We start from the raw sequence: 68,349 nt of genomic DNA on the forward strand, positions 1-68,349 counted from the left end.
TTATGGAAGGTGAGAATTTAAGAAAAACTCCTTGGCAACAGAGTTAACACAAATCCTTCTCACTTGCCTTAAGTTTCTCTTCTTCATTCTTAGTAGTGCAAGAAGGCAACGACATGGTGCAACATGCTGAAGTATGCCCTGAATCCCTTAACTGAGCTGAAGAGGTTTGCATAAACAGTTATTCCAGCATGGGAATTACTCATTCCAGTGAGACAGATGGAAACAGAGATTAAGGCTCTCCACTGAAGGCACAAACCCTCCAAAGACACCCAGGAGGAGATAATCTCATCCCTACTGAAGGCATGATGGTCTCCAGCCCGATCAGCCATGGTGGAGCCGTTCAGGATGCAGGACATCCTGCCAGGTTGCCATATGGACAGCTGGCATTACCAACCCTTCCAAAGGCACTGGGGGGACTCTACACCTCTCAGGCACCCCACTTCTCCAACCCTTAGAGGACAGAGACAAGTTTAGAAAATGTTTTAAAGAAAAAGGTTGGAGCAAAGACCACTCAAATCCTGGCAAGACTGTTTAAATTGATTGAAGTGATAAAAATGGAATGCCCACATTTTGACTGTAACATACAGAAATTGTGCTGGGCACCAGGAACTTTCCACAGAGTGCTAATTTATAGATGCTTTTCTAAGGAGGACAAGTGAGTATATTACTTTTGCTTTAATGTGCAGCTGCAACAGCAAACCACACACACTGTAGATTTTATAACCTTGCTAATTTTCCCTAAGTCTTGAGAGATATTGGTGGTAAATATAATGGTATTTTGTTCCAACCTAAGAAGAAAAAGAAAACTCAAAACAAAAGAATTTGTTTTCAGAGTACAGTTAACAGCTAAACTGAAGAGATATCAACTCTGATCCCTACAGAGCAGCCAGTGATGCCGGGGAGACTGGTTTGTACTCTCAATTCAACTAAAGAAATTGGGGAGTTATGTTTATTCCTGTTGATGTTGATGAGAAAAACGGATATGCCAAGTATGCAGGAAAAAAATGGCAACCTAAAGGAAATGCTGTACAAATCAGTAACCTAATGGGCTGCGTGCAGAAGAGGTAGAGCTATGGGAAGAGACATCGTGGGAGCATTGCACTGGGTGAGGTACGTGTAAGAAGAGGAATCATCTTCCAGCTCTGCAACATATTTTCCGACTTTCACATTCCCATTTCTAAAATAGACAGCTATAAAATTAGATCATTAGAGTGTGCAAGAGGCTCAGATACTGAAGAAAGGAGGAGCATGTAAGAGCTGAGACTGAAAGCCTCATCCTCTGTTAGCATCACCAACCAGCCATTTTATTTTATGCCAGCTCTTAAAGCTTTGGTTGTTGCTTTTGTCTCATAGGAGAGGAAAACAATGATTTTCATGGCAGAAATGCTCAGAATAGCTCAGTAATGGGGTACCAGCCTACATTTCAAAAATTTAAGGGGAAAGCTTTTGATCCAAGTCAAAAAGAAGAGAGCTTTCACTGCAGGTTTGCCTGACTGCCTATGCTGAAGGGCAGCAAAGTAACTTTCTCTACAACTAAAACATTTCCTGGGGACATAAGATCTTCTGTCCAAATTCTAACCACAGTCCAAATTTGTAAATTAAACATTTTAGTCATGCCTTAATACGAGGGGGGCAGACTGCACAGACAGGTTGTCTACAACAGACCCAAAATGGAACTGGAGAACTTTCTCCCCATTCTATGGACTTTTGTCCTTGCTTGTATATCTATGGGAAAAATTCACTGTCGAACCCTCAGAGACGTCCACAATGCTTCTCACGTTCCAAAATCACTGGGACAGCTCACATAATAAAATATTTGCTGGAAAGGCACCAAGGCATATTAAGTACAGAGGCAGCCTTAACTCTCACTTTCCACAATTTCATGAGCCTGAGTCAGAACTGCAATGTTTTTTGAACTATATATGGACTTAACTTATGGCATTTCTTCACCCATCCAACACCTTTTTATTTACTCCCATATGTTATCTCATATTATCTCATTAGTTAAGTTATTTTAGTTGCACTTAGCATGCAGGTGATATTCCAGTTTGCTACCTAGTCATAAAACTCTGTATCCTTCTATTGTCATTGGGGTTTTCCAAAATAGGCACTAATTCTACCATCTCAAGTTATATTACACCAGCTGAAAGCATTATTAAGCATTTCACTACTGTAATAAAAATGAAAATGTATGAACAGAAAAATGACAGATTTTTTGTACTCCATTCTCATTATTCTAATTTTCATTTGCTTCTGATTCTATATACATCCTGATTAACAAATGCCTCAGGAGAGACTTAAAACTAAATGGTCTGGAAATGGGAATAGAAGTTCAGTAACTTCATAATGGCACCCAGAGATCAGCAAAAATAATTTTTAAACTGTTCTTCACCAAGCTATTAAACCACAAGGCTAGCTACACTCACCAGCACAAAAGCAATGACATCATCAGCTTGCCAATCTATCCTCCATTTTAAGACCACCATCAGTCAAGCAGAAGATTCAGCCTGTTGGGTTCATTCCATAAACAGATATCAGCCACAGCACCAAGCAGAGTGAGGAAAGAGTGGTAATGTCCAGGAATGAGTTTGTGTTGCAAGGAAGGAGCAGCAACAGAAATTTAACCTGCTTTGTCCTTAAACTGAGAGAATATCCTCTGGCTCACAGGGAAACCCAACCAACTCTCTCCCTTTCCATTCTGCCTTACTGGTCTGAGGCCAAGACTTTGCAGGCGACTCTGGCATAAAAGTTCAGCATACCAAAATTATATACTCATTTACAAAATTCACGGAAAAACAGTTTATCTCTTTAACCTTTACATTTGAAAATTTTATATTTTGGAGTTAGTCAGCACTGCCCACAATTCATGGTGGCTACTTCCTTTCTTAGACATCACACATGAAAGGCTTCCTGAACTATGTGCTTCCTTCTTCTGAAACGAATTGCTGCTGTAGTACATATGAAATAAGTTTCCTAACCTACAGCATTTATGTTCCATTCAAAAACGACCAGTTGATGAAGCACCATTGGGTGAGATGGCAATTAATGAATTTTCTCAATTGTTTCAGAGAGAACAAGAATTTCTGGGTATGCCTGCTGAATTTTCAATCACAATTAATTATTTAATTAAACAGGTGAAATAATAGGCAAAAGTAAACCACATCAGTTCTTTTGATTCATTACAGGCTGTACAAAAAAAAACACATTTTGCCACAGATCTGTGAAAAGTGACAGTGAGACTAAGTTGTAAAGACTGAAAGTAAAATCAAAGTAAAAATAAGAAGCAAGTAGCCTGCAGTGTGAGAGTTTAAGGTGTGGGGTTTTTCAAAATAATCTGCCAAGATAGGTCAAATGCTACTGGTCTTAAAAAAATCCCTGTGTATCCAATCTGGAAACAGCAGGATCTTCAAGCTCATATCAATCAACTTGAGGAGCTTATTTCAGCTCTAATGAACCTTTCTGAGTATGTACTATGCACTGCAGAGTGTATCAGCAAAATCATCCACAGCTCTACACAGCACCCCCACTTCCAAACACAGAAATAAAAAGGACAACAAGCAGGACTTATCTTCTCCTTTAACCAGTGATACATACCTTACAATTAGCATGCCTATGGTTCACTGAGGGGAAAAAGTAACAAAACACAATAAACATAATTCTTCTCCTAAAAGAGTGCTGCTCCAGCAGCACTATGATCTCCAGGTTCCAGTAGGACCATTGCCAGAAGCAGATCAAAATCTCATTCCTGTCACCAGGCAGAGTTTTGTGAAACCATGCATGCCAATGCCTAAGAAATATTGTGCAAAAGTCAAGCTGCATGTTTTTTGAGGAAGAGTTACTGGCACACAGTGCATTAACACATAGCAGTAACACAGAAACCTGTGCATGTGCCCTTTAAATGGAAACAAAACCAGTACAGATGTTTGCTATCAGTGCAAACCTGCACCCTTTTATGTACATCATCGTCAGCCATGCACAGTAAGTTCAACAACTATCCTTGAATGAGGAAAAACACATGGTTCACATGTATCCCCCTAAATCAAGGAGAAACAGTGCTCTGCAGGGGTTAATGCACTAAGGACTCAGCTGAATCAAAATCTGTATTTGACTTTCTTACAGACATCGTGGGATCTTGACTACCCAATTCCTCCCTAATTTCTCAAAACAGAGGCTATGCATGCCAACTATACATAGAAATGTTTAAAGAGCTTAGTGTTCCAGCTATTTGTGCGGAAAGCAAACCTTAGAAACTATTAATTCCCTAACTCTAACCACACAAATACATTAACACTGACTTTCATTAACACAGCATGGAAGTATATTCAGTGTGAGGGTGTCATAGTCTCACAAGAACCCTAAACTACTGTAATTTGTAAGTCAAGCCAAAAGAGAGGAATGTGTTGGTGATGCCTACTAAATGATAAACCTTCAATACTTTTTACTAGGACTAATATTTGGCATCACTTTCCAGTTGTTTCATAGTGCTACATTTGTCAAAATGAAACCTAGACCATACAAGTCTGGTCAGGTAAAAGTTGTTGTTGTGAATTGTAATGTCCGTCAGATAATTATCTATTGCATCTTGCAAGTTTTCGATTATGTATTTTACTCTCCACTAATTACCTGATGAATAGTAAAAAATAATATTACTTAAATATTAATATTTATTAATATTAATAAATTTGTGCTTTAGAGTCAGCTACCACAATAAGTATGATTGATCTCCTTCACAGAAACAAAAAATGCAAATCTGAATGTTTCTTCAAGACAAGATCAGCTGAAGAAGTAACTGCTCTAGGAAGAAAGTGGATAATGTTCTCTTTCATCTGCTTCTGAAACTTCAAGCCACCTCCTAGTTTGCATAGCATGAGAAAATACAACTGAAAATGGTTGCTGCAATATAAGAAATGAACACCGGGAGTCTTGGAATTGCTTAAAAGTGAAATAAAACTGTAGATATCAATTCCTCAGAGCCACAGGCTTCTGCTTAGGGCTGGTCAAAATCCCACTGTAATTAATATTAACTTAGCAATTTGCTTTAATTGCGGCCTTTCATAACCATTGTTCATGTAATATGAGCAAAACCACATTTTGGATTCTGTGGGATATACCCCATTTCTCTTACCAATTCCAGGAAAGGATAAGAGATATTACATGATGAATATGATGCAGTTAGCTGTGATTTTATTGTCCCTCCATTTCTGCTGCCCTGTGGAATGTGCAGAGAAGTTGGTTCCTGTGACAAGGAAAACAAGGCCTTTTTAAACTGCCTACATCCAAAATGAGTGGGGTCCAGAAGGTAAAAAACAATTATTAAATTCAGTGTATATTCACAGGGCTATGGCTTCTATCTAGTCGCTTGAAAATTCTGGTTCAGCAGACACCCTGTCATCACTCTGCTTTTTCAGCAATCCAAACAGAGGACATCACCACTGATGTAACTGGGTATATGTCATATAATTGCTCTGGGACAGCATACTCTATAGATTTAGCACATGACTCTGTGCTACTGGGCTATTAACAAAAAAAGACATTAATCACTGTGACAGACAGAAAACAGCACTATTCTCACTCTCTGAACTCAGACATCAAATAGACCCATTGCTAATTAAGATCATGACAGCTAGAAATTAGATTTCAAAGACTCTGTTTATTCCTCACTTCTAAAAATTATTCCTAACCTATTCCTTCTCACAAATCTGGTAGTAAAACTTGAGGTAGCTCTTCTGTGATTCTGCTGAACAGTTTCTTGTTAACAGACACATAATAATGACAAATGAGAGAGAAGAAAGTGGTTATTAAGCTATTAGAAGCTAAATGCACTATTTGAGCACTTCCAGCATTTATCTAGCTTTAACTTGCTTTTCTAAGCCAGGAATAGAAAATTATACAGAGCAGAAAATGTAAATCATCAATGATGTAATAATGACCTGTGTGATACCTTGGAAGGGTACAAGCATACCTTTGGATTTTCTTAACAAAAAACCCCATTGTCCTCTCCTGACATAGGAGCTCCTGCTTACTTTCCTCACAGCTTTCCAGCATACATTAACCCTCCCTGTTACATAACACTGCACAGGCACCCATGTCTCTGTCTGAAAGGATGCAGCAATATTTACCTGCACATGGCTGAGCAGCCAGCAGGAGGATGGGACCAAATATTAAGTTCTATTTTCTTAACTTGTAAGAAATACTCAGCTACTACACACTGCCACTGAATTCTTCCTGGTGCTTGTTGAGGGGAAAATGTTAAAAAGGTGAAAGGCAAGCACGCTGTGCTCCCAGAGTGATTTGTCATAGGAACTTGATAAACTCTTGTGCAAAGGCACCTAGCAGTGGATTAAATTACTCTGGATGATTTCTTTTTAGATTGCCAAAAGAGGAATGAATATGAGGAACCTGACACATACGTGCCTGGTAGGAGCAGACACAGAGACAGAGCTGGATGGAAGAGCTGGCTGGGAAATCTGCAAATCCAAAAAGAGCAGATGTGAGCAAAGCTGCCCTCAAAACCAGATGGTACCAAGAAACAAGTGAATCCAGAGAAACAGCTGAGGTGAACCTCTTTCCAGAGACAACCCTTGGTTTGTTTCATTGAGAAGACTATTGAGCTGAGAGGTGGCAAGCATTATTTAAAAGCAAAATCTTTATTGGGGGAAAATCTGGAATTTTTTTTTTTTTTTGCTGTTTTCTGAAGTTTGAGGTTTGTGTGTTTGTCGAGTCATGCTTTGAAACAGTCTTTTATCAAAAGTATTTATGGTTGGGGGTTTTTAGAGAAAATATTTTGATAATGTGCTTTGAATACGTTCCAATAACCGTTTCAAAACAAATTACCACTGACATTTTCAGGAGGTGAAGTGTTGGAAAAGCCCAGCTTTTCCCACAAGTCTTGTTTTGCTCTGGAAGAAACTCATGCAGGAATGAAAACATATTTCTCATCAAACTTCAAAAAGCTCATCTGGTAATATGGGGAGTTGAATTATTGGAGATGGTGATTCATTCATTACAAAAACCGCACTCGAACAGAAAGAGTATCCCACAGGGAAAAACACTGTGTGAGTGTCAGAGGTAATTTGCAGCAGTGACTTTCTCACCTTGGTTAAATGTTCACAGGAGGAAGTCTGAGGAGAAAAGTGATCCCTTCAGTCTTTTTGACCAAAGACAACACCTGTTTAGAAATAAATGACTTGTTAACATACCTAGTGCATCCTTTTCTGAGGATAGGTATCTTTTCTTCATTTTTCTCATGTTGAAATTGGCCTTTTGAAACTGCCTACATTTTGCAACTTGGTTTTACTTTCTTTCTGTGACTATGTAAAAAAGAAGTTACAATGTAGTTGAAATTATAATTCCATTGATGTTGTTTTTGTAAGTCAATGTTGAATTAACTGCAGGCTGACAAAAAAGACACAACAGAAGAAAAAGATTTTCTGCCTTCACATAACATATAATTACAACAGTAGAGTGAGAAAAAAATACTACAATCGAAGTACTCAAATAGTCATAACAACAATGCACAAATTTCTGCATGCAGACACTAAAACCTTTCACAGGTAATGTTGGACTCAAACTATGAGTATGGGGCAAAAAAGTGAAAATATCCTCCAATGGGACATTAATAACCAGGTACATGCATTTTAAAAAGACCCACCAAAAAAAAAAGTTTCTCATGACAATGAAATAGCTACATAAATGGAAAAATGAAAACTTAAAAAACAAACAGAGTGTAACTTTGATTAAGGATTTGTTTTTCAAAGGCACTCATCTATGTTATATGGCTGGTAGACTTCAGTCCCTGTAGTGCAGCATGTTCACAATCAAGGTCAGATTTTAGGGAGTACATGATGTTTTGATTGGAAAGTGGATACAAGGAGACTCCTTCAAACAATAATCAAAATAAAGACATTGACATGAGGAATTTGGTTGTGGTTTCACAGGCAGCCCAGACAGTCTAGAATCTCACTGACCAAACCAGGGCTGCTGCTCTTCCCCCCACCAAATTTTCCTGCTGCTTCCCCAGCCGCAGCCTTGGCAACCCCAGCCTTCCCCACTGCTCCTTCCCTCCAGTGCCTCTTCCTTCCACCACCATCACTCAGGCAAAAACCAACACAAGACTTCTCATTTCTTTTTTTTTTTTTTCCCTACTTTGGGGCCAGTCTAGCAAGCTCAATCAGCCAACAGAGTGACCTAGCAAGTGCCAGAGGCAGCACAAGGAGAGCACTGGGAGCACATGGGGAAGGTGCTCCTGCTCCCTAGGCTGGCACTGAGCTCCATCCACTGGAGTCAACAGTGAGGATCCCACTGACTCCACCAGGCTCTGGACTGAGCCACACTTGGTGGCACTCATGTGTGAATCCCACATTTACTGCACATGTGCCAGTGCACAGTCATGTAGACAACTGTATGTAGCAGCCAGGTTCCTCTTTGATGGTACACTGGATGCTTCCATCAGGGATCAGCGGAGCTTCTACCAAATTTTTCATAAGGAATAACCTATGGAAAGTCACAAACCTCATTTCCTCCTCTTACCTACAATGTTCTTTATCTAGAAGACTGATCCTATGAGTCTTTTGGCTCATTCCCCGGCTGCCCACACAGCCAGATAAGGACTTCAAGATGCAGTAGGAGTCTGGTCACTTTACTTTAGGCCAGAGAAGCCTCTCTGAAACAGAGACCATCCTTCATTTCATGGAGAATTTCAAGGTGCAGAAAATTAACTACAGACAAGGCAAGAACGAGCAGTGGTGGCACCAGTCAAACTGAGCTGTGCTCAGAAATTTATAAACAGGTCCTGCACTCAATGCTTTGCCATGCAAAAGTTTGATCAAGTGAAGAAAGAGACTGAATAATACAATGTTACACACTGCAGCACTTCATTAGTTTTTTTCACACTGAACTGAGGACCTCATTAGTTATGTTAATTAAGAACTAATAGCACATTTGTCACAACGGCTGTTTCTTCCCTGAATGTTTTACATAAAACTCACAAGTTTGATATTGCAGCATGCCAAAAGAAGTGAGAAATGCTTTCCCTGCTCTTGGGAAATCTTTCTCTAATTAGGTTGGCCATTTTTCTGCCTAGATGCTGAACTGGAAAGGTTTTTTGTTGTTAGAATAAAAGATACCAGAAGCACCCATTATTCTGGGTTTGAAAGTGCTTATTAGCACTTCTGTTCTAACCACTGATAAGATGTCCCATAGTTATTCATGAAGCTGAGGATACTAAAAAATATACATATGTGCCCATTGGTTTAAATAATCAAGAGGGTGGTGAAGGGGAAACTACCAAAACAGCTATGAATGTTAATTACATTAGTAATTACATAGTATAAACCTCAAAGTCAAGGCATCTTTTCCTCATTTTGCTTTGTCCAGTACTTACACCAGCAAGACAGCAACCATTAAACACAGCTTCTATTCCTGCTTGCTCTTTTAAAGATTTATCAAGGATTTTCTGTTTTTAAGAAAATGCCACCTGTGGTAGCCCTTTCGCCCAAGCCTTCACAATTCCCTGCATTCAGAGAGGACAAAGATATGATGACAAATACACAACACATGCCTAGCCCAAAGCTTCTGTGCAACCTCAGGTTCTAATCACAGTACTCAATTGTAACAACACATTTGTCCAAAGACTTCCAGAAAAGTGGTGTTATTATAGGAAGAGGACACACACTCCTGTAGGTCACACAACACTTACAAATATTAACATAAACTGCACACATACTCCCCGCCATGAGCCCCTCTTTGCACATAACTATGAAGAGTCTAGAGGGGATGAAGAGCCTCAGGTGCAGAAAGAACCTGACTAAGCCAAGAAGAGAGTCCACATACTAGCAGCCATTTGACTGCTCAATGTGTCAAGCCTCTTTTCTACAATTCCACTGGCCAGCATTATCCGAGTAAATTCAGGATGAAAGCAGCAGGCATGGGTCCCACACCTGATATGAATTTACAGCTGAATAGGTAAAAGAAACCAACAAAATAAAAAATTATGCTTGCAAACTTAAAAAAAAAAAAAAGAATTAAAGGCTCTTTGAGAATGAGAAAGGCGGCACAAACACCCTCTATGATGAGTGTGGCCAGGAAAAAGAAAGAAGCCTGGAGACAAGTCTCTGGGTTCTGCCTAGGTGTCCTAACAAATGGATGGCTTAACACAAAGTGCAAAAGCCATTCTTGATGCATGGACTGCAACCCAGAACTGTCTCCCCACATCTATCCCTGTTTTCCCAGCTGAATGCCCTGGACACTCAGTACTGAGTCACACACATTTGTAACTCCATCCACCTGCAATGGGATTTATTTTATGTGACATGACAGAGCTTCAGGAGAAGGGTGCTGCAAGTCACAGTCCCCATGCTGTGCCCCAGCACACCCTTTCCCCTGTGGCTACAGCTTAGCTCAGTTTTGAGGCACACTGGTTTCCCTCTGAAAACAAAATGCTCCTGTGAACACACAGTACAATGGGCATGCTTAAAAACACCTCCTAGACTGAGGGTCCCAGAGAAAAACAAGATGTCTGGATATCATATGGGACAAGGCATGAGAGAAGCTAGACTGTTCCCTCAGCAGTGCATGGCAGAAGAGCTTCATGGCCTGAGCTGCAGTGCAGCTCCCAGAGCCACAGAGGTGCAGAAACCTGAGCAGGCATCTTGAATCCCCAGCTCTGGCCTCAAGCAATGACATTAGGTTCTGGACCTATAAAAGCAGTGTTTTGGAACATAAATATACAGATAGGGTTTTTCTTATCAAGATATAAATTTTTCTTAGAATGGTTACTTTGTTCTTTTATTATCTGTACATGAACTATGCAGGGCATTTGTTCAGCATCTGTAAAAATCTGTTTCCCATAAGCAGCTTGGCATTCTGTTTTTATTAACTACAACATTCATTGAGAATGAAAACATTGTACTATCAAACTTTGAGAGAAAACATTGTACTATCAAAAAGAATCATTATTACCTTATCACACTGGGTGATTACAACTGAGATAATTGGAAGCTAATTTGAGAGGAACTGGAGGGGAAGTGTAAGCAGAGCTAGAAGTAAATCAGAATGTGCCTGTATTTAAATCAGGAGTGCACAGAGTTGGATTTCTAGCAGATTTCTGCAACTCAAATACAGGTATAAGAAGGAAAAACAACATAGAAAAATAAGGAGGAGAGAGGAGTGGTGAACGTAGCTTGGAGAAGAGCATGTTTGACCTGCTGGGCAGGAGAGACCACCTGCATGCATGAGCCTCCTGGATCAAGTGTGCTGCCCTCTCCCTCCAAAAAACAGTGTGAGCTCAGCCCCAGTTCAAGCAGTGCCTGAGCAACTCCACACAGAGTGTGTTGAAACAGGCCGTGCCCCTCAGTGCTTCAAGGTGGCAGCCAGGGGCAGAGGTCTTTAGGAGGAGCAGGAGAAGAGACTGCCTTTGGCTGTGATGGTGAGTTGGAGTGAAGCAATAGGACAGGCAGATCATAATCTTGCTACTGGGAAAGTTTTCTAAAAAATAATAATTTTTTAAAAATTAAAAGAAGAAGAAAAAGGGAAAATACAGCTGTGACCTTGATATTAGGGGAAGATGATAACTCCAGGGCACGGATAGGGCCATCCAAATGAGAACAATGGCTGTTGCAGGGCAGGCTAGATACCTAAGCTCTTTCCAGAGGGAATCACAGGAGGGAGTGGGAGCAACCCCTTCCCAAGCCCCCTCACCAAGTATGTGCAGAGAGCATGCTGTCTTGCTTAGATTCTGAAGCAAACCCTCACCACAACCGCTCCAGGGAGAAAGAGGGAGATATCAGCCCATGCCATATGCATCAAGCTGTGCTGTTTCCAGAATCCTTGGCAGCTCAAGCATCTCCCTTAGCTCTGATTAAGGCACACAGGTGTACCTCTTGGCATAACCCACCACAAATATCCAGCTATGGCATCTCCTGTGCCAACACTAATAATTGTCTGCCCCATCATGAGACGCAGTAGGGACTAACCCCTGGAATTCTTGCTTGCTATTGAACAGATCCCTTAGGAACTCTCACTGCTGACCTTTGCAGAGGAGTCCCTCTGCTCCTGCAGGGACACTCTGAACCTGTGGAGGAGAGGAGGGCTCTGCAGGCACAGATGGCACAGCAGAAAGCACCACAAGCTGAGCTGGGTTTCACGGGGAATGGGGGATGCAGGAGCATTTTTTCTGCCTCACTGTGCATTAGGAAATGTTTAGTAGTATATTTTTTTTTACCACAGCCCTATCAGAAAATCTTCTTAATGGATTGTTTGCTGTGCCAGAATACCATAAAACAGGTCACTGTGTGAAATAAGCCATCACTAATAAAAACAGTCTTATGAAAGGATAATGGAAATTTATGGTAGGGCTTTGGCTTGTACAGCAGGGCAGCTAAGAGAAGAATTAAACCGGTCAACCAGTGCTTGGTACTCCTGACAAGTGATTAAGGCAGTCTTGACTCCTGTTTGCTTCCTCAGATGGTATTTCAAAAGGGGTTGAGTCTGTAGGAGCACTGGTGTGTCACTTATGGGAGGGTGAACCTTGCCTGCAGTCCATCATCCCAGACTCTACCCTAGGAAAAGCATTCCCACCTTGTATTGGTATCCTGTATTCCATCATGTATTCTCCCAATTAATGAGCAAAGTTAATTGAAAGACAGAACATCCTTGATTCCATTGCAAGGAGATTCAGAAATAGACTTGGACAGGGAGGGAATCAGGCACTCATTACTTATAGACCCAAGCCCCAGTAGTCTCCTTCCTCCAGAAAATAAGCCTTCCCATGGATATCTGCTGTGAGAGATCTGTGACATGGGATTTTGCCAACTGCTTGACATTGCCTAAAAGACAAAAAGAGCGAGGGCATGAACTGATACAGGAGTACTAGACACACTCATGTCTGGCAACCACCCCATCTCCATTTTCCTGCTTCCTGTTTAATAGGCCCTTTAGGGAGGTTTATTGCTGATCTGTGCTAGAAAATTACTCATATAATTGAAACATCAGTGTAATATTGTTTCCCCAATATAACTTTTTCTTTGGGAATTTCTGGATGCAATTATCCCTTGTGACTAATAAAAACAGTGGCTTAATCACAAATACATGGTTAGAAATGTCATTTTATGATAAAACATAAAATACCTGTTGTCTCAGCATTTCACATCAAATGGACTGTCCTTCCTGGGAGCATCCAAAGGAATGTGAGGAGCAGAAATGGAGTAGGAATGACAGGAGCTAATTATCCTTTCCTCAGGAATTTTGCTGAATAAGCATTTCAGATATGACTGTCAGGACTGTCCTTGGATGCTTCTAGGAGTTTCAGAATCACCCAAAATGCAAGGCACCTTCAAACCCACCAGAAATTCAGGGCATGAGCCTCTGCCTGATGCAAGCCTGCTGGCACCTCTGTGCCACTGCCATCCCCATTCCATATGAGCAATAACTGGGCTATAGCATAACCAAGGGAGATGCTTGGCATTTGTCCCCTGGTTTCCAGTGGGGAGTAGCAGTTCTCAGGAAAACTACTCTGGAAAGGTTCGATTGGGCCATTTCCATTTTGCAATTTTTAACAAAATCCAGTTGATTTTATATATCTCTATGTACATATACCAAATATTCTGCATACACTGAAATGTACAGGCAATGAGGAAGATGAGAGTGAATACTGAGTTTTGAATCCCTATAAAATTCCCAAATTGCTAATTTTAAATACCTTGTGTTATACTAAAATCAATAAAACTCCTTTGCAGTCCCACTAGCTGAGAAATAAGTGTCACTGGCAAAACAGGATCAGGCTCGTTACTTTTCAAACATCTGCACAAGTTCACCAAAAATCAATCATAAGGTACTAAGAATTTATTTTTCAACTAAAGTTAAACAATTAGGATTCAAATAATTCTAGGAAATGGCCTAAAAATTGAAAGATCTGGTACTCAGCTGTCAGCACATCAGAGTCCTGAGCTCATAAAGTGAATAAATCCTGCTGTCCCCATCTACATGAAAGAGGATTCAGTATAAATAACATAATACTGTCCATATTCAGTGAAATGGAAGAGAATTCCCACATAATCCAATCAAAATGTTTATTTTTATTAATTTAGAGAGTTTAAATATAATTCATTAATATTAAAATATTAAAAATAAGAATTTAGGAACCCTAAACCTCTAAATAAAAATAGGTGTTTTGGATCCCCTGTGAGATCACCAGAGTCTACACATCAGAAGCAATGTTCTCTCCCTGCAACGAGCCAAGGCAGAGCTGGACCACATGGGAACCACCAGAAAACTTGGATCCCAGTTATCATGTCACCACACATGTCCGCTCAAAAATGGCTCCTGTGTTTGCAAGAGGGCAAAGCTGTGTCCTAGCTCTGAACACCACAAATACAGAAGAAGCCCAGATACACCCTGAAACTTTGCAGCAGATGCTTTCCTTTAAAGTACCATGCAGCACATTCACTTTGGGTTTTTAATTATTTACTACCAATACAGCTTAATTGTACTAAAGTTCAAATCAACATTCTACAAGTATTGAAGCAATTTTGGTCTTTCGTTAGTTTCCAGACAACATCACTGTAAGCACTGGCACCAGCTTCAGTATAAGCAGAATGCACATTTCTATATGTACTCTAAATTAAATATGTATGAAAGCCTGAGAACCACAATGACAATTATTGCACCTTGGAACGAAACTTGGAATATTTCGTCTGGCAGAGTTCAAAAGACTTTTCAGCTGGGAGCAGCTGTAGCTTGGTTAGCACAAGAATGGATTGATTGCAATTCATAACTTGGACTATGGATTAACGCAATATTCATGGAAAACTGCATGTGCAGAGCTCCATATGGCGGGTGAAGCTCTGAAAGCATTTTGCTTCAGGGAAAAATCATGTCACCAGAATGCATTTGCCTTTACTGTGTCCAAGTTAGGAAGGAAGGAAGTTATTTTCCTTGCTTAGCTGGTATGCAGATCGTAGAGTCTAAAACTCCCTTCACCCCTACCCAAGAAGGCTGAAAGAGACCTCTTTTCCTAAGGCAGGAGGCTGGGTTTGACTGCCTCCTTATTTGTACCCTGCAGATGGCAAGATGCATTATCTCTGTCTAGAACATCCTAACAAATCCTCTAAGATAACTCTCAAAATCAGACTGTCAATATAGACAACAACCAGGACCTACTCACAGTCCAGGTGGACTCTTGACAGTAAAAAGGCCATCACAAACCAAACACACTTGTCTGCTTTGTACAGTATGAATTAAAAATTTGGCTACTGAATAAGACACCAGGCAAGCTCAGACTCAGGCATATGAGATGAATGCAAAGAGAACAGACAGACTGCAACACTCATTATTTTCTATCAAAGACTGAAGAGACCATTACAACCTGCCTCAGGCTGGGTACCAGGGAAAAGCCAACCAAACTCCACAATTATTTATGTGGCATCTGCTTTCTCGTTCTGATGCTAATAAAGTCAAGACTGAACAGTGTATCTGGCAAATCTCAGTTGGGGAGCCAAAACAGAGGGACAAAAAAAGATACGATGCAAAATTGTTCTCCTAGCAGGATCTCCATTCTTCACATGGCTTTGTTTCAAAGTACTTCAGGAAACTATTTTTTTAAAAGTAGGAACTGTCCTAGATCACAGATTGGTTGCTGTTGGAAGAGACCTCTGGAGGTCACCTTGTCCAACCCCACTGCTCAAATAGGGCCACCTAGAGCTGGCTGCCCATATCCACTATATTTTGAGTATACCTCTGCGAATGGAGACTTTACAGTCCCTTTGGGCAAACTCTGCCAGCGCTTACTCATTCTCACAATAGAAGAATTTCTTTTTATGTTCACAAGGCACCTCCAGTGTGTCAGTTTGTGACCCTTGCCTCTGGTCCTGTCACTGGGCACAACTGGAAAAAGCCTGTCTCTCTGTTCTATGGACTTTCCCTTCAAGTATTGGTAGGATCCTCTCCAAAATTTCTCAGAGAGTTCCAGTCCCTTCATCATCTGCATGATCCTTTGCTGGACTCTCTTTAGTGTATCCATTACTATTTTGTACCAGGGCACCCAGAGCTGGACACAGAACTTATGGTGAGTCCTAAGCAGTGTTGAGTAGAGGAGAAGGATCACCCCCTTGACCTGCTGGCAATATCTCTCCTAATGCAGACTGGCCACATTTCGTTGTCTTGGCCACAAGCACACACTGACAACTCACCAAGCTGCCTTCCACCTGGGTAGCCCTCAATGTATCAGTTCCCAGGGACTTTCCCCAGGTGCAGGTATTTGCATTTCCCCTGGCTGAACGTTGTGAGGCTCCTAGATAAAAGATTCTTTGCAAAGATGCTGTTGTTGGGAGGAATAGCCCTTACCTACTTTGCAGGTCTGGATCGCTCTGGTTGACTTCATGCACAGAAATTGTTCTTCCAATAGGCTGAAACACTGCAGGTGCACTAACACAAGAGGCATGAATTTTACATTTGAAGTAAATAATATTCTCCTGAAAAGGAATATATCCCTGCAGGATGACCTTACAAAAAAGTCAGAGTGGAATTCCTTAAACTCAAATTGAGCCAGGATACTGAAGGACAACGCACGTTATCCCCCTTGCCCTGTAAAGATCTCGATTAGAAATGTCTCTGGGAGATAAGGCTTGAGCAGACAGACCAACTTCTGCTGCTCAGCAGAGGGATGCTGCTCTGCAGCTCCTGTAGCTCACTCCATTCTTGCTGGTGGACAAACCAGAAATCTCAGCCCTCCCAAGAGACATCGACCTGCAAAGAACTGTATAAGAGGAAAGGCAGGGAGACACCTAATGCACTTTCCAGGCATGTATTTGTGGGGAGATAAGAAAACTACAGCTTATTTGAAAACGTGGCCTAGTTCCCACATATTCATTTCTGTGAGAAGCATTTTGCTAAACATACATTTAAAGACTTATTATAGATATTACACTTCCCAATGGGCAATCCCTTTTAAAGACTTGACTTCCCTTTGCACTGGTGAGGCTTGTTTTTTCCCTAGACTGGTTTCACAGGATGCATGGTGCACTTTTATATCTTTCTCTGGTGTAATTTAATCACTTCCTACTTTTCTGTACTATCTGATGAAGTGGTAGCACGCTGGGAGCACCCACTGGCTCAGCAGGGGCTGTGATCTAACTTACAAATTTCTGGCAAAACCACAGTGTAGCTCAGGGAAACGGGTGTGCTTAAAGCACCTTGTGAAACTTGTTAGAAATCACACTAGCTATTACAAGGAGGAAGGTGCAATTACTGCGTGCTGATATCTGACTTCTGAGAATTTGGCATTGCCCATAGCAAAAAAAAATCAGTGAAAAAATCCTCCAGTTTGTACCTTCAGAGGGTTATCAATCCAGTTCTAGGTGTTCAGTGCTCAAGGCTGATACTTGCTTGAAGTTCTTTTCCACAGTCTAAAAATGGTTTGGGGGAAAATAAATCTCAAGTTCCAGGACTCCTGTTTCATGTCAGTGTTTACAAGCTGTACATTTGCAGCCTTCTCAGAACAGCAAAGCTTCAGCCTTTCACACAATGCTCCTGAAAACACACTGCTTGACAATTTGTTTCTCAGCAACATCCCTGGTTGGTAGAGGCTGTGCAGCATCACTTTATTATGCTCTTCAAGTTGAGAGTTTTCCCCGCCACATGGCCTCTAATGCATACAGCAATGATCTAGGATCTGGCAGATTGGATTTGGGGAGACAAAATGATCAGACTTGCTGCTAAATTGCGTTTCAGTTTGTGTGCCTTTTCATTCAATGCATGGCATGGTTTCAAAGCATTTTTAAAGACTAGAGTCTCTCCAGAATCCATGGATTAACAAAATGTTGTGTCTTATCTTCTCAGAACAAGTATAAAATTACAAGCACTGCCTCATGTGATTATATTTCCCAAATAAATAATCAATCTTTCTAGAAAGTCAAAGCTTTCCTCCCCACAACCACTTTTTAAACAATACATTAGAGACTGCGTGTTGTCTTCTTACAGTGATTTTCCCTGCACTCAAGTAATTCTTCCTCATGGAGTTCTTGTGGTCTTCTGCACACCACACCTTGTCATGAATTCCCTTTCCTAACCACTTGAGAGCTCTTTAGGTGGGTCAGGGCCATGTGAGGTTGTGACAGAAGACCCAGAGCTGGCAGAAAAAGAGCTAGAGGCTGCTGGGAGCTACAGAGTGAGAGCATCCATCTGATCTCCACCTGTAGCTAAGAAACTAGAGAAACCTTCCCTCATGCACTTTAACCTCTATTTCATTGTCAAAGGCACATGAAGAGCCTGCCTCTGTGGTACTTGCATCTGATAGAAAGCAAAAGGTCACTGAAAAGCATCAGTATCACCCTCACACAAGACACAGATCGATTCAGCCTGAAGCACACTCTCTCTCTCGCTCTCTCCCTCTTTCTCTACCACCCAGAAATTCAGCCAAATGAAAAGCAAAGCCTTCCCTCCAGGAAAACCAAACAAAAGCCATGTGTCTTGAACCCTCTTTATGTCCAGACAGGCATAAGGAGTTTGCCAGAGCAAACAAGTTCCAGAGTCAAAGGATTTCCGCTGAGAGCTCTCTGCAACCAGTCCTCCTCAGACCGGCCCCGCGCTTCCCAGCCAGCTCTTGCTGCTCAAACCGCGGCAAAGAGGCCTCCCATTACAATGACACATTTGACAGCTTTGCCAAGAGCACTTGGGGAGGTGCCAAAGAAAGAAGCAGTGTGTTTTCCTGAAAAAAGCAGACACTCTGGGGAGGAATACTTGAGATACTCCTTCTAGTAAACCTGAATGGTTGAGCACCCACGCAGAGAAGCACTTGGGCTGCTGTCCCAAGGGAGAGCAGAGAACAGGCTCCACCAGGTTTCTCCCTCTCCAGAATGCCCCATTCTCTGTGGCATTCAAAGAATCTGCATTGAAGAGTGGCCATCTCTTTCTATGCAAGACATCCTTGGCTGCTGAATTTCAGCCTGGTACCCTGCATTTGCCTTTGCCCCAATCAGGCATCCTTCAGAGCCCTGCTGTTCAACACTGGGCTTTCACTAGGCCCCCTCATTACCTAAATGCAAGTCATAAGCCTGGTTCCAGCTGCTCCTGTGTGGGAAGTTCCACAGCCATCAAGATCTCACAGTCCACATGAAAAAGCACTGTGAGAAAAATGGAGATGTTCTTGAGAGGACACATAGAATTTGGGCAGCATCACCAGGGAGATTTACACTCTACTGAATGACACAAAGATAGCCATTTGACTCCAAAGCAAATATCACCCTGAAACACCAACAAGGGAAGGGGACAAGATAATTATACTTTTAGGTCTCTAGACAGCGACAGAAGCCATAGCCTTGTTCAGGTTCTCCTGCTGCAGGGAAAACCCCGAGGAGGAGAGAATGCCATTGCAAGCACTCAAGCACTTCTCACAGCCCACGGTGACAGGATGCTTCCCAGAGGCATTGCCAGAGCTTTAAGGGACTTACTGAACAGAGTAGAAAACCCACACACATGTGTATGGGTGTGTGGAATGAGTGTGTGAAATGTGTGCATCATAAGGTCTCCAGTATATTTATCTGAGGCATCATTCAACTTCTAAACTTGTATCTTGCAGAAAGGTTTTAAGAGCATGACATAATCTAAGTCATGTACGAACCCTGTTTTTAAGACATTTGACTTCTGTCTGGTTTACACAACTCCCTCCGATTTTACACAAAGGCGAGCATAATGGAAGGCTCTTCCATTGTTTTTATGTGCCATATCCTTTCTTTCTGTTTCTTCTTTAAAACACGTTGGGTTTTTTATTTAATGCAGGATTGTGCATCCAGTGCCTTGCAGATGGAATGCACAATTGAACATTATACTCCACTCTTGAGAGGCACACCATAAAATTAATATTTGAACCATATTCTTGCTGATCCAGGGCAGAGAGCAAAATGACACAGAGAAAATATTCTAAAGCAATTTGTGGCCTATTTGCAGAATACTTTCCAGACATTAGCATAGTAAGAGAAATACTTAACATTAATACAAGGTGAGGTTTCATTCATAGGCACCATTATACTCTGCTGGGTTGCTTTGGGTAATTTTACAACGAAGCTGGAGTGGGGTGATGAGAAGAAAACTAGGAGTGAGAAAAGACAAGATTTCAAGCAATGGTTCCTGTCCCCTCTCTCACCTCCCAACACACACACACACAACTGTGCAGTGGAGAAACACAGAACAAGAAGCTGTTAGAGATGAAACCACATTGCAAATGGAATCACAGTGGGGTCAGTGTTTCACAGCATGGAGGCCCTGGCTTCATGAAAGGCATTTGAAATAATCAGAACAAAAGATCATGGGTAACGTTTGATGCAGTACTACTGTAAAGCCAAGGAAAAACAAAAAAGGAAAAAAAAAATGTTGTAAACTCTATTCAAGAGAGAAACAAGGCCAGGGGAAACAGAAAGGGGGTGGCCATTACTAATCAACTACTTCTGTCATTACCACAGCCATGAAACTAAGATATGAATTTGGAGTAAAGAGTGCTTCATATGGGGGTGTTTTGCCCTGGGATACTGGGGTGAACAAAGACACGTCAAGTCATTAAAATCTGTGCCGATGCCAGAAAGTCTCAGATTTCAGAGTTAGGATTCAGTTTCCAATTATGTTCAAAACTGTTTCTAGACATAGGAAAAATGAGTTTTAACATCACCAAAGGAGCACTGATGCCTGACCTTGATAGCTGCTGGCATCCAAACCCACCTGAGTTCTGTGCAAGCTGAGTTTGTGTGCATTACTGGGACTCTATTTTTCATTTTTACCAGATGGTATTGTTTTCCTTAGTTAAGATGTTGAATTCTGGTGATGGTGACTGTGGAAACACACCTTTAAAAGCATACAGCATGCAAATAGCATTGTTTTGCTGTTGTAAACATAGCTTAAAATTATGGGTGAAATGGAAATTTGATTTTTTAACTGGGCTGACATCTCTACGTTGCACAAATGGATGAGGAACAAAGAGAAAGTGCATTATTTCTTCCTCAAAAATAGCTAAGGTGCATAACCATGACCTGCAATCACCAGAGTAATTAATGCTAGAAAAGGTTGAGGCAACAGGTACACTTACAGTACCACATCTGCAGCTCAGATGTTTATTAGTCACAACTTGACATTAAAAGACCTTCTAATTGGCAAGGATCTATTCCCTCTGATCTCAGGAAGTTTATAATTGCGAGGGCCATAGACACAATATGAATAACACCTAAGTCTTCCACCCTTCCTAATGGGTTACAGAAAGCATGCACTTTGGTGCAGAGAGCAGGGTGGCAGGGAATAAAAAGCAGGTGAGCTCCCCTCTCTGGTCTACAGGAAAAAAAAAAAAACCTCAATGCCCAGAGTAGACACAAAACCTAATTTTTATATATAGCCTTGGTTAATTCTCTAATTTTCTGATTCTCTCCAGTGACCAGCAGCCAAGTGTGCCTGACACGCTCCCGGTTTCCTCGCTCCATGTGGGAGCCAGCCAGCCCCCAGTGGTGCCACAGCTGCTGGGGTGGGGGCCTGTCCTGCAGCAGCTGAGGGCACAGGTGTCCCAGGGAGGTGGCACTGGGTCACACCACGCCCACGTGCAGCCCCTGAGCACACACACACACACACGGCGCTGGCCACACACACAGCCGTGACGGGCACGGCGCAGTGGCACCAGTTTGTCACCACCACGCCATCATCTCCCTCACTTGTCCTGGCTCGGCCACCACTGCTCAGGGAGGAAGCACCGTCTCTGTTGAGATGCCAGGGATGTTCTGGCAAGAAGTATTTCCAGAAAGCTGCACATTTGAGAAGGCACTTAAAAAGCCCAGACCTCTTTGTTTAAACTCCGATTGAAGACAGACTCATAAACTCTCTATATTATTTATTAGTTATTGTCTTATTTAATCCCCTTTGGAAAGGCAACAATAGAGGAGTTACAGTTCTCCACTTTTTTTCCAAGCTAGTGATGTTATTCCTTAACTCAGAAGCTGAAAGCAGACCATACCATACACTTAACTACCAGCACAGATGGGACACTGCTATCCACCTCATTTGCCCCATTCCTGACTCATTAACAGTCACCATTAGTGATGCACTGGTCCCCAGCACATCACTAGAGAATACAGACTTTTGTCCAAATACCTGAGCACAGCAGATGCATTCCTGCCCTCATGCAGAAGTGCACTTTTCCTGATCACTCTGGAAGAATACAAGCATTTGGGAGCTGGGAAAAAGCCCCTGGAAGACTGCAAGGATCTCACCCCACGTACACACCACGCTAGTTTCAAATTCCCACCTCCAGGCCAGCCTATGAAGGAAAACCAGGAGTAGAAAGGGGCACTTGCCAAAGGGAAGAAAACAGCTGCCAACCTAAGAGTGGTCCATTTATGATTGAGGAACACTGACACTCCCAACTTCTGCAAGACTGGGCGACAAACAGGAGCAGGCTTCTGTTTTCCATATCAGGTTTCTCAGTAAAAACAAACACACCAAAAAAACCACAATACCCTTACTCTCTCCTGCTAGGTAAAATCCTATTAAACAAGAAAGATCAAGAGACTTCAGTCTCCCTTCCACACTGAAGCCAACTGCCCTCAGACAAAGGTTATTTTAGGTACCTCTGCTGAAGTTTTTGTTTTCTAGAGACATTTGTTTTCAGGGAAGACATATGTAAGAGTCAAACTGCACCCTGACATCTGATTTTACTCCTTTAATGGTGGGCTTGGGCATCTGGACTGTGTATGAGCAACAGCTAGCCTCCAGTTCAGCTTGTAAAAACTTTTTGTGGGGGTTAGTGACTTTCCCAGTATTTCTCATGTTAGAATAAATTAACTTAAGTGTGCATGGAAGGTAGAAATACATATGACTGAAATGAAAAGTTGGGCTAAAAATAGCACTACAATTGCATTGTTCATAGTGAGGGAAAGGAAATCGGGGGGGGGGGGGTGGGAAATAAATATATTTAACAGCTGTCTCAACATAATGTCAGACTTATTCAAGATTTCTAAAATGGTCTTTGACAAGCCTTGACTCATTGGCTAGGACTGGAAAGGGTATTGAGGGTGGACTATTCCTTGTGATTTATATAAAGAGACCACTGTGACTAGTTTGAAAAACCTGCTTACAAGTGCAGTAAATTAAAACAGAAGCCTACATAAGACATGTACCTTTCAGACAAAAGGCTTAAAGCATTCTTCAGTCTGAATCACCAAAGTGTGGTTTGCAAAGGGAAATCAGCTTCAAGAATTTCTTCTAGCCAAAGATGCAATCTCCAGTATTTAGAAGAATCTTCTCTTAGCACACTAGGGAAACTAAAACCCTATATCCAGCTATATCGTGCTTCCAAAGGCATGGCACTTAGTCTCTGTATCAAAAATTGCAGAAGTTATCAGTGGTTCACAGCTCTCACCAGATCATGTAGTAGTCTCATGTATCAAAAAGCTTGCATGGTGCATACAGTAACCTTCACACAAGTGCAATTTATAAAACATCCCATTTTGCATATGCAGAAGAGTGGAAAATGAAACCATGTGCATTTGATCAAAGACGGGCATGTTGGCCTTCCCCTTAGCTCTGAGAGTTAATTGCACACATTTTCACATAAAAATTGAACATCACTTAATTCATCAACAGAGCCTTGCATGTGCTGTACCACAAAAAAAACACTTCAGACATCTTCACGGGAATTGAAAACCCCACAGACAGAGGTGCTCTGCATAAGAAGTGTATTACTTTCACAGATCGAAGAGAAGTCAGATTGTGATCTTCCTCAAAACCCTGGTTTTCCCTCTTCCTTCAGGCAGATACATTCCCTTACAGAGGCCAAGAAATTACTGAGCAAAGGTTCACTCCAGCTCCCACAGCCCCCTCCAAGCCTCATGAGTAAATCAATATAGGCAACTCCTTTGGCTTCTACCAAAATATCTGCAGAGGTACAGAAACTACCTAAGATATCACTTCCACACTTGAGGGGTTATGATTGCCTATAGCAACTTCTCCCTTTCTTTTGTGTCAGTTAAAATAAAGCAGCCTGATTTTGAATTCCCATATAAACCTAGCTTCAAGTCAGCACAGCTCCACCAGAGAAGCACTGCTGGAAGATGCAAAGTGCCTTTTATCTGCTAGACTGCCTACATGTTGAGCTGAAACAATGGGTCAATTATCCCAGCACTATGTTCTTCCTGGGCTGAAAGAGGATAGTAAGTTGAGATCTCATCAATCACTCCAGCTCCTATTGCTCCTGCAGAGAGAATTGTTATGACAACAGGAGGCTGAAACTCAGGTTTATTGTAACTGAACAGATGGATTCCAAAACTCTGGGACATTCTTGCAATGGAAAAGCTGATGAATTACAGAACAAAAACATATGCCACTTATTTAACTTTCTGATTTTCTTCGATTCATTGCTAGGACAAGCAAACAAATATTAAAAGCAAAAAAAAAAAGAAAGAAATAAAAAGAGCAAATAGTAATGTTATTATTGTTTCTATATTTCATACAGTAGTGATGTCTTCTATGCCAGCACATCACCTGCCCCTTGACTTTCCTACCTCAAATCCCTAGATGGAACCCTGATTTCTGGAAGAGGTAGGGCTTACATAGTGCTAGAGAAAGTGTCTCCAGTTCCACTCTCTATTCTTTTTTTCTCTACTGGCCAATGGTGTTAACATTTGACAGAAGGGTAGCAGCCAAAAGACTACATTTCTACATGAGGATTGACAGATAAGCAGGGAACCTGAAAGAAACCTAAAGCAGTGCTCCCACAGCTAACAGCAGTTGCCAAAACATCCACATTCTCTGGGCAGAGGGAGACAGGGGAGACTGGAGATGGTGCAATCCACAGCCTGGGATTACAGCAGGGGATGTAGGACATTGGTTGGAAAGCAGGTTACACTGCTCAGGAACAGATCTCTGTACATCTCTGTACAATTGCTATAAAAATTTCCCTCTCGCCCCAGCAAAATAGAAGAGAAACACTTCTGAAGAAGCACTGTAATGGGAGAATGCATGCCTTGTGGCTGGGTAAAACAGCAGAATCCAACCTTTCCTCCGCATGTGTGTGTGTGCTTGCACACGCCTGCACACACAGCCAGAATGCACACTCACCCACAGAACCCAGAGGTGTGTGTAAGCACACAGAACTCAGTACACACTTCATGTTCACTCACACAGGGGAACAGTTAAACTCAGCAATCACTGCAAGTATATCCATGCATATGCTACAGACAAAACCTGGGATTTCCAGCAAAGCTCGAGCAATTCCATGTAATAAAAAAGGGCTCCTTGCAGCAAAGCACTTAACGAATGGCAGATTGTATCCAAAGGGTGCCATTCCCCAAGGGAGCTGGGCGATTTGGCTGGAGCATGCAGCATAAACAAATGGCCTGAAGATTTGTCAGGGTAAGGACTGCATTTAGCACAACCAGAAGGCTTCATCTCCTCTGAAGCCCTATATATTTCATTCCCAAAGCAGATAAAGCTGCAATATTTTTCCATGCTTTAAAAGTAAAATTTTTGTGAAAGGAATCTAATTTCTGAAAACTACTGTACCCTCCCAGTATTTTCTCAGTCATGCTCTCTTCCCAGTCTCATTAGCAAAAAAAAAAATGAACACCTTTCATTTTAATGTAATTTCATTATTCATTATCTTCTTACATACCAACCAGGGAAAATTTAAAAACCTAACGAGAGACAACAATAATTTTCTGTTTTAAATGGCTGGTACAGCCAAATAACGGCTCTGACACTGGCTACCTTCTAGAAATGACCTTTTCACTTTCCCCTATAACCCATGATTTGAAGTATTTGCAACTCCTCTTTGTCTTGAAATAGAATATATTATTTACACCATTTTTTCTATTCTGAGATCTTAGAATTCCTCCTGGACTACAGCTCACACATCGCTGTGTCAGACTCTGATGGAGCATCTATTTCTGATTACAGTCTGGCAAAGTAAATAACAGAAAATTGGAATTCCAAGGAGAAGTTTCATCATGTTGTTATGATGAGAAAGGCAGACTTTTAGCTTGATTGTTTTATTTTTACCAAGGGATGCTTAGTGCTATGTTTTATGTGCTCCCAGAACATGAGCCTGTGCACTCATGGTGTTCCAAAACCTCAAAATCCACAGTCAATCATACTGCTCCAGAATGGTTGCTCTAGACTCCTTACCACCAGCTTCTCCAGCAGAGGTACTGCTGGCTCCATCTGTCCCACACAGCCATATTCCTTGTGGCTTTGAAAGTGCGCTGACTCTCAGAATGCTTGAGGCTGGAAGAGACCTCTGGACATCACCTGGTCCAACCCCACTGATCAAACAGGGATAAATTAATATCTCAAAAAATGGAGACTCTACAACCTCTCTGACCAAACTGACGGTGTTTGACCACCCTCACACTGAAAAAGTGTTATATTTTGTTTGGACAGCACCTCCTGTGTTTCAGTTTGTGTCCATTGCTTCCAGTTCGGTCATTGAGTACCACTGGAAAGGGCCTGACTCCATCCCAAACCTTCTCTTCTCCAGGCTGAACAGACCCAGTTCTCTCAGCTCTTCCTCATAGGAGGGATGCTCTGATCCTTTTATCATCTTTCTGGCCCTCTCATGGGGGCTGTCTCAGGTAAATTCACACCTTGCTTTTGTTGGGGAGCTCAAAACTGGACACAGCACTTCAGGCCTCACTGGTACTAAGTACAGGGACAGGATCACCTCCCTCCACCTGCTGGGTACCTCTCTCCTAACAGCCCAGGGTACTTGTTAGCCTTCCTTGCCACAGCAGAGCACTGCTGGATCACAGTCAGCTTGGTGTGTGCCAGGACTCACAGAACCCAAGGCACCCTCCAGATGGTCAATCCCCGTTATGCACCGCTGCCCTGGGTTGTCTGTCCTCAGGTGCAAGAGTTTGCATTTTGCTTTCATGAACATCACGCGACTGTTATGGCCCATTTCTCCAGTTTCAAGGTCTCTCTGAATGACAGCACAACCATCTGGTCTCTCTCACTCCTGAGTTTTGTGTCACCTGAAATGATGATACATTTTATTTCAAACTTTATGAGGGTTCACTCTGTATCCAGGTCATTACTGAAGAGGTTAAAGACAATTGGCCCAGGAGAAGACCTAGATGAGGAAGGCACTGAAAACCTTAGGTTCCTCTGTGTCCTTTGTCACCAAGTCCTCTGCCTCATTCAGAAACAGAGACACATTTTTCCTTTTCTCCCATTTACTGCCAATGTACTTGTAATAGCCCTTCCTTTCACATCCTTTGTCAGATTCAGCTCCAAGTAGGCTTTGGATTTCCTAACCCCATTCCTGCGTGCTTGGACATCATCTCTATGTGCCTTCTGAGTTACCTGTCCCTGTTTTTACCTCATGCATGCTGCCTATTGTGTTTGAATTTAGTTAAAAGCAACTTGCTCTTCAGTGCAGCTGTCTTAGCAGGAAACCAAGCTGCCTTTGCTTGCTTTTCCTGCTCCTGGAAAAAAACCTACCACACCTCCCAGACACCTCATCTCTCTGGGTTCATAACCCATGGGATTTTTCCAAATAAGACCCTGAACAGGCACAAGTTTTCTCTCCTGAAGTCTGGGGCTATAGTCCTGTTATTTGCCTTGCTTCCTCATCTCAGGACCCACCATCTCACAGTCACCACAGCCAAAGCTGTCCCTGGCCTGTGCCTCCCCCGTGCTTCAGAACATTTCCTCTCATTGCCTGCTCCATCACCTGCCTCAGGACATCACCATGAATGAGCTCCAAAAACCTCCTATGCTGCTTGTGCACTCAGCTGTATTGCTGCTTTAGCAGATGTTGGGGTGACCAAAGCCTGCCATGAGAACTAGGGCTAGGAGACTTCTTCCAGCTCTCTGAAAGCCTCATCTCCTCCTTCCTGATCAGGGGGTCACAGTTAAAAATATTATTTACTGCATACTAGTCTGTGGCTTGTAACAATTCTGAAAGTATTTCTGTGCAATGGTTTTTCAGTGAAAATACAAGCAAAATAAAACCTGAGTCAGGAAAAAGCTTCTCTCTATATAGTGAAGTCCATCCTCTTTTTTCCAGTCATTTCACCTGTAGGCTAAAGGGCACCCAATAATTATGACTACATTTGAGCTGAAATCAAAATATAGTAACTCACAATTTGGGATATCCAGACTTATAGCTTCAGAAGCACAGCTTGATTTATGGATGCCTGGCTGGAAGATATTTTGTGCTCAAGCTCCCAGCCATCACATAAATACTGCAGCACATAAGGTACCCCTCTCCAAAGGAATGTTTGCAAATACTGAACAGCATTCCCCCATAATGAACTGCCAATTTAGAGAAGGGAATAACTTTTAACAAACAGTCCTGATTTGGTAGCCACAGATGGGGATAAAGCTGTACTTGTTAATGCCATCACAGTAAGTCAGGCCGGTTTTGATTTATGCAAATCTAACCCGAAAAATAACACATAGCTATGCATTTCTATCACCTCCAATTTCAGCATGAACAAAAGAGTAAAGTAACAGATGAGTGTCAAGGAAGTAAGTGGTATATTACCTCTTCTCACCACATGCAAAGCCAACAGCATGATATTACCAGTGAGTGACCCAAGCTCAAATATGCATTACAGGGCAAATGCTCCTAAAGCAGTTAAAAAAATAGAGCCAAAGTAGTCAGAATTTGTCCCCTCCTTATGAAATTTTTTAAAAAAATACTTAAGTATATTAAAACATACATATTTAATATCATATTTTTCAAAATATTTAACTGCAAGGAGCAAGATGCCAACTTCCCTCATAAAAAGAAGACATTGTCCTATAAAGTCACAGCTGAGGGGTTTTACTTTATCTGTGTACATTTGTACTGCCAAACCTTAGCCTTGCTTAGACTGGTGACAGGGCTGAGCATCCCTTTGTGCTGGGCTAAATAATGAGCTAAGTTTCAGAGCTCAGTGCTAGGACCTTGGAACATTAGTGGATTGACTCTAAAAATGTCAAAATCTCCTGTGCTAGAAAACAAAACTTATACAGATAGTTGCAACAGAGTTATTGAAATCTCACTGAATTAAGCAAAGCTGAAAACAGAATAATTTTTTCCCAGCCCGGTACCTCTTTCACAGAGCCACCGTTCTGCTTTCCCAGGACAAGGCAAGGTAAAGAGGGAGCATATACACACACTGCTGTAAAGCAAAGCAGTGGGAACTGACACTGCTAAATAAGTGCTATCTCATTCATCTACTTAATAGACCAGGCAGATCTGAAGAGAAACCTCAAGAAGCTGCTCAACAGTTATCATACTCTACAAGCAAACAGCCAAAGGAAAATCTGCTCAAGCATAAGGTAAGTATTCACAGACATATTGCAGACACAGGTAATAAAGCTAATAGGCCTTCTACAACTATGAATAGGTGAGAGATGCTTCTCTCTCTTCTTCACAAAATCAAGAAACAAAAAACATCCAAAATTCAAAGACATATTCCAAAAATAAGAGCAGGTATTTCAAATACGTGGCTAGCCCCTGTGGCTATAGCACAGCTGTGCATTGCATAGCTTTAGAGAATTAAAGCTGTTACCTGCACACATTCTAAATGCACAGCCAGCATTAATGACACAGGTCATCTAGGAAGGATTAAGGATTAGTTATCATTTCAACCCAATGAAAGAAGATCTATATTTCTTTTTTAGACATGTAATTCACAGGAGAATTGTGCTTGCCAACACTCTGAAAAAATAATCTTTCAGAATTCTTGCAAACCCACTGTGTTATGATTTCATCTCATGAAATACAACACCTTTACATTAAACCTCATAAAACTAAATCCTGCTGGATTTCTTCCAGGCTCAGAGAATAAACAGCTATATCAGTGATGCCTAGAACAGTGATATCTGGCCCACTGTCATATGGCATGTTCCCACTTACAGAGGGGACCAGGTCTGCAAACAGCTACTTCACTTTGTTATTACAAAATCCTCACATATAATGAATTTCTCACATAATTGTTCTAAGAAATACTTCAAGAAGAAGGAAGAAATGCTTTGAAAACCATAATACATATTTATTTATACTAGGTTTTAGGGGGAGGGCTGTTAACCTGTTCCCTCCCTTCCCCTTAATGTAACACTTTGCAGAGCTGCTCTGGCTTTCAGTGAGCAGGAGCAGGTTTAGTTATCTGGGTCTCTGGTTGATAGCAAAGGGGAGAAATTTGTTGTCAAAAGAGTTCAAATGCACAGAAGAATATATCTAATGAGTTTACTCTGTAAAACATGATTATTCTCCCTTTGCTTCAGAAGTGCTGCTCAAATTCTTTTCAGCCCTGCTGGTCCAGCGCAGAGCATGAGTAAGGAAGACATCCAAATAACCAGTACAATTACACCAGACAACACAGATCTACTGCTCAAGCCCTCCTCAGAATCTCAGGGCAAATGTCTTCCATAGAAACTGATGTATGGCCAAAGAATAAAAACATTTTTCTATGTGATTTAGAATTTTCTCCATTTCCCATGTAGAACTGTGCTTCAGTCCCTCAGTCCAGGCAGAGGTTTGCACGTCTTCATGTGAAGTCACAGACCCATATATGCAGATGTCACACATTCCTTCCATCTTGCCTATCATTTATCTGGCCAATTACATCTCAGGCAAACCACAGCCAGGTCCATGGTGCAGGAACAGGAGCCAAGAAGCACGTGAGCTGATAGCCCTCCTTACTGGGACCTGAATTCCCCTAAGGTTCCCCTTCTCATTTTTTCCATTCCAACCACAACATTCTGGATTTTAGTAGCCACAGCTGGAGGATGATACTTCTACAGTAAAAGGGAGAGGTTAACAGTGCTGTAATCTGCCCATGTCCAGTGACACTAAGCAGAGGGAGGAATCCCAAAACATGTGGTCAGGCAGGAGCCAAAGGGGAAGGGACAAAGGCTCCCTGGGAATGGTTAGAAGATTTTTTTTTGAAGTGGCAGAAGAGAAACACCCCTGTTACGATGGTTGATTAGATGACACAACAGCAGGACAAGGTCATTGACCATATCACCAGAATTAATGAGGAGGGCATGTGTGTGGAGGGCAGCAGATTGTGCCTCCAAGCTCCCTGTCAAGCAGAGGACTATGCAGGACACCTTCAGTAGCAGGACATCATACTCCAAGTCCTTTCCTGGCGTGGGGAAGACTGACACCCTAGGAATGCTCTCCATGGATTCATGGTTCTCTCCACCAGCAAGTGACTTCTGACAGAAAACCACTGTATGCATGGGGGTCAGAATTACAAACACTTGAGGGGGGAGGAGAGAATGGCAGCTCTTTATCACCTAAGAAGCTCCAACTTTGAACTGGCTAATGACCCCAGCCCACAATTGCCACTCTTATGAGTGGCACACCCAGGCAGACGGTGCAACACAGCACCAGTGTCCACAGGGGCAAATCATTGTGAGGGAAAGAAAGCAAAAAGGAACAGAACACGGGTAACAGCACACCAGGGTAATGTGAACTGGTATTGCCATTTTTAAGAGCTTACTCTGATATTTCAAACATCATTTTCGACATAATTCAACTAAACCAAATTAAGATAATGCAACATGGTTTCAGCTTTGTTCATCTTTTTCAGCATGAACTCTTTCAACCCCCAAATGTCTAACTCTATACACTAAGGAGCAAAGGATACATCTCTGCAAACCATGGTAACTTTTAATGTTTATAAAACTACTCAAAACAATATGATTTCACTAATTATTCTCAGATATAAATATTAATTCTAAACTGACCCTGACACACTTTCTGCTACAACTTTACTTACAGGGTCTAAACAAACCTTGTTTGCTGTGAAATCTAGAGAAAAAAATACTGCACAAATAAACCAGAGAAATACATTCTCATGTTTTTTTCCAAAAATGAAGTTTTCCCTGTAGAAAGTCAACCCAACTACATACCAGTTGGGAGCATGGGATGCAAGACACTTCCCTCAAAACTAGTAGTTCCAACCATAGCAGAAGATGAGGCAACAACAAACTATTTGGGTAGAAGGCAGATAAGATGGATTAGTCCCATAGCCAACAGAGTGCTGGGAATACTGAAAATATTAAAATTTACAGAAACAAATTCATAATTTAAAGTATGAAAACCCATCAAAATAATAAATAAATGGCTAGATAGCTCTAAAACTTAGCTTATATTATAAGTATGCATTTGCATGTACTGAGAAAGGAAAAATACATGTGGAGAAGAGCAGGTTTATAATGTATTTCAAACAGGAGTTCCTTTACAAGACTCTTCAGCTTTACTTGTCTGCACCAAGCTCAGGAAGGCAAAACTGTGCAATTCTAGCCTGAAAGCAGAATAGTAGAAGAAAGAAGAAATTGAGAGGTTCAACAAAAGTTTTAATATATTCCTTGAATACAGGGTAAATGAAACTTTCTTGCTTTTTCTCAATTATTTCTGAATTTGTGCAAACTGCAAGTGTAATACCAATACATCATCAGCCATGTCATGTGGACTGCCTCTGGGTCTTCAAACTCCTGGATTTTTTTTTTTTTTTGGAAATACCAACTCTAGAGTCTGCAAATATATTTAAATTACTGATTATGCACCTACTAGTTTGATTCTTTGAATCACTGTGTAATTTACCTCCAATGCAATACAGAGGCTTGCTGATTAGATCAATCTGACATCACTGTTTCATTGCTTTATTTTGAATAGCATAGCTTTGGGGAACAGGTTCTCCTGATTTTGCTTTTTAAAATGTTTTACTACAAATTATTATTATAAAATAATTTCCCTTTACAAGTAACAGTATCCAAACCTTGAGGCTATGAGACTAGCTATCTATCAGCAAATCTGACTCTTCCCTGCAAGATGCAATTAGTTCTGAAAGTGAGTTTTTATACCTGCCTCACTCACACACTCATTTAGAGCTCTTTTCTCTGCTAAACAGTGCAGAAGCAGAGCAGTCAGTGGCTATTCTTGCCCATCCATCTGCAGATTTATGTGATCTCCTAGCACACAGATCCACACCAAAGGTCACCAATGTCCACAGCTTCAGCCTCAGGGTAAAATCAGGGGAAGTACTAATGGCAACTTTGGACATAAATGGCCAAAACCCGCCAAAGTCCTAACAGGGAGTAAAATTTGGAGCAAGACCCCTCATGACAGTAACAAGAGCAAAACTCACACGGTGGCCAATGGTGGCAGTATTTCTGTCCCCTGTCCAGATGGAGGCAGCAATTCTCCTTGCTCCCCACCTGAAGCACGCGTGCCCCTCACAGAACCAGGCATTTTGGTACAAACACCCTGTCCTTTTGTATGGCTCACACCGTGGGGCCCCCTCTCTGCTCAAGGTGCTAGCTACTACCAGGCTGCAAATAGCAGCTAGGGGGAAAGAAAGGAAAGATTTATTACATTACAGCTTTTTAAACAAAATATACTCGGAAAACCAGGTACCATGCATATATAGCCCTCCAGGGCATGGTTCTGCTACCTTTGCTATCCAGCACTTAGATGAGATAGATAGTAAAGGGAATGGTAATTACAAACAGAAATTCTGCACGAGCAAAAATGCTCACCACAACAAAAACTGTAGCCAGATATAGATACATGTCTGATAAATTTGAAGGATCGTAACTTACTGGAGTACTAGCATACAAATAAATCTGGATTTCCACATATACATGTGTGTGTGTGTGCCTAATGCAACATCTAAGCACCTATATTCCCCACTTTGTATAAATGGAAAGTACAAAGCAACATTAAAAAGGTTTGGAATTATATTTAATAATTTTCCTACAGAAAACATTCCAAACTGAAAAAAAAAGATCTGAAAATTTAAAAATACTAAATGCAGGAAAACTATTGAGGGAATGATCACTAAAATTAGAACAGTAATAAAAGTGAAAACCTAGAAAACTCCGTGTGATTTGGTTTCAATTCCATTTGAAAGCAATCAGTCTCAATTTGATCTTTTCCTCCCACGGTAGCAAACCCTGACTAAAGGCAGCCCGGAGTACCAGTCCCCAAGCAGAGTTTCTAGAGAAGAAGGGCAGCGAGCAGGAATACAGAGCACTGTGTTTCCAGCGGGAAGATCGACGCCCGCATCACCGGCAAAGGGAAGCAGCACACGGTGTGCACAGGCGCCACCAAGAGGCTCCTCTGCCACCGCCCCAGGAAGATTTTCCCCCTGAGCCGCTCGGCCACATCCTCAACACCTTCCGAGCATGCTCGCCGCTGCATTTTCAGTGAGCATTCCAAATGGAAAGCAAAGAAAAGGAGAACTTATTTTTGAAGGGTTCCTTTCAGAGAAAGGGGGACCGGGGGGGGAAGAGGGGAAGATATATCTACAGCATGTGCAGTTTTTGACAATGGAACTTTTAAATGTTGTGGCAACAGAAAGCAAGATTGCTGCCCAGTCTGGATCTGGAAAATGTTAAATTCCACCTTATCAGCCACTGAAACAGCACCAGGAGCGATCTGCTGCTGAGCTGCCTCACATCAAAATCTATGCAATCCTATTTTTTTCCTGTCAAATTCAACCACAAGATTCAAATAGTAATAATATTTCTGTAGTGTGATGTTGGAGACCATTTTAAAGGTAAGCAGAAATTTTCCTCAGATGTTTTCATCGTGGTCAGAAAACCAGTTTCATCCTCATCACTTCCCTTTTATGAGTTGAAGAGAGCGAGCTAAAAAGCCACAGGTTTTTTGTTCCTCTACAATGTTAAGGGCAAGTCCTCAAGCTCCAATATTTTGCTTAGAAAGCCCCTGAGATCAGTATTCCCCTAATCTGCTTGGCCTGGCTACTCTCACCAGCCAGCAGGGCTGCATTCAGTTCAGGGGTGAAAGCATCACCCAGACATTTGGGGAAGGTGGGTGCTTTGGGCCAGGTAAGGCTCAGCTCCCCTCCATGCATCCGTGCCTCCCTTTGCAAATCACTGCTCTCCAAGTGGCAAATCATCCATCCCAGTCTCAGCATCTCCCACCAAGGGAAACCAACCTGGGGGCTGCCCAGGAACTGAAAGCTCAGCGTTTTCTCCTGGAAGGGGAGAGGGCTTGAGACACAGCCTTGAATTAAGCCTCCCAGGTGAGGGTGCAGGCATCCCAGAGAAGTCTCAGGAGTGTCAGGCTGCAAGCCAACTGGCAAAACCCAGAACTTGGAGCATTGACTTGGACTAAATGGTATCCAGCAGTTCCCTCCGGCCATAACTATCCCATGATTCAGCAACCCAAAAGGACAATGACACCTTCAGGTCTGTGACAAAGGAATGTGAGGCCCAGGCTGGAAGAGTCATCAGTGACAGCAGCTTTTGCCTCAAAGCTCAAATTAACAAATTCATACTTTTTATTGCTGCCTGTGTTAAAGCAAGTGTGTTGCCTATTCTTTAGCAGACAGGCAAGTGTCAAAACATTCTCCCCTTTCCACATCTCGGCCTTCAGGACTGGTCAAAAAAAAACGTACAGAAGTTCATAATTCTTATCAAGGCTTGAAAACCAGGGGGAGCAGCACCATGGTTTTAACTTAGAGGGCACAGAACATGCACGCTCCTTAGAACACATCGCTACACTGAACCTCGTGAAAGTTCCAAGGAGTCCAGTCGTTTTCCCCACAGTCCATTCATTTCCACCACCATCCATCAAGTAACTGAGGGTTGGGGAGAACTGGAGCTGAGGTTCTTTCTTTCAAGGCAGCTCATTCTCTCACCTAACTGCCAGGATTTAAGGTGATTTAAGCACTTAAGGATTAAAGGCGTTTTAACAGCTTATACAGATTTAAACAGCTAAAGTGGCTTAAACGCTTATGCTACTTTCAGGCCTTTAAAGTGGCTTAACTATCCACGGCACTTGATGAATTTACGGGCCCTCAAAAGCCTATGCTGCCTTTAAAACATTTAGAAAACCACCTTAATACATTAATATATATATATATATACCTTAAAATATCTTTGCATTTTAGGAGTGCAGTCCTGCTTGGCTCCTGCCAGGTCGGACCAGGTCGCGGGATGGCTTTCGTGGGACGTGGATCCCAGGCCTCAAGTGGCAGCAGCGGGCCCGCACCCGCGCTGCAGAGCCGGGGCGGGATTGAACGCCCCGGGGGCCGGAGGGGCGGCACCGCTCCTTCCTTAGTTCCGTTCCCAATTAGCGTGGGGCCGGGAATGTTTATTGGCCCGAACGTGTGCCGCGGGACAGCCCCCGGGCCGCCCTCGGGGACGCTCACAGGCCGAGCTGGGCACATCCCCGGGCACATCCCCCGCTCCGCCCCGACGTGTGCCCCCCACAGCCGGGGCGGGGCAGCCGAACAGCCCCGCTCCGCCCGCAGCGCCGTGCTGGGGGTGCGAGGCGGGGCCGGGCCGCCGGGGCGAGCAGCGCCCGCGCCCTCGGAAGGGGTCGCGGTGAACGGGCACTGCTGCCCCGCAGCCACGGCGAACACCGGTCCGCAGGCTGGGAACGCCGTGCCCGAGCCGGCAGCCAGGAGCACTGACAGCAGCCTCGCCGTCTGGCGAGGGGTCACAGCGAGGATACCAATGGCTGCTCGGGTCTGCAGGCGTGGGTTGGTTTGTTTACGTGATCCCCGGTCATTTCAAATTTAGAGTAAATGAGCTCACCGGGGGTCATTAAAAGTGGAAATAATAAGGTCTCAATAAAACCTTGTTGCAAATCAAAGCTTAATCCAGGAAAACGTGTGGTTTTCCTGCTTATTTCCTGTGGGCTGGTGAAGCAAACAAGCAAACAATTCTGGTGAAAAGAATGAGCAGGTTTGTGTCAGAAGTGTCTCATCCTTCACCACACAGAATGGTGATTAGTCTAAACAGTCTGCTCAGATTTGGGTCTTTGCTTCCACACAGCCTATCCCTCAATAGCATACAGGGAATTTATAGAGCAGGCAAATGTTCTTCCAGTCATGCTGAAATCCACCTGAGGTGATATCAATGACTCCAAAAAAAAGAGAAGCAGTGAAAAAAAAAAAAAGGAGAGAGAAAAACAAGCCACAAACTTGTCCATTTTACAAAGACCTGGTGGACAGCCCAACCATTCAGGGTAAAAACAAACCTCTTGGTAGATTTCCTTCCACCAGAGAGGAGTTTGGGGACAGAGGCTTGCAGAACCAGCACTAAGATCTGGAGGGGACATTCCTGGCAAATGACAAAGTCTACAGCCTCTGGCACTAGGTAAAATAGGCTTAAAATGGACACCATAAGCCATCAATGGGGCTCAGTCCTATGGAAGGCACCCGAGGTCATCACTTTACATGTGCTCTGTTTAAAAGTAATTAATGGCAAGAATATGTGGCCCTGTAAGAAATAAACTACTTTTAACCTTTACCATAAGTGATACTAGATGTTCAGGATATTTATTTTCCAGGTATCAAACTTCAGGAGAGAAGCTGACCTACAGGGAGGTTACATTCATCAGCTTGGCCCACTGGAAGGGATCTTGGAATCCCCACTGGAAGAGCTGTCACTGGCTTCACATGTGACAGCATCCTGCCTGGGGCAGCACTGCAACCATTCCAGCATGGCAGACCTGTGCTTTCCTGGTGGGAATGCTGCAGGTCCCATCTCCTTCCTATGCCACAAGCAACAAGTCATACCTCTGGGAAGCCCAGTGGGAAATTGGATGTACAGGGATCCTGCAATTTACAGAAGTCATTACGGCTGAGGCTAGCTTCCCATAAAACATCTCTATAAGGAGAAATATTCAGTAGCTGATTAATGAATGTGGTTTACCACAAAATGATACTACACAGGCCTACTCTTTTCAATAATAATCCCATAAATAATATTACTAAAAATCCAAGAATTATCCAAAGCACACTGAAGCTGAGTTGTGATCCCAGTGCCTTGCCTGTTGTCTTCCCCTTGGTGTTAAATCAACACAAACACAATTTTTTAAGGGAGTTTCTAGGTGAAGACAGGAGTGAAGGGAAAGGGATGTGCCTGCGCTGCACGGAGCCAGGCCCGCGCTTTTAGCCTCAGGAAAACGTGCTAGTGTTTTGAAAGCGCTTGGATTCTTCCACTCGGGGAAATCCCCCACTGGCAGTCGGGGGCCATCCAGGGGCTGTGGGGCCCGGGTCTGCTGCGGCTGCCCCGCTCCGGGCAGGGGAGAGCCAAGGGCTGGGGGGCAGCAGGAGGGGATGGGGGGGCAGCAGGAGGGGATGGGGGGGCAGCCCCAGGGCTGGACGCTGGGGCCGGGGGTGCCGGCAGGCCCCAGTTTCTGCCTGCGGCTCCAGCCCGGGGCGAGCCCTGCCAGCATCGCAGGGAACGGCCGGAGGTGCCAGACACGCCCCGGGGGATGAGGGAGCCGCCAGCCTCGCCCCTGGCCTGGGAAGCGGCCCAGCCACATCTCCCGTGCGTGGCAGCGAGAGCTCCAAAGGCGGGCAGGGGGTGCCGGGGGAGCGCGGCGGCTCCGCAGCAGCTGTGCCAGAGGCAGAGCTCACCTCCAGCTCCCCGCCGCCCCTGCCCGGCACAGGAGCTCCCCGGGGCTCTTTGTTCGCCGGGATCTTTCCCTCCTTCTCCGTGCTCGCACGGTAATGTTCCTTCCAAAGATTTCCTGCCAAAAGACAATCCCCCTGAGCAAAAGCAGACCGAGAAAGTAGTGACCAATCCTTTCTGGATGGCTGTCACCAGGCTCCTCCCAGCCCCCGCTCCCCCTGCTATTTGCATACAAAAAAATCCAGAAAACTCCCGTTTGCCCCAGCATCTCGCTCAGACTCTCCGTCCCCGCCTGGCAGCAGGAGCCCGGGCTGGGGGACGCTGCCTGCGGCTGAGGTAGCGTCGCGCCGCCCGCCCCGTCACCCCGGCCCCCCGAGCCTTTCGCCAGCCCCCCCTCCGCCTCCTCCGCGCCCCAAAATGCAGCGCCGCCTCTGCGCCCTGCTCCTGCTGGCGTCCCAGTGCATGGGCTCGGCCGCCGGGCTCTTCCCCTTCGGGGAGCCCGACTTCTCCTACAAGCGCTCCAACTGCAAGCCCATCCCCGCCCCGATGCTGCTGTGCCGGGGCATCGAGTACCAGAGCATGCGGCTGCCCAACCTGCTGGGCCATGAGACGGTGCAGGAGGTGCTGGAGCAGGCGTCCACCTGGATCCCTCTGGTGCAGAAGCAGTGCCACCCCGACACCAGGAAGTTCCTCTGCTCCCTCTTTGCCCCCGTCTGCATCGACGACCTGGACGAGATCATCCAGCCCTGCCACTCGCTGTGCGAGGAGGTGAAGGAGAGTTGCGCCCCGGTGATGTCCGCTTTCGGCTTCCCCTGGCCCGACATGCTGGACTGCAGCCGCTTCCCCAAGGACAACGACCTGTGCATCCCGCTGGCCAGCAGCGACCACATCCTGCCCGTCACCAGGGAAGGTAAGAGGGAGCGGCCGAGTCGCCCCCGGAGCGGCAGCACCTACCCCGACGGCGGGGCCCCTCCGCGGGGGAAGGAAGGCGTCTGCCTTCAGCCCCGGGGCTCCGGGACGGGGGGAGCGGAGAGGTGGCCGCAGACCAGGCTCAGGGAGGCTTTTCCAAGGGGCCCGGGGAAACGGCAGGCAGCGTCGGGGAGCTGTCATCGGCCTGCGCCCATCTCCATCCTCACAGGGAAGGTCTGGAATCGGCGCTGGAGCCGCATCCGATCCAAGGCATCCGATCGCCTTGAACGAGAGTCACCGCTGTAGCGCGGAGCTGGGGTGCTCCGTGTCGTGTTCCGACCTCCCTCCCCACTCCCCTTGTACTTTTTTACCCGCTAAAACAAAAACTTTTGGTGGAGGCGTGACCTTAAAAGCCCACCGTGACCCTGTAGCGGGTCTGCCTCAGGATAAGACGGCACAAAGTGCTCGGGCAGCTCCGGGGCTGGGGGGAGAAGGAGCGGGCGCTGGGGTGAAGGGATGGAAAGCTGGCCATTCCCAAAGGGTTCCCAACGCCACCTGCTGTTCCTTTCTCCCCGGGTCTGACGGGGACTGTTGCTTGCATTTGCAGCACCCAAGGTCTGTGACGCCTGCAAAAACAAAAATGAAGATGATAATGACATCGTGGAAAACCTCTGCAAAAACGACTTTGGTAAGTGGAAGCAGAGCTCCTCTCGCTTGAAACTTGGGAGCCGAGGATCAGGTACAGCTCCCAGTGGAGTCAGTCAGAGATGTGCCTGAATAAAAGGCAGGGCTTTGACCGTTGAGTCACGAAACACAGAATTCCACCTTGGAGTAAAAAGTAGCCCTTTTTATCATTCCTTTCTGTTTACTGTTTTGAAGTAGTGCTCTTTTATGTGGATGTTGCTGGCAAACCCACTAGAAAGTAAAATGAGAAAAAAAAAAAAAAAAGAGAATCTTTCATGCAGGCTATTGCCTGGGGAGAAGTAGAGCAAAGCTTCATTTAGATGTTTGAGACAGAGCTGCATGACCAATCTCAGTGTATCGTAAGAAATACTCTCTCTGCAGATTAAGAATGAAGCTCTATATATCATTTGACAGAGAAGGTAATGCACAGACAATTGGGGATATAAACTTAATGGGAAGATCTGGGGTTAGAGGAGGACAAGAAAGCCCCTTCAACACAGACAACTGAAGGACACATTATCCACACATTAGCATTTCAAGAGCAAAAGGGAATAAGGAGGGGAATCCTTTTACAATAGGTCAGTGTTTAATACCTGGAAACAGATTTGTAGTATAAGTATCTACAAAAATTCAAAAGTCTTTCTTTAAAAAAAGCAAGCAAAAACCCACCCAAACCCTGAAACTAAGATTGTGGGACATAATTGCTAAAACAATCAATAGTTTTGGCCTGGCAAATTGCACTCAGATAAATCCTCCTAAAGCTAAACATGCCCCACAGCTTCTTACAGAGCCCTGTAACCCCCTCCTAGTTATTTTACCAAATCAAATGCAGCTGTTGGACCAATTTGCCCTCCATGGGATCTATTCTTTCAAAAAAACAATGCATGTGAAATATCATTTCCTTACAGGTTTGCCTAAAATCCTCTCCAGCCTAATAAATTAAGTGTAGAAGTTTTGAGCTGCAGCAGAGATCAGGTTTCAGATTAAGTCTAGGTACTTGCCTCCCCGCCTCCCCTTCAAACACTACTTTCAGGAAAGCTGCCCTCTCCCAGAAAAAAAAAAAAAAAGCGCTCTGCTTAGTGTAGCAAACCTGCCCTCTCTCTGCTGCAAACAGGAGAAAAGCTGGAAAAAATATTAATTTAGAAAGGAAGGGGAAAGAGGGGGAGGGGAAAGAGGAGAAAAGAAATCCAAAAAACCTCAACCCTAAGGTTGATTCAAACCGAAATGACTTGCATGCCCTTTGTGGCTTTAGAAATGGAGCCACCTGCTGCCTCTTCTGTCAGCCCTGACAGTTTAATTAGCAATAGAGCACCTCCCTCCCCAGGTCCTCTTTATGTGCACTAATGGGAAAAAAACCTCTCAATCTCTCTCTCTCCCCCCGCTTCCCCCTCCCCTTGCTCTATTAGCCTTGAAGATAAAAGTGAAGGAGATTGCCTACATCAATGGGGATACCAAGATCACCCCTGAAACAAAGAGCAAAACCATCTACAAGCTGAATGGGCTGACAGAAAGAGATCTGAGGAAGATCGTGCTCTGGCTCAAAGGTGGCCTCCAGTGTACCTGTGATGAGATGAATGACATCAACGTCCCCTACTTGGTGATGGGGCAGAAGCAGGCTGGGGAACTGGTGATCACCTCGCTGAAGCGGTGGCAGAAGGGGCAGCGGGCTTTCAAGCGCTTCTCCCGCAGCATCCGCAAACTGCAGTGTTAGTGGCTTCGGCTCTGGCTGTCCTCCAGCAGCCACCCCTGTCCCAAGCTCTCTGGGCCTCCAGCTCCTTCCTGCTTTGGCCCCTGTGAGCCTCCAGATGCTGTGGGCACGAGGCACAGCTGCCCGAGAGGGGAAGAACCCCTCAGTTTTTGTACATAGGTTAAAATGTAATAAAAAAAAATAATGACTATTTTTGGGAAGCATTAAAATATCTCGCTTAAAGCTTGGGGGTTTTTTTATGGTTGCAAATGTGACTTTGCTCTGAGGTCTTTCCCTCTTGGTTTTGGTAATGCTGGTTCATTTATCTTGCTGCTTCTCTGTGTGCGTGCATGTTTGTGGTGGCACGGCAGGGCTGGCACCGCGGGGCTGACACGGCTCCCACCCGCGCCAGCGCTGCAAAGGTCACCTCACGACTCTTGCATGTGATACATAGGCACCAGTAAGAGTATATTAACCATTCTCACTTTCTACTTTCCACAAGTCTGAGCCCTCTCTCAGAAAAAAAAAAAAAAAAAGAAGTACAAGTTTTGGAGCTGGTTGATCTGAATCCACCTTTTTTTTTTTTTAAATTGTTTTGCAAATTAAACCATCTGTAGCCTAACTGTAATATACCTAGTGGTTAATCTGAAAGAGTTGTAAAATATTGCTTTAATTAACCTTGTAAATACTCCAGATAAATGTTATATTCTTGTATATAAACTTTACATCATAGTTTACTTATTGTCTCTGTCTGTATTCACTCTAATCCATTTTGGGAGAACTGGGAGGAAGATGTCCAACTGGACTTTGTCATGGCAAAGCAGAATTTGTCATTCCACCCTAAGTGACCATTAGAAAAGCACAAGGAAGCCTCTAGTTCTGCAATCAGAAAATCTGTAGTGGACCTCATTTCCCCAAAGCTGAGCCCAAAAGACACAGAACTGAGGTTCAGTCAGCTCATTTCAATATGTGTCTGTTGAGCTCTTGGAGATGAGGCTTCTTTTCTGTGGCTCCTTTGTTCGGCTGCCTGCATTTTCTCATCTTCTCAGAGGACTTTCCTGACATGGAACTGCAATGAGACCACAGTCTTAAAAATTAAATCCATCTTTCCATTTCTTGAAAAATACATATTAAGGAGGAAAATGTCATTTGCTACTTGCAATTCAGAATAATGGTAGAGCAAGGCATTTTTTTTGTGTGTATGTACACTCACTATACTTATTGAGAAAGAAAATAAAAGATACCTAATAGTGTAACTAAATGAATGTTTTTCAGCATTTTTCTTACAAATGTTTTCTGATGAAGAGTGTTACCTGAATTTTATTGTACTTACCCTGAAAAATGGTCTTGCTTCCCAGTGCTGTTACACACAGAAAATTCTTCATAGCTTCACTGACAGCCCCATGAGCAGTCCGATATTCCCAAGAACATTTTATGTTAACTCTTCACTGACGGAATACAAATCCAACACTAGACTTTTCTGTAAAATGAAAATCCCATTATTTTAATAAATTTTGTGTAATTTTTCATCATCAGGATCAAAAGATGAAAAGGAAAGATCCAGCATATACACTGTTTCAGGAAAATGAGTTATTTGCCCTTTCCCACAGTCTTAATGCATTCACTATACCTGGTACAAACAGTGGTAGGATGCTGACCATGCAAGAAAAGAGCAATCCTCATAAATGTCCTCAAAAGTACAAATTTTTTTAAAAAAATTTAAAAGGGAAAAAAGTAACTAATCACCAAACAAAATCCCCATTTCAAAGTGGCTCTTAATTATTTTGTGAAATGATATCTGTATTTAAAGGCCAATACCTTGCTGAAATGTAATTAAAACCTTTCTTCTGAATGAACCTGACTTACCAGGAAACAGATTTGACTCTTTTCATGTAATTATTCTAACACCAGCACTCTGTCCATCATCTTCCAGAGCCATTTGCATTGGGGTGTTTTATCACTCTACCCATTCTGCTCAGCAAATGATGTAATGCCTCTACCTGAGCAGCCTTGGGCTTAGAGGGAGCAAGCTCACAGATACAGAGGAGCTGTCTGAAGGTGAACCTGCAGAAAACAGGCATGTGTGCCCCACGGAGGAAAGCACTTTGAGGAGGACGTGGCTGCAATGCAGGCACTGGGGACCAAAAATGAACAGCCAGGACTGTTGCACACAGCCTGCCTTACAGATACTAAGTTGTCCTGCAGCAGCCATAAAATTATCTTAATTGGGCTGTCCTGGAAGGCAGCAGTACTGATGCTGATGAGGACAGACAGGTCACAAGTTACTCACTCTGGGGTCATGTTAAGGCCAAGACCATATAACAGACTTTTGCCAAATTACTCAAATGCATAAAGACATACCACCTATGATCAAAAGTGCCCTCTCTTAAAGAAAAACCTCATATCACATTCCCCTTCACAACATAAACACAGTTACACCAGCAAAATCCTGTTCGTATCAGGAGGAATTCAGGAAAAGTAGAACAAATTTAGCTGGCAAACATTCAATTTTGCTAGCATAATCAGCGTCCTGGATCAAGAGCACCCTGCCATACAGATGCCCTACTGATAAAGCCTTCTGCATGAGGCCCTTGGCTGAATCACTGGGACTGTCCACTCTCGAGGTGAATTGACAGGGGTAGGATTGCCTTTCAGATAAACAGGATTTAGGCAAATGCGAAAAGTAATGGGATTCACCTTTTCACAAAGTTCCATTACCTTGTTCTAACAGTATTGTATTTAAAGATGGGTCATATCCGCCTCACCAAGAAGTGTCAATGTTTGTTGTACAGCTTCTAGTGATGTAAATTCCAGACATTGCAAACTGTTCAACTGAAAATTAGGATTTTAAAGCCTGAGGAAACTTCACCTCCCAGATACTGGCAAAGAAGTAAACACATACATTTTTATTCTTACTTGCTCAAAAATAACTGAAAATCCTTGACTGTGCCAGGAAAATAGTGAGCCAAACATATAACAAAAATTATCAGAGCCTGTTACTTCTCATAATTGTGTCACATATACTTCAGAGTAATTATTACCTGGTATGGTCCACTCCTAACAAAGTTTTTTTTTTTGCAATTGATGAAAAAAGGCAACCCACTGCAGCATTTTTTCAGACACTTTTTGTCTTTTTCTAAATAAAACAACGTTTTTACGCAGTTAATTATGTAGCTTCCATTGTATTTGCTTTCATAAAAACTATAAAAGCAGCTGACTACAATGGATTAGTTTAAGAACAATAATAATGACACTTGACATTTATACAGAATTTTCCATTTCGTTTCTCAGACTGCCTTCACAAAAATAGGCGTTAATATCCTTTTGCAGATCAGGAAAATGAGGAACAGTGAAGTGAAATAACTCATTCAAAACCACCCAGCAAGTCTTTTACAGTCAAGAAAAACAGACTATATTTTTTCTCCAAGTTTTATGCTCTAATCATTAGACCACAGCAATCAGAATGATGTATAATCAAGGCAGCACTTAGATTATAATTTGAAAGCATAACAGCAACCAAGTCTCCCTCCAACTTCTTCTCCTCAAGTGTGTAAAAGAAATTGCCTGCCCAAGTTTAAATTTAAAACCCATCAGCAATATTCCTCAGTATTTTCCTTTCTTTCTTATTGATAGTTCTCTTTGTCCTTTAACTATTTCTTAATCTTTTGTTTTCTCCCTCACATCTCATTCACTTCAGGCACTTACAGAGAAGCCACCCAGCCCCTCTTTTACCCTCTCATACAGACACTTTTGCCCTCAGAATGGTTTATTAAAGAACTCATGCAGTATTGCTACACACAAGCCACAAAAATCCTAATGACCAGCCCAAGACTTAAAAAGACCCATGCAGAAAATTCAGTAAGAGACATGTAAATTTAATTAATTATTTTCTCTGAGGACACAAGGGCAGTTGGCTGCCACAAGGAGCATCACAGACACATGCTGATCGGCTCAGGCCACTATACCTATTCTGCAGCAGGGGAATAGAAAGGTATTTAAGGAATATGTGAGCAAGAATGAAAAATAAACAGGTAGAACACACATTTCCTTGGTAACCAGGTCTCCTACACATCTCCCTGTTGTTGTAACCCTTTGTTCTCTAATCTTGGGCCATGAAGCACCTCTCTCAACCCTCTTTCAGATGTCTCTACCTCTCTTGAGCCATGAAGGGTATCAACCAAGACCAGAGCCACCAAGACTCAGAAAAGGACCACCACATTGTCCCCTAGGTGCCTGCTGGGACTAGCCAGCAGAGCAGCTTGGCTTTGGCTGTTTTGGCAGCCCACTGCCATCCCCACCACACCCACCAGCTCTGACAGCCTTGGTCACACAGTCACAGCTGGCAGTGCCGCAGGAAGGGCGATGGATTGATGGCTACCAGAGCAGTAGGCAGCCTTCCTTAGGCTGGGCAGCCAGGCTTTTGTTATTGGAGCCAGAAGTTCTTATTTCTAGGCTTCAGAGACCTGCCTATATGATTTATCTAGAAGTTGCTTTCTTATCAGCAGATGTAGTTTTAGCACAGCCTGACTGTCTGGTGAAACAACCACAGGAATGGATCTTGTTTGCCTCTGTACAAAGAGGAGAGTGCAAGATATTCACATCACAGGAATCCAAGACCCCAAGCTCTCTTGCAAACATAAATTAGCCCCACTATATCCCTTTGGGGTGAGTTTAATACAGTAACATTTTCCAAATGCATCAACTGCTTTCAGGGTGAGCCATGGGCTCCTAAATCACCTGGATGCCTTGGAAAATATTAGCAGCTGTCCCCCACTGGAGTTAAAGCCAGTTGGCTGGGGTCAGCCAGCACGCCTGTCACCCAGCCAGGAGGAACACCTCAGCAATCAGCCAGCCAGCCCATTGCTCTCACAACTGATCAAAATAACCAGCCAACACAGAAAGCTGCACTGTGCAGCAGCTGATGGAGCAAATTTCAAAACAAATCACCACACACAGAGAGCAGCTGTCCGGCCAGAAGGACCAGCACAAGTCAGAAGTATGCACAGTGTCTTACAGGACAGACACAAGAAAGAACTTATATACCTTCTAAGACTCACAATAAGGCAATACTATTAATGCAGCTCTTTCAAAATCCAGATGCTGCAGATCATCCTTTTGGAGTCATTTTCAGACCACAAAATGATGCTGGAATTGTGGAGAATTTTCTGCTTGGACACAACAGATTGCCATTAGAGGCATGGCCAAAACTAGCAGCAACTGGCAGATTTAGGACTGATCTAAGAAGGTAGCAGAAATGGTAATTTAAGAACACTTTCAGCTTTCCAGATCTTTGTTTTCAGAGCTTAACCCTGACAGTCTTCATTAGACATAAGACTTTCCATATGGAACTGCTATGGAAGGACAATTAAAAAGTTTTCCAGAGATACCTGTTTTTATCAGGCAAGAGATAACTAATCCTTCCCTGGCAATTTCCCTGCATTGTTAGTTAAATTCAAATCCCTAACATTGTCTAATTGCCTTTTTTGTTATGTGAATCTGCAGCCATGCACCATAGGGAACCCAGGCTGGTTACACACTGAGACAGGTGCTTTAGTGGATGCAGGGCTCACATCATTAGGCACACACAGAGCTATTAATCATTTCAGTTTACTCTGAGGCACAAACCTGAATTAAGCCAGGCCACTTTCCTACGAAAAACAATAGCTTAATTGTAGCAGGTAAGGCAAAAGCATTTTGAGAGGTAGAATTTCAGGAACAAGGGCAACTCTCCCCAAAAAAAGAATCAGGAAAGACAAGAAAATTCACCATATTTAGGAATTAGGAAGTTTAATCATTTGTTTTCAGCAAGAGAAGAAAAATAATTTGAAGATAATCTATTCTCCTCACACAGCCTGTTACCTTCAGATGCTGAATTCCTTGAGCTGGGAAAAGTTGTCACATTTACATTCTGTGATCTGTAGCACTGCAATCATCCCAGTGATATGAATGGCGGGTTGTTTGGGGGTTTTTTTCACACAATGGGGAGTTTTAAATAGAGATGGATTTTCAAAAGCATCTACTAAAGCACAAGTTCAAAGATTCCAGAAGTATTCTTAGGTTTTGATTTTTACAGTAACTTACACAACAGAAGGAGGAAAAAAAATAACTTTGTTGGAAACAACGTAAGAAGGCATTTTAAATCCTGTTAGATGCCTACAGATGCTTATCTGTTTTGTGAGGTACCCACATATACTTCAAAATCTGGCTGCAAGACATCCTTAGAGAGTTTAATGTACCTGGTGCACCCAGGGATTTTGGAAATGGGACCTAGACTGCTGAAAATATTAGCAAGTAGAGGTATTATAATCTATCCGACACATGTGAAATGATGAATTTGGTTTCAATATTTGACTAGAATATGATACTTACTTGAAGAGCTGAAATAAGACATCTTCGCTTCCCCACAGAAACAGACTTTGTAAATTCATAAGGTACCTCTGGAATGCTAAAGCTAGCTCTGCCTTCACAAGTAAACACTGCATGGAAATCAGTCCCTCGATTCAGAACTGAGCTTTAGAAGCCTTGCTAGGAAGATTAGCATCCTTCTCAACTTTGTACTTAAGTAGATGAACTAGAAAAGATTTGTATTAAATACTTCTGTCTATAATACAATACAGCTGGAAGCTACATTAACTGTTGACACTTGCCTTGCAACTGCTGCAACTCAGTAGTACATAGCAAGGAGTAGTGTAAAAGTCAAAAGTATAGTTAGAGTACACAGAATCACAGAATATTTTGAGTTGGAAGGGACCCACAAGGATCATCAAGTCTGACTCTTAAGTGAATGGCTCATACAGGAATGAGATCAGTGAACTTGGCATTATTAGCACCATGCTCTCACCAGCTGAGCTGATCTCAAATGGATGAAAGAGATGCATTTCCTTGCATATGAAACTCAAAAGGACCTCCTAGACACGTAGAATATGGATTACAATACACCACATCTATGCTGGTAATGTGCCATCACCTACCTTAGGGTGAAGTTCACCCAGCAATAACTACACTTACCGTTTGCACATTGCATCCAAATGTGAGCTGCTCCATAGAGCAAACATTTTCTGCACTCCACTGCCAACTGTGTGTTCCCACCATCTTCCTGGGTCACACAAGGCAGGCAGTGTGTGGGCTCAGCTCTTCTGCCCAGCCCCAGGTGAGCCCTGAATGAAAACAGCCAGATATCATGAGTGGCTTGTGATGAGTTTGGCAGCTGAGCAGGGGACATACCCAGCTCCAGCTCCATATCTGCGTGGGGACCAAGCAACACATGTAGGTCACCTAAAGTGCACCTCAAAAACAGGCCCTCAGCCCAGACACTTCCAAAGAAACAAGTGTATTACAGCAGGCTCAGTCTTGATTTGCTGCTGTGGCTTGCCCAGCACCAGTTGGTGAGGGCAGCTAAAGCATTTGCAGTATCAAATTCATCTTGGTATAGCCCTGGAGCACATTAAAGGGTCCCCCAGGGACCTTCCCTTCATGACAAGGAGCCTGGGCTGGGGTGCTGTTCCAGCCCTTGAGCTCTCACAGGCCAGGAGAGCAGCAGGCAGGAGATGCCAGTCGAATTACTATCTGCAGGGCAGGGCTCAGCACACCTGAGTCTTGGCGATTAAAAATACAGCTTTTCAGTCTTATGGTAGTCTTGATAATGCTGAGCACCTCGAGGCCCAGGCTTGCAGCATTTGCCAGCTGAACTCTCCTCCTGCTTGTCTGTCTCTCACACTCATTCTATCTTTGATCCTCTCAAGAGAAAAAGGATCTAGAAGAATTTGTGGAAAACTTTACACACAGCAGTACTCAAAAAAAGAGATAAGAAGGAGGTGCTGGTGAATACTGTAATGGCATAATCTACTTCAGTGGGAGATTCTAGTCTGGCTGATGCATTTCATTTCTGACACACTATTGAAAGGATAGTGTAGAGACAGAGGTTAAAAAAAAACAGAGGGCAAAATTTGCCAGGGAATTTGGTACCAACACATATTCTAGGTGGACTTAATGAAGTGTGAAATGATGACCTAGAGCTGGTCCTAGGGAAATAAGCAGTAAAATTCCATATACATTAATAGAAACAGAGGTAGCAGCATTGACTGTTTTGAAGTCTGACTCTTCAACAGCAAGAGAATCTATTTCTAATTTTCATGGTATGTATAAGTCAAGGACACCAAGGATTCAGAAGAGCCACTCCTGCTCAAACTCCAAGTAGAAGAGAAGCATTGTGAGTAGATTTAATGGAGCCCTACTGAAGCCACTGCTCTAATATAGCTGACAGCTAAAATGCAACAGCTCACTAAGTCTGAATAAAACATGTATTTATATACAAATGCAATAGCAAAAGCTATTGGGAAGAAAAAACATCAACCCTGATTGTCATTGTGTGGGCATATAATGAGGTGGAGAAGTAACTGTGGTCAGGAGAAAGTCATTCTCATAGTATAGTGTCAAGCAACTGGCTAAGTGCAAAGCTGCCCAAAGTTCAGTGAAGTCAGCCTGGTGACATGTGGAGCAGATGCTGAAAGCCTGACAGCTGGAAATGTTGGAAGCACTTGTCATCAAAAGGTGGCAGGAAGCTTATGTCAGCTGGAAAAGAGCCTGGATGCTTGTTGCTAGGGCAGCAGAGAGGGTTTTGACAGATAAAAGTGTTGGTGAGCAACGACTAGAGATAAGAGTGCAGATCCCTGGGAAGGCGGAGGAGGGCTGGTTCTTCACGTTTATCTTTAGTGATAGGGATACAAAAGGTCACTGCAAACCCCCAATTTGGGGCAAGGCCTTGCACGGTCCTCAAGTCATCCGCCACTATCTTAACCCTAGAAGGGAATTGTTAGTGTGACATTTCATGCTCATTCTCAGTCTTGTGGTATAAATGCTACAGCTAGCAGGGAGGCTGCAGATAGGAAAGAAAGCCAGGGGTGTGGGGAAGAAAAAATTCATCTTTGGGAAGAGTTAGATTTGTTAGACTTGACCTTGAGAACCTGAATGACAAAAGTTATGTCCATGCCTGGCAAAGTGCCTTCTTTTTGTATTTTACTTTCCTCTAGACACATTCAGGGTAAAACAACAAGGACATAGCAGACCTGTCCTCAAGTAAATCTTTGGTCCTATAAAAAACAGAGGAGAAAAAAGACTCAAAAGTTCTTTATTGGGCTAGCTAAATCACAAGTATGTTAAAGAACAGGAAGAAAACCAAAGGTCTATCAAAAAATGCACAGTCTTCAGAAAGACTGAAAAATAAAACCTTGTTAGTTGCTGGTTTCAGTCCAGATCCAGTAAAAAACTAGAAAACAACAAAAATTATAAATCCTTTTGCAAGTTATTTTAAACAAGTTTTCCCAACTGTACAATATTGCTCAGAGATTTTCCAGAGCAAAAGCCTCTTCAAAAAACATTATAAAAGTCACAGTATTGATAGCAATTTCAGATAAATGGAACACCCAAGGTCTTTGTAAATTTTCACACTATGAGAAGTTTCATTAATCAAGTACAGCTGGCTGAACATTTTTTTCATTATATGGTTTATTGGTTTGGATGACTGAAATAAATTGGCGAAATTTGCGTAGTGCTGTTTCCCTTTCATTTCCAAGGTTGGCAGTGGACATTTTTGAAGCTATATATTCCAGTTTTGGTACCAGATTTGCACGCTGTCATTAGCTGTACTTACTCATGCACGCCCAAAGAGATAAGTGAGACAAGATGGCAAACACTTGTCCAGGCTGTGGGAGACCCTGGTTCAAGTCTGTCCTCTCTGCCCCTCTGTGTTCCACACCTCAGTTTGCATTGAGACTTCAACCAGTTACCAGAGAATTTGGTAACTACACATTCAAATGGGGGGTATGCTCCAAATGATATAAAGTTATATAATAAATTGGCTGTGCTACTCACTTTGCACAGCAGTGAGAGGACATGAGGTGGAAGGGTCAGAGGCCTTCTCTGATCCTTGGTCTCTCTCATGCCTCGGTAGATAATGTGTGCTATGGTCCCACATCCGTCTCACAAACAGAGAAGATTCAGCACAAGAAAGCTCACTCACAAATTCTGATTTACTTCCTTGATCTATTTGGATTATTTTATAAAATCTAGATATCCTAGAAAAGAAATAGAGCTCCACTTCAGAATAGTTTATTTCCAGCATTAAGACTTTCATCCAAGTGGTAGGCAAACATTTTAGTAAAAAGTTTGAAGCGGTTTGGAGTCTTGAATTTAAGTTTTTAACATCCCAGGTAAATTGCCCTAGTCACTCAAACAGCAGATAAAATGGGAGAGCTGAGACTACTTCTCTCTCATGTTTATGATCCAATCCTTTTCTTTTATTAAATGTACATGAAAACCAAATGAAACAGTTTGCCAGGTGTTAAAAAATGTTTCTATAACCTCAAATCAGTCTTTGTGCTATGCTAACAATTCTAAAGAAATTAAGTTTCCATTCAGTCCATAACATTTTCTTTGCAGCTCAGCTGCCAAAATGCTTTAAACCCAGCAACTATTTGCACAGCCCTATAAATTAGACTTACTAAAGGAAACAATTAGCAAGCCTGTAGCTTACAGGAATTTCAATTAGTACTGCTACAGTGCATTGTTTAAATAATTAGAAAATTATTCCAACTATTGTAAGCATTTGCAACACAAATCTGCTGTACATAGATGCTGTCCTATTAATAATGGAAGCTATAAAAAGCTTGAAAACCTAGTCTGAAGAGGAGATCACGTTTGTTATTAGTCTAACCAGTATATGCTTCTCATTGTTACTAAATAGCAATATTAGAATAAAATAGGAGCATACAGGGAAATGTGCTTCTGTGCTGCTAAATCTGGGAGAAATCTAAAGATATAGGTGCGTCACTTACTCCATTCAAGTTTAAAGAGATGAGGATCAGGATAAAGACATGAACCCAATAATTATTAAACTTAAGGTGTACCACTGAACTAGAGTTCTGTACTAAATACTTAGCAGAGCTATAAAATCAGTAGCGAGATATCATGAAACCAAAATGAGTTTCCAAATGAATGTCTATTTCCAAATGGAAACAGCCTCAATCATAAATTAAATGTTTTAACCACAATTCAGTACTCTCTACTATCTTGAAATGCAATTAATCTGCTAAAAGACAGCAATACTTCCAATAATGATTAGCAGCCTTAAAAAATCCTGCACCTCTGATTTAGCTATGAAGCTCTAGAGATGGGCTAGCAGCCAGATGTTTATAAACTCTTTTCAGGTTACAATTTAGTTACGGTTACAGGGTTAGACAATGTACTCTCATTTAGCCCTCCAACTGACTAGCTTAACCATTATCTGTCACTTCACTGGGCATATGCACCCTGCTGGCTGCCACTGTCCAATGCCAAGTCATCTATTTCCCCACCACTGCTCGGCTGAGGCTGCTCCATTCATCCCCTAGACAGCCTCCTTTCAGGGGAGCATTACAGGCTCAACAGACCTCTTTGTTGGAGCTCTATTTTACACCACCATTTTTTGTTACCCGGATTGTGAAAGGAAACAACAGGGGATGGAGAGGAGACGGACTGCTAACACAGTGGACCAGAAGTCATCAACCTCAGCTCTTTGAAGTGATATGCACAGTAAACACAGAAACTATACCAATATGTGAAATAACCTGGTGGTCTAAGTGCAGGTCCCAACAGACACGCGGATCTATATCTACAAGAAGTCAGCATCATAATCAGCAATAACTGGCAACCTTCCCCACTATTTATAAAGAGCTGCAGTGTAATTATTCACCCAGCTCCCATTGATTATAATGGGATTTGGCTGGATAAATCCCCATGTAGCTCTTTGAAAATTTGGGAGCTTTAGGGCAGTCGCTGCTCCGAGGTGTAAAACCTTATACACATTCAGATGGAATGTACTCCCTTCTGAACGCAGCAAAATCGCAGCAGTAAGCACTGTGAGCCCTTGATTACTGCTGTCTGCAAGCTGTTGTGAGATAGAAATGCACTCCCTGCAGCAGGACAGCACACTGACCGTGTGCTTGCAGGGCAAAGGAGTGCTTAAGGAGCACATGCCAAGCTTTGAAGATGTGCTTAATTCCCTTTGACTTCCACGGGACTAAAGCACGCACATGACTGCGTGGTGGCATGGATTCCAGCATGTGACCTGGGACGTAAGGCACTCTGCAGTGCTCCAGAGGCCTCGCAGCATCTTCACTTGTCAGGTTTTATTTGGGGAAGCTGCTGTGCACACACACCAGGCTGCTGAGCAGCTGCCTCCCCGGTGAGCCATGGGCTGGCTGCTCCATGCCTGCACCACAAAGGCTTTTGCAGCCCCATTGCTCCACTCTGTTGACTTCAGCAGGAGCAACGCTGCATTTCAGTGAGCGATGGCATCACCAGGGCTTTACATGCTGAGGTGACAGACACAGTGTGTTGAACCATCAGCTGAGCAGGCATAAAGGGCTTGGAGAACTAACTCTGTGCCTTTCTGCCTCCTACACCAGATAGCAGCTCCATTAAGGGTACATGTGCATCGCTCATTTCTTTGCCAAACTCTGACTTAAATACACCTGTTATTCCCCAGCCCTGTTATCTTTATTATTTAGGGCAGCTCTTTATCATCCAGCTTCAGCTTCCTCCCTCTTCCTCTTTCCTGAGCTTCTCTGAATGGCAGCTCTGTGCCCCTGGTTACCAGATTGTGTTTGCAAGGCCATGGCACCTTGGCCCATTGGTCCTTCCAGCACTCTCCACTACCATCTTCCAATCCAGCGGTGCCTTAGGCAAAATAAACACCACCAGAGGCAAAGCTAGTGTTACTTCTCTGTGACAACCATCTCCTATTTCTGCAGTGGGAGAGATGCCAAACAGTGGTGGTGTGGAAGATAAGCCTGCATGTGCTGCATTTACCATGGCCCACAACCAGTCTTCCAGAACATTTTACTGGTGCACAGATCTTGGGGTTCTGAGATGATAAATATTTCACCTGCTTTCATTTTATAAAATGCATGTTTTTTGATTCCCTTTTTCAAACAACAACAACAAAAAAAATGAAGTAGAGAAGCCTAGTATCTAAAAATTAAAAATTACTAAGAGAAAGTATGTTGTTATTACAGAAAATTTTCTCTTCCTGAACCAGTCACATCATTGGGGAAACAAGGGGTTGGTCCTTGAATTTTCACTACTTGAAGTAAAGAGGCTTGCTTCACTAATTTTTGCAGATTTGAGGAGAAAACACATTTTAATATCCAACTTTTTGGCAGATTAATTTACTAGTTTTTGTCTGGTGTGTTTTGCTGCTTTTTAAGAACACCTTCACAAGCTAAAAGTGTTCTTCTTTTATCTGACAGTACCCAGAAACTGGACATAAAACAAACAATGTACAGACCAGTGTGTTTGTGTGCATGTTTCAGTGCATAGAAATTTGTACTTTTAATTTTAACCAGTGCAAATGGCAACTAAAACCAACAGCCTTTCAACTTTTGCAAAAAAAAAGTCCCATTTTGCATTTTATGGGGTAGTTAGAAAAACAAAATTTTATTGCCTGTAGAGGGGAACAATTTTCAGTAATTTGAGCTTATAGTGAAACCAGCTGATCTCTATCTTGCTTTATCTGTATTGTTTTATTCTTTGATCATAAATGTATCCAATGAATATTTTTATGCTATTTTATTTTTTTGATAAATTGTATGCATCATGAGATTAAAAAATATACTAGTGACTATTATTTTCCCACTGGGTTTTCCTTTCCAGTACAGTATTGTTTTGTAGTAATCACACTGAGAATTTGCCAAAGTTACCTGACAGACCCAGACTAGAGCTTCAGCAATACTGACATTCCTGCAAAAGTTCCAAGAACAAAAACAATCCACTTTTTTTACTTCCTAGGAGCCCCAGAATCCAGCCTAGTCAGTCAGAAAAAGTTGCTGTCTTGTAAGGCTAGAGCAAGCCTTTGGAGCATATCAAGTTTATGAGAACAGAGACAAATCCAGAAAAGCATTCTTTAGAGAAAAGCTCAAAGAATAAAATTTAAAGTGTTGTGTTCTGTTGATTGATGGGTTAAAGATAACAACTTACGGGGCTGCCTGGTCATCAAGAGGGTGGGATGGAAAAACAGAGCCCCTGATGTTAATTGCACACAATTTAAATTTGGCTTAGGCTATCTTACACAGCTCCTTGCTGTTGATTAGATTTCTGCCAAGTGCTCAGACTCTCTTGTTTGGTAAGTGCTACAAAAATGCAGCATGCACAGGCTGGAGTTGGATGCTGTTGGTTTATGCAGAAACATTCCTCTATCACCCAGTCCCATTTTGGCTGCCTGCTCCTGTTTCTTAAAACACTGCAGAAAGAAGGGGAAAGGTAGGATAACAACATATAACTTTTCCCTTGAAAATTTCTGTTTTGTCAGAAGTAAATTCTCTTTAGACCTCCATTTTTCTAAAAGAAATTCTGCTGTTGCATTTTAAAGAGCACTTAGAGATATAAACCAACTACTATTATAACAGAAAAACATCTAATGATTTAAGATTATTGCAAAGATTTTGATTCATATTCTGGGTTAAATGCCCAGTATGGAAGCTATACAATGAAACTGCATTACTTTATGACATGCAACCTAGTGTATTGAAATATATACATATTTTAAAAGTATGTACTTCTAGGAAAATATCTAGGAAAAGTTCACCATGCCACAGTCATTGGGGACTTGTAAAGGGTGGCCATCTCTGCAAGATCCTCAATAATGGATTCAGAATGGGTCAGAAGACCATGGGCCAGCATCATTTTAGTGTTCTATGCATCAGATTAAAAAAATAAGTCATTACATGGCAACAGCAAACAATAATAAAGTTCAATTTGCTGCTGCCTTGGAAGGCTTTGAGGAGGCTGCTGAAAATGCCTCTCAAACTGCTTCCCCACAGCTGCTCATCAGGCACATGAAGCAAACCCAGCAGGGAGAGTGATAAAGACACATGTGCTCCCTCATGTTTATAACAGAGGGTGGAGAGGCCAGCAGAGGCAGTCTGGGCTGCACTGGGTCAGATGGAACAGGGAACAGCCTTGCCCATGCTTGGTGCCAGGCTGCCAGCGCTGCCACTGACACACTGCGGGCTGGGGTGGGACACCTGGCAGTGGCACCTTCCTTCCCACCCACTGCAGGGGTGTGACTGCCCCATGGCTGTGGCATGGTCCTGGAGGGCAGGGGGTGGCTGGAGAGAGGCTGGTGGTGCCAGGAGGCGTGGGGCAGCTGTGGTGGAGTGTCTGGCTGCAGCCCTGTGTGTGCAGGCTGTGTGCAGTGCGGGTGCATGGCTAAGGGGTGGTGCTGGCTCTGTGGTGAGAAGCCACGTTTTCAGCTCTGGTGACCCACAGGATGGGAGGGGGCACAGGTCTTAGGGGAGGCTAGATGCACCCCAGGCATTGCAAGAAGAGGCAGAGACAAGCCTGCACCCCTAAAGGAAAACCCAGTGTCCTGCTCCTAAAGAGGCACTCATGCTTCTCAGCCCACTTGCCATCACCCATTCTTCCTAGCCAGCCCAGCATCTTTCCTTTGCTCTTGGAGAATGGAGCCATCAAGAGACTTTCAACTATTTCCTGACCTAATGCAGCTTTCACAGAGTTTTACAGCAGCAGGCAAGGGTGAGCTGGTAGCTCTCTGTGCAACTCCTTGCATGAATCATTATCATTCATCATTACAAGTGTGGTAGTACCAAAAAGCCCAGGCACAATTTTTGGGCAACGTTAATTCACAGCTCGTTAGCGAGTACTTTTTACCCAGCCTGCACAAATGGTATCTAGTCTTTATCTGAGCCTGCTGCTGACAGACACTGTGTTTACAGGAGGGTTTAGCATTTACAGCAAATACTTTTTTGCCAGGTCAGTTTGCCACTACTGAGTGGACACTGGTGAGGGCAAGTCATGCACATGGCCATACATTCACTGATCATCCATTGCATACTGATGTTACAGATCCCTACTGCATCCAGGGATCCATTCTTTTCCTGGAAGCCAAATAAAATTTTCACTGTTGCATCTAAATTCTGGCATAGATAGAAGATGTCATTATCAGAATGTGTAGGGTTAAAAAAAGGCAAACCTCACAAACAAAAAAAAACCCCAAAAAAACCAAAGCAACAAACTGCATAAACAACAATAAAAAAACAATAAAAGCCAGTATTTTCTAGAACTTCCTCACTTTTATAAACTGGAAAGGAGTATACAATGCCATGAAACACTAGTAAATGATCTGCTGTCTTTGACATGCAACTAATTTTATTAAGACACAGTTAAAAGGGTTAAGTTAACTCTCTACTAGATTAACTCCTAGATTGCTACAGAGTCAAATTATGGTGTGCAATGTTGAGTAAAGCGGGATCTAAACTATCCCAAGCAATTTCCAGTTTTATTGCACAGTGACAACAGACATCAGATTCAATTAGCAAGACATGAATGCATTTTCAGAATCTGCAAGTTTTTTATCACTTGCTAGCTGGTAAACAAATAAATTATGCAGTGTGAATTGAAACACATCTCTACTTGGAGCTATATAATGTAATTGTTGTAATTTAATTCAGCTCTAATGAGATTAGAGTTTGCGGATGTGTAATCCAGTATTTTTGTAAAGATACATTACCATACATTTGAACTACAAAAGCAAGGCTGCTTTATCATATTTGCTGACTTGTCAACACCTTTACTTGATTCTGCAAAAGTTTAGTAAGTGTTTGTTTTCTTTAGCCTTGTTCCCTCAATTTGATCCTCATGACCTTCAAAGGACATGAGATCAGGAGCTTCTTGCCTTACACTTTTTCTGACAGAAACAGCAAAAAGAGCTGAGAAAGCAGAATGGCAGGGGGGCACCTGCATGGCTTTGGAGTTCCTGCTAGGTGAAGTTGTATCTTTCAATCCTTAAATCCTTCTGAGTGTACATCTCTCCCCAAGTGAGTGGTGACTTGGATTCCCTGTTTCTCCCTCAGATGAGTAGAAAGTGCCATGCCAGTAGAAAGTCCTTTAAGGTAGATGGTAAAAGTGCAGCAAACCCCTCAGCACTCAGGAGCAAAACTCAAGGGCACATCACCCAGAGGGCTGGTGTATATGGCAGAGGGCTAAGGTGTACAAGGCAAAAAACAACATAAAGGGGCACATTTCAATCCTTATTAACCATAGCAGCCACCACCACATACAGACATTTAAACTGAAAAAAAAAAACAAACAAAAAACCAACCCAAAACCCAATACATATTTATAAAAAATAAGAAAAATTTATGCCCTTCAGTTTTATAATTTCTATAGAAAATTTTAAGGCATTTACAGATTTGGAAGATCAGGGAGGAAAAACAAAAAACAAATGCCATCTTTGATAATTACCTTCTCTAAGAGAACTCAGTTTGCAACCACAAGTAGACTTTAGACTTCACTGAGTACTCAAACTCAGCTTTTCAGCCTCTTTCTGTGTGAGCTATACCATGGGCTTTATAGTGTACCTGTACAGTTGCTGGATTAAAGCATCTGAAAGATCAGACCCAGACCTTTGTGATCAAGCCTAGAAGACACTTTGTTTAAACCTCAGTTTGCTAATTTTATTGCAAGTGATTTTGCCCCCATTGAATTATTGAAGGAGTACAAGAAGGGCTGGAGAGGCAGTGAAATACCCATCCATGAAGATTTTAATGATTCAGCTGGACTCAGTCCTGAGCAATCTCATGTCCTTTGTTCTATGCTGGTCCAGATCTGCCAAGGTCCCTTTTGGTGAAAGTCTCTAGGCCTTTGGTGTAGGTCTCTAGAATCCCAGCTGGTCAGTCATTCTGAAGGAATTGCATGACCACTGTTCCCGATGTAAGTTCCTAAGCACTTTCCATGCAAGAGGGGCATAGGGAACTTAGCAACATGTCCAGTAACTCAAGGGACAAAAGGGGTGGTAAGGGTGAAGGGAAGAAACCCCTCATCTGGATGTAGTTCAATGTGAAATTATAGTATTTGTTTTGAATGCATTTCAGGAAAGTGATTTGTTATCAGCAGAGGAACAATGGAAGCAAGATAATTTACATATTGCTTGCAAATATTTTCATAATCAAATGATATGTTTATGGCAATACCAGAAACATTTTACATTTTGTTTACAGAAGTATGTTTAATAAGGAATTTCCTTTTCTTGAAAAACTGTACTGGAATTTTAATTATGTCTAGCTTAGTCTAGTTTAATCAGTTCCTCAGAAAAACAAAATCGGAAGTGGCTTTACAGTGATCATATGGAGGTTGCTGCTGCAGTACGTTTTCCTTAAGGCGCAATGGATGTAATGCTTCTTGTCCTTGCAAGTGCGACATAAAGCAATGATCCTTTAGCCATAACCTTAAGAGCTGCTTCTCCGGGGGACAGGTGGAGAGGGTGGGGAGGAAAGCTTGTTACCTCCCTGTTTCTGCTTCACCTTTCCCTAGTTCCTTAATTGCTTATTACCTTCCTCCCCATCTCCGGCGCCGGGCTTGCCGGTGCGCTCCCCATAAGGGGGCACCCTCGGTTGTGTCCTGAGGGACGCCAGGGCTGCTCGGAGACGCTGCGGAGCCGCGCCGCGCTGCCGGCAGGGCCGGGCCGGGTTCGGCAGGGCCGGGCAGGGCACAGCAGGGCCGGGCCGGGTTCGGCAGGGCCGGGCAGGGCACAGCACAGCAGGGCCGGGCCGGGTTGGGCAGGGCCGGGCAGGGCACAGCACAGCAGGGCCGGGCCGGGTTGGACAGGGCCGGGCAGGGCAGGGTAGGGCACAGCAGGGCCGGGCCGGGTTGGGCAGGGCCGGGCAGGGCAGGGTAGGGCACAGCAGGGCCGGGCCGGGTTGGGCAGGGCCGGGCAGGGCACAGCACAGCAGGGCCGGGCCGGGTTGGACAGGGCCGGGCAGGGCACAGCACAGCAGGGCCGGGGGGATGCGCTGCGCCGCGGTGCCCGCATGAGGCTGGGCAAGGAAAGGACACGTTCAGCACTGGTGAATAGGTACCCACTGCAGCGCTGCAACATCTAAGCTCAGCACCCACCATCTCACCGCTTCCTTCCAAATGGAAAAAAGTGTGGCTGCTCTTGCACTTTTTCCTCTGAAGAAGGGATGGGAAAGAGCCACGTGCTTCAAACCCATGTCCAGATTTCTGCAAAGTCAAAAGTTTTAATTGGATGCAAGCTTTGGCTAACATGAGATAGTAACTAATAGCAACAAAGAATGGCTTCTGGCTTTTGCCTAGTTGCTTGCTCAAGTCTGGATCCCAACAGGTTTAACACCGGCTGTGTCTGAACAAAGAAGCTGCTGCCCATCGGCAACCACGACACAAGGTCTGGATCTGCAATTCATCCGAGGCAGGCATCACACAGAATGTTGCAGCTGCCTTCCAGGAATGGAGACAGCACATGTCAGTCTCTTCAGCTGGAGTTCAGGTTACAGCTGAGGCGCAGTCAATGCACACACAGATCTGTAAGCCGGGAGGTGCTGCTGACTTCTGAAATGTAGTCTCAGAAGACACCAGGTCAGAGGGAAATTAACATCCAGGTTGAGTCAAGCTCAGATGAAGAATAAGATTCTTAACTACAAGAACATGAGACTCTGATCTAACACAGAAGCTTAGTCAGACTTAGATATGAAAAGATGCATATTTATAGCTCTAAGACAGTCCCCTTCTTCCTTAGGGGCTCAAAGAAATTTTATTAACTCTAAAAGGAAGAGAAATACCCCTTACAGTTCTCACTTTATGTAGAAGGAAGCAGAAACAGGGCTTTAAGCCCTCTTCTGAGTTTCCATTTACTTTGGATATTGTAGCCTTGCCTGTTGCCCAGATTGTGCTTGTTCAGTGGAAACAAAGCCACTGTTGGTCCTACAATGTGAAAGGCTTGTCTTGCTTATGACAACATCCTTCTCAGGTTACAGGTGGGAGTCACAACACAGTCCTCGGGGGTTACATCTAGCAAGACAACCAAGCCTCTGTGGAAAGCAGCAAACCATGGCTTTCAGTCAGGTGGAAATAGCTTTTATATAGGAAGAAAAAAATGAATTGCCTGGGAAAGCCTGGGGGAGTTCTAAAAAGTATGCATTTGTTGTTCCCTTGGCATTATCCTCCTCAGCAGTAATTAAAGTGTGTGAACTATAGAGAATCAACTACTGTCAAAAACAAAAGCCTAAAGCGTACAATTCTTACAGTTCTATTACTTGTGTAACTCAGTCTTCAGCAAATGAAGCTCCATTTCCCCTTTTGTTTACAGGAGCCAGTCACACCAACAAGGTGACATAAGCAATACAGGAAAAAATACATTTTTAAATATGTTTCATCCAATTTAGGGAGGATCTCATACGACCATAACCACACAACACTTTAATAAGTTTTGTGATGGTTTTTGTATTGCATTTAAAAATAAACAAAATATCTGCATCAGGAAAATGTTGGGGCCTCAATATCCAGTGCATAGCCGCATGACAGCATCAAAGGCTCCTTCTTCAGTAAAAGAGGAACTGAAGCAGAGCCTCTTTTAGTAAAAATAGCATCACCAGAAGGTGAAGTTCACTTTACACTGAGTTTTTGCAGTTCTGCTTCATGGTCTGCTTAGCTGGGAGAGTAATGTCTTCTCACACCTACCATCTATCTGTGTATCAAGTTACTTTATAATAGTGAACACTGGTCACCATGGGTCTCTGCCAGTAGAGGGTTTATTGCATTTATTCCATGTCAGCTAATTTAGGAATTATCAAAACAACTTCCAAGTTTGTGTGTTAAGTAGTAACTGTCTTAATGTTTCATCTCCAGACACTTTTGTATAATTTTCTAACACACTGTTGATCTCCTTGCATGAGCTTGCATTCTTTAAAAGCGTGTCACAAAGCAATGCTAAAGTGAAAAATTTCTACCTGTAATGTGACTGCCAAAATCTGGTCCCTATATTTCAAAGACAAGCAAATAGGACAAACAGTGAGAAACAAAGTTGGATGATTAATGAGATAAATTAAAAATAACTAGTATACCGTTTTGTATCAGATAAGAAAGCCTTCTGATTCAGGAGCAGAAAATGTAAGGATGGTTGTATTTCAGATTTAAACAGCTTGGTTAATGCATACAGGAAATTGTCCATTTGACATGAACACAAACAGAAAAAAATTCTTCCTTAAGTACAGGCAGGTCTAGACTTCTGCATTGCTGTTCTTGCAGGTGGCAATTATTATTCTTGCATTCATGTGCATATAGTTTTAGTTTGATTTGGTGAGAAACATTGAAATAAGTTGAAATTTGAAAAACAACCACATACTCATTAGAAACAGCCCTCTGCTTCTGCTTGCTTACAGTTTTTTTTACTTGCCACCCAGCCTTTTCCTACTTGGATTATGCCTGTATAGTTCCCATACAGGTTACACAGCAGAGCGTCTCATACTGGAAGAGAAGACACCAAACACCTTCCTCTGCCCCTAACAACATTTGCATCTTTAGGAGCAAAACAAAAGGCAAATCAGATGAAGAGGTAGAACATGCTATTTCCTGTGGGAGGGGTAAACCTAGGGTTCCCTTTATCTGATCAAATTCAGCTTTATTTTCTATTTTCTGTTCCAAGACCCCAAACGAAGCAAGTAGCCAGCCCTCCATTGCATATCATGGCTTGGTAGACAGCATCAGCTGGCAAAACTTTCTGTCTGAGTCTGAGGTCATGGTGGGTCTTTGCACATATACACATCCCTACTCTGGACAGTCATGCTCTTCTCAGACATAGGAAGAGCCCAGAGAGAATTTCACAGCCCTGTTAGTAGAAATAAAGCAAAGGATTGCAATGATTGACTCCCACCCTTCCCTTCAAAGTGCTTTGCAAACATGTGAAAAAAGAAAAGCTTGGTTTCTTTTTGAAAGAAAAAGGAAATGAAGGTCAAAGGGAGCATAAAATCAGCCCTAAATGAAAGGGCATTCATTAGCTTTCTCAAAAAGAACAAAAAATAAAAAGCAGCAACTACTTACTAGATGCAAGAGAAACAGCAACAGCCTGTACCTTCCAAAAGAGTCTTATCCAGGCTTATCGAGAATGTAAAACGTCTCCTGAAAAAAAAGGCATGTTGGGGAAGGCTCCTATTTCAAAGAGGCCAGAGCAAAAAAAGTTGCAGCAAAGCAACCAAGGTTCAGCTGTAGATAATTTTGGGCAAGAGGAAAGAGATTGCCCTTCACCAGATGGCCACATATAAAGTAGTACAAAGGAAGGGGGTAGGAAAAGGGGAAAAAAAAAAAAGAAGAAGAAGAAGAGGAGGAGGAGGAGGAGGAGGATTTGGATGTAGTTTTAGTTGGGTTTTTTTTCTATTAAGTCTTGATTTGAAATAAAATGTAGGCCATTCTGATACCTGTGGTTTTTTCCTCCAGATGGTAGCTGACAGTTTGGGGTTAACTTCCACATGAAAAGGAAGCAAATTAGAGAAAACTATTGTTTCTCAGCTACTTCTGGGAATTTTATTTCAGATTTTGAAAAATAAACATGGAGCCTGTGTTCTGCTAATTCACCTTGTGAAAACCTGATTTCCAGTGGGTTTGCATATGTGTTCAAATAACACTCATTTCTCCATTTTACTCACAAGTTTTGCACTTAACGAGGTGCAGGCAACTGCTTGAACTGTATTATGTATTCTGGAAAGTGGGGTGGCAACAAAGAATGACCATCCTTGAAAAAACATTCTATCCTGTCCTAGCCTAGCCTGTTTTTCTCAACTTAAAGGCAGAAGTCTAATATAGCAAATGGGGAAGAAAGGAAAAAGCTTATTAGTATTCTGAGTCTGTATTTCCCCAAAGGAAATTCTGACTATCAGGTACTCAACTGACTCTTATAATGCAATTTGCTTGCTGTTGGAAGCTGTCCATTGGTGAAAATTAAGTAAATATGATACATAGGAACAAAGTTGTTCTCCCCTGTTATAAAAACATCTCCAATAGAAAGGCAGATGAAACACAAAAGCCTTGTGCCTGGTACCAGAGGTGGCTGCCCATTTTACTGATTATATGACCTGTATCATGTGGCAGTCACGGAATAAGAACTTACTTGGGAACATAGTTGAAAAATGAAACAGCATAGTCATGACAGCATTGATTTCTATACCTAAGTAATGAGGCAAATCTTGAAAAAATAAGGTTGGTTGATTTACTTAACATAAAAATTCCTGCCAATTTTCAATGTGCTGTCAAATATAATCATATTAACTAAACCTTAAAACCCCCAAACAGCCTGATTTATTATTTCTCCAATGCATATGTTTTTGGGTATTTGAATGTGCCTTCATCAAAAGAAACTAGATTTTTAGGGAGCCAGTTAGCTTGCTTTGCCAAGTTAAAAGTTCTGGTAAGGTCAATCTCTTACAACAAATCTAATTATTACAAGTTACTTTCTTTATGTACACAGCTTTTATCTTATGCCATAAGAGGGAAAGGATAGTGGGATAGTGCTCGTAGGTTGAATTTCCTGGTGATAGTCATTATTCCTCAGAGTGAGGGAGAGCATTGTGAGGGAAGCAGAGGACAGATGGATGTTTTTCAGTTGGTGCTTGTATTTAATCTGCATAATTAGAAAATGGGAAAGTTATCTATGACGCTGATGCTGACTTCACTTCTAGGTCTTTTTGAGCTCATTTAAAGTATGGTAATGAGAAAAACATTTTACCTTTGGGCAGCAATCTAATTTGTCAGGAAATTCCTCTTGCTATGATGAGTGGATGAGGAAAATTTGGAATAATATGATCCAGATGTTGAAGCTCCTATTTAGCAGCAATGCAGATGTATTATTTTATGGAATTGTCCAGATGGTGACCTTCCAGTATTACTAATAAATCAATACTGAGGTTTGCATCTGTATGGCTCCATTCCTATCTTTGCTCTCATTTACATGATGAAATACTCATGCATCTCATGTAGAGGCTAATAGTATTAAAATTAACAATCTGGAAGACATAAAAATCAGTAAGGAAAATTGAAACAATTACTGCAAGTAATATATACCAATCGATCTGATAACACTGTCACCCAAAATAAGGTTATGCTACCATTTTTTAATTGATTTGCATTTAATTTTGCAGCTAACATGATAACAAAATTCTGTTACAATTTTGTATTAGAAAGTAGCCAATTTACTGAGTATGTGCACTCAAGCAGTTTTGGCTTTACCACTTAAATTGAAACTTAACTTTACTGGAAAAAAAAAAGAGCAATGCAGAGTACGTAAGCACAGCACAGAAGGTTCATATTGGGCAGCAGCCAGGCTGGCAGGCAACAGAAACCCTCAGTGGCCTCTGGTGAGGGCTGGGAAAATTCGGGATCTGCAGTCAGGGATGAGCAGAGGCCACTGACCTGTGGCATGTCAAAAGGGCAGCAGGGCATGGAAGCAGCTCAGCCACTTTTACAGTCACAGACAGCAGACTGAGCTCTCCTAAAGTCAGGGCTGCAGGGTACAGAAAAAAACCCTAAAACTGATGTGATCCAGTGATGATGTATTGTTATCTTCTACAGGCATTTCTATCTCTTAATTTAACCTTATATTGTAAAATATCAGTTTGTTCAAGGGTTCCATGCTTCCTGGGGCTTGGGGGGAATAATTTTTAAGGGTTTCTCCTTCTCCTTAGAGACGAAGAATTGAGTCCTCCTACAGCTGAAATCTGTGGCAAAGCTGTTTTAAGTTTCACAAGATTCAACACACCTTCCTTCAGAATTCTACTTTTTGGATTAAGGAAAGAGATTAATTTTCCATAGAAGTATCCTTTTACTCTAGGTGAATTGTGCTTTTTGTTTGCTTTTAATGAATCCCCCTGCACCAAACCAAACATAAATTTTAAAACTGTCCCCCATCTCCCCTTAGAGTTTTTTAAATTTTATTTTTAGCAACATTTCTGTAATGATCTAGGAGTTAACTCTACAAACATGTATACTAAAGTCAGTCTTACTTTGTTTTTGCCATCATCAGGCCTCCACAGTCCCAAATCCATGGTTTATTAACAGAATTACAGAGAAAACTGACCTTACAGGGCTTTTAACTCTTCAGTGGGCATCAAATATGTGCTTATTGGAAAAGAAATAGAATATTTCATCGCTATGGGCAGCTCAAGCTAAATATATGTATTGAGTCTGATGAAATTTCATTTAGGAAAAGGTGTTTAAAACTTTAAGCCACAGCATTTTGTGCTGAAGAAAGATGTTTTAAGAAAGTCCTAAATTAGTCTGGTTATGTACCCAAGCACCACCCAGAGCAGTGCAGCCAAATGTGCCTCTCTGAAAGCTCCTAAGAGCAGCTCTAGGGCTTACAGGGCAAAGTGACTCCACCGACTTCAGAAAGCCTTAACCTTAACTTTAATCACCATACTTCATCTGAGTTCTAAACCAAACTTTAATATTTCTTCCAGTAAAAAATAATTCTATCAATAGACAATTTAGATTCCAAGCACATGATGTGAGGGGTCTGATGAGTTGTATCTCATTGTTATAACCAATTACAACATTGGATTTACCAATTATTTACAGGGTGCCAGGCAGACTAACATTCTAGTGTCAAAGGCACTCCTGGATCAGATACAAGTAACATTTTATGTCTAAAAATGTCTAAGTTTTCCAAAGAAGTAACATTTTGTATCTAAGTTTGCAGTTTGACCGTCTGTCAATCAAACCTGACCACACACAATGGAAACAGGGGATGTCATTACTTTGAAATGACTGTCTCAGTTTTGCTAACAGCCCCACTGCTGTTTATGTGGCTTGTTTCTCTTTATTTCACCATCAGCCTTTGCTGGTGGAAAACCCTGTCCTTGTGTGGAATGCTCACAGTTATTACCCTTACATCACTTTCAGACCAACCTCTCTTGGGAAGAACATCACAGGATGTCCCATTTTTGTTGCTTTTTGAGTTGTTTAGATAAATTTCATAGATAGTATGATGACTTGGCTATATCTAACTAAAAATAACCTCAGTTATTTTCGACTTCTTCTAGTCCTGTTCTGTCCTTTGTCTCCCTCCATCACAATTCCAAACTGCTAGTTTTATTTATATTAGCAATATTTTCACAATTACCATTTTTTTTGTGAAGACTGAAGCAAAACAAATTGGGTTTGATGGGGGTTCATTCCTTTATTTTTTCCTGTATTATATATTTTTATTCACTTTTAAGAGCTAAATCCAGAAATATGAAACTTGTTGAATTTATATTAATACCTCAGTAGAAGCTACACATCCAGCATTCTGTGCCACTCTGCAAAATACACAAGGTCTTGAGCACTCTTTTTTTCTATCTATATGTTAGTGTACAAATTGTTCCTCATGATCTATAAATGCAACTGAATTTTGGGTTATCTAGATATAATGTTTACCATGTTTAGATTTAATTAGTTCCTTAGGTAGGTAACTTTAGATAAAATTGGGATTGGCAACTATTAGGATTTTCTATTTGATAGATTTTGCTTTGTATGCAGTGAAATTGCTCCAGGCTGGTCTCTTCACCACCCACCCTTTTGCAGAGTGGAGCTGTAGCTCCTCTTACTTCTTGGGGTTTTTTTATTGCATAGCTGACCTGGAGTTTGATATTAAGTCATTTTACAACTCGTGTTTGTGGTGTGAAGAGAGAAGGGGGAAACCCTTCAGCTTTGTACAGCTACTGTGTTCACTCATTTAATGCCCTAAACTCTGAGTTAATCCTCAGTTCTCCATTTATGCACCTGAAGCTGATGAGACATCAAAAGCCTTGACATAATGGATAAAAATAAATAAGAGCATTCATATCAAAACCACATTACAATTCTTTCTGATGATCATGATTTCCTACTCTACCACA

The 68,349-nt window shown here is 42.6% G+C and overlaps 1 protein-coding gene across 1 annotated transcript; it reads left to right on the forward strand.

The window, feature by feature from the left end:
• Positions 1-38,678: 38,678 nt before the first annotated feature.
• SFRP2 (secreted frizzled related protein 2) lies at positions 38,679-42,843 on the forward strand. The gene is made up of 3 exons (XM_058803991.1): positions 38,679-39,265; positions 39,872-39,952; positions 41,355-42,843. Exons 1-3 carry the CDS (start codon positions 38,773-38,775, stop codon positions 41,657-41,659), a joined length of 879 nt encoding a protein of 292 aa, XP_058659974.1. The 5' UTR covers positions 38,679-38,772; the 3' UTR covers positions 41,660-42,843.
• Positions 42,844-68,349: the final 25,506 nt, after the last annotated feature.

Source organism: Ammospiza caudacuta, chromosome 4, assembly GCF_027887145.1.
Source record: "Ammospiza caudacuta isolate bAmmCau1 chromosome 4, bAmmCau1.pri, whole genome shotgun sequence".
In the NCBI taxonomy this organism is placed as follows: domain Eukaryota; kingdom Metazoa; phylum Chordata; class Aves; order Passeriformes; family Passerellidae; genus Ammospiza; species Ammospiza caudacuta.

Excerpts from the sequence above, each read along its gene's own strand:
- SFRP2 (XM_058803991.1), top strand. The coding sequence starts at position 38,773 with ATGCAGCGCCGCCTCTGCGCCCTGCTCCTGCTGGCGTCCCAGTGCATG. Across the intron at positions 39,266-39,871 it reads CCTGCCCGTCACCAGGGAAG|CACCCAAGGTCTGTGACGCC; the intron begins GTAAGAGGGAGC and ends TTGCATTTGCAG. Across the intron at positions 39,953-41,354 it reads CCTCTGCAAAAACGACTTTG|CCTTGAAGATAAAAGTGAAG; the intron begins GTAAGTGGAAGC and ends TTGCTCTATTAG.